The sequence below is a fragment of the Schistocerca nitens genome, chromosome 3, assembly GCF_023898315.1.
Source record: "Schistocerca nitens isolate TAMUIC-IGC-003100 chromosome 3, iqSchNite1.1, whole genome shotgun sequence".
Taxonomy (NCBI): Eukaryota; Metazoa; Arthropoda; class Insecta; order Orthoptera; family Acrididae; genus Schistocerca; species Schistocerca nitens.
Genome location: NC_064616.1, coordinates 335,473,919 through 335,546,007, shown reverse-complemented (window position 1 = coordinate 335,546,007; position 72,089 = coordinate 335,473,919). Strand labels below are relative to the sequence as shown.

General features: G+C 45.3%; 3 non-coding genes and 1 pseudogene across 3 annotated transcripts; 2 read left to right on the top strand and 2 right to left on the bottom strand.

Annotated features, from left to right (window-relative positions):
- Positions 1–32,340: 32,340 nt before the first annotated feature.
- LOC126249827 (5S ribosomal RNA) lies at positions 32,341–32,458 on the top strand (annotated as a pseudogene).
- A 1,520-nt stretch (positions 32,459–33,978) lies between these two features.
- Positions 33,979–34,052, bottom strand: Trnas-cga (transfer RNA serine (anticodon CGA)). The gene has a single exon. It is a non-coding gene; the product is annotated as a tRNA-Ser (tRNA).
- Positions 34,053–34,293: 241 nt separating this feature from the next.
- On the top strand, positions 34,294–34,367 carry Trnas-cga (transfer RNA serine (anticodon CGA)). The gene has a single exon. It is a non-coding gene; the product is annotated as a tRNA-Ser (tRNA).
- A 3,705-nt stretch (positions 34,368–38,072) lies between these two features.
- Positions 38,073–38,147, bottom strand: Trnas-cga (transfer RNA serine (anticodon CGA)). The gene has a single exon. It is a non-coding gene; the product is annotated as a tRNA-Ser (tRNA).
- Positions 38,148–72,089: the final 33,942 nt, after the last annotated feature.

Sequence of the window (72,089 nt, the reverse complement as noted above, 5' to 3'; positions counted from 1 at the left end):
CAGAGTAACCACGTAGATGTGGCTGTAGATGTAGATGAAGAAGAGTTCTCTTTTTATGTTAGATCTGTTTAGTAGTCACTTAAAAATTCTGAAATACTGAGACAGGGAAATACAGAGCTTGCTGTTATTCCGGTAAGGCTTACTTCATAATTGCAACCTCTTGATGACTCGATAAATAAGCGATTTAAAGTGCACAAGAGCGAGGAATGGACGAAATGGATGATGTATGAAACCCAACACGAATTCACGCCGAAGGAAGCTTCAAAACGACCTACAATCAAACAAGTGCGTCAATGGATAAAACAGTCATGGTCTAGAGTGAGAGAAAACGTTGTTGTTAGATCTTACAAGAAATGCGGCATAAGTAACGCTCTCGATGGCGGTGGACTCCATCTGATATATGAAGAGGACAACGATGACGACGACGACGAAGAAGAAGAAAGTCCGGATGACGATTTTTATGGAATTTAAAGGTCAGTTCGGTCTTATAAACTAAGATTGTTTTAGCCTGGCTTTGCAACATAATAATAAAACTGTTATTTTTTTTTAAAATGCTTAAAAATTAAGATGCGACTAATAGTCCGTAGCGTCTTATAGTCCGTAAAATCCTGTAAACGCGGAGAAGCCAGATGCCAGACTCAGATTCATTGGAAAAAACCTCAGGAAATGTAGTCTCTCAACAAAGGAAGTAGCTTACAGTACACTCGTTCGACCGATACTCGAACACCGATCGTCGGTCTGGGATGTACCAGACAGGATCGATAGAAGAAATAGAAAAGATCCAAAGAACAGCGGCACGTTTCGTTACAGGTTCATTTAGAAAGCGCGGAAACGTCAGGGAGATGCTCAGTCAATTCCAGAGCAGACGCTGCAAGAGAGGCGTTCTGCATCACGATATGGTCTACTGTTAAAATTCCGAGAGCGTTCGTTCATGGTAGAGTCAACGAATATATTGCTTCCTGCCATGTATATCTCGCGAAAAGACCATGAATATAAAATCAGAGAGATTCGAGACCACACGAAGGCTTATCAGCAATAGTTCTTGCCGCGAATCGTACGCGACTGGAACAGGAAAAGTGGAAGTGACAGTGATGCAAAAAGTACCCTCCGCCAAACACCGTAAGTTGGCTTTCAGATTGTATATGTATATAGACGTGATGTAGATGTGTAGAAGAAATCCTCATTCTTGCACTAACCGTTTTTAACCAGTGTTATTCTTTCATTATTTGCCAATGTTTCTCATGAGGACCAAATACGGGAGAGAATCAAATTCTGTCAGAGACTATTAGCGAATCTTAAATGCAGAGATAATGTGGCCAGTCACGTGATTCGATTTTTGCTGAATGTATTTCAATATAAGAAACAACGCATATTTTCAAGGAATTTGAAATATACATACAAGTAATCATACTCCATCTGTATTTGATGGTGAAATTTTTAGTTGTATTTCTGCTTCCAAAGGCCACTACCCTTCTAAAGACCTAACTAAAGGTTCTCTCTACTTATCATGTGTAATGCTAAATAAAGAATGAAAGCGAACTGTCACATTCTCACTGAAAGTGTAAGTAAGAAAACATCTTCACCGTAATCACGACTACATCGTGAATGGTCTTTGCGCATAAGTAAAACAAATGATAAAGGGAAGAACAGCCCGATCGCGTCCTGTGGAAAAGCTTAATCTGTTTAATCCACTTGTGGTACCAAGATCTCAGCGATAAGATATACGGCATGTTTATGGTAAAAAACGAAATTTTTAGGGACATTGACTGCCACAAGAAGAGGGTAAAATTAGGTGGTTGAGTAAACGCCTCGCACATTTTAGTATCTATTTCCTAGACTGAAATCTATGTCTAGCTTATGAAGACCAAAGAAGATGAGAAAAAAACAGAGCAGTTTGCATATAAATTAAGTAGCAAAATGTAAGAAGATAGAATAATAAATGTACATGTCATTGATGTCATACCAGAGTGGACAAATTAAGCTGCAGCAAGCGCTTGAGCAACACATTTGGAGAGAAAATGTTGGAGTGTAACGGCTGACACTAGAAACGAGGACTACTTCATAACTTACATGTACGGTAGGCGCTATTTCTTCCTCTTAGATGCCATATTAAATAACATTCGAAGGCTTAAGCGTGAATGAACTGACTATTTTGCCATCTGGCAAACAGCATTGAAATTACTGCTGATTTGGCAGTTACAGTTATGACGGAGTACAAGAGATTAGAAATATTCAGTAAATACGGTGAACACTTTTTAATACTGTTAAGTAAACGCATAAATGTACGAAGACCTAGCACTAATAACAACCTTAAAAATTGGATAGGTAAAAGAAAAGTTCTCTGCAGACGCCCCATATCAACCACGAAATTAAAGTATAGCCAAACTAAAATGGACTTGAAAAGTTTTCTCTGTTTAATCCATTTGTGGATCAACTGACAAAAGGTAAAAGACTCTATGGATATTTCCAAAAAACATCACGCATTGAACATTCTATGTTGGCACGAGGTCATAAAGTGTTGGGTTACGAGGTGACATTTAGCAAAGCCAGTAAAATCTCGTTCATTGCCGGCTCTCTCCCCCTGTGATTTTTATCTGTGCGTGTAGTATGACAGAATCTGCGATCACACTACTATCTTTGGCGCCAGAGCGGTGTACGCTAAATATTTTTTTATATAACGCATCTAATGCGCTTTTACATATTATGATTTGTGAAATAATTACGAAATGTTTGTATTTGCATGTTTCGTGTTGAACGAGCGAGGATCAGACTAACACAGCTTCGTATAGTTCATTGTGAATTGATCATTGCCGTGCCGGCCACAGTCATACATTCCGCCGACGGCCAGCGACCGCCAGAAGATACCGCCGATTTGCTCTTGTTTCCTGTTACTAATATTTTAACGCTGGAAACAACGCTGTAGAACACAAAATGACGTTTCAAAGTTTCAATAATTTAACCTTAATGAGCATATTTATCCTGTATATCGTACCAGAAGGTTGTGTATAACTTACTGGGAAACCTTATGACGTCTATCGCGACATCTCTGCGTTTATTATTGAGAATTTATACAACTGCAAAGTGTGAAAATAAACATTTTATTGTCAAAGTGTGCAAATAAACTACACAGACTGAAGAATTTATAGTAACAGATTTCCCATGTTTTACTGGAAGCTTCAAACGACAGGTGAACAGACAAAGGTATTTTATACAATAACGAGGTGTGAAACAGTCAAAGATAATGTACTGCTGAACTGCTAATATGGAAAGACCGAGCGCCTAAAATACTTAAACGATTTCAAACATTAAAAAGTTCATTTAAAATAAAGCAAGGATTACGAAAAATAATTTAATGGAAATCTAACAAGGGAGTTAGCGCAAGCTGCAGTCGCAATTGCAGATGAATCGTGGTTTTTATCAATAAGTTTGAGGTGCTGATTACCAAAGTGTATAAACTAAGTGCCATCGCCAATTACACTGTAAGCTACGAAGACGAGATATTCCGCTCACACTGGACCGTAGCTAACATAATATCACGGCTTAATAACTGTAGTCACCGTAAACAGAGTTCCTATAGCTAATGTAGTTATTTTAAGTGTATGCTATGGTCGACACACATCGCCCGTACCGGAGGTCACCTGACGAAATACCCGATGCGACATCTAGGCGCCGCACGGTCTCAGGGGCCTTGCCACGGTTCGCGCGGCTCTCCCCGCCGGGCATGGGTGTGTGCGTTGTCCTTAGCGTTAAGTTAGTTTAAGTTCGATTAAGAAGTGTTTATGCTTAGGGACCGATGACCTCAGCAGTTTGGTCCCATAGGAACTTACCACAAATTTCCAATTTCCAAACATCTAGGCGAACCAGACAGATATTAGGCATAAGAGCAAGGAAACCAGTATAATAGTGACCCCCGTTTGTGTTGCACCAACCTCGGCAGTTAATCCGTCCGTCTGAGGTGTTACCGATTTCGTAGCGCGTCACGTTACCAACGTAATCGTGTGACAATGAATCCTACAAATACAGTGATCGTCATTGTTAACCCTTTACAAACACAAAAGAAAATCCACAGAAATCGTAACAAAGAAGAGAAATGTAGCTCCATTCATAGTCAACGTGATAGACAAAACAATGGCAACCAGTGGTAATAATATATATCACGAAAATACAATGGACCATACTGAAGAATATGCATACACAGAAGAAGACTTATCTGATTGTGAAAAACTTGTGAATGATCTAGAACCTTATAGTGACGGAGAGTTGTTACGAAGTGATAGAAGCCAGTCGTCTACTTACCTGTCAAGTCTAGCGAAAAAGAAGAAGTAAGGTGGTATACCTTTTGCAAAGGCAAAGAAGAAACTGCATTCCGGGATTCTGAGAAAACTAAAAGATTAAGCTTCAATACAGTACAGAAACGATATCGTGTGGTGCAAGACCTACATCATCTACGATATTTACATTACGTGATGGGGAAAGGGGAGACCCGCCGGGTTATCCGAGAGCGCTAATGCGCTGCTTTCTGGTCTCGGGTAGGCGCGCCGGCCCCGGATCGAGTCCATCCGACGGCTTAACGGCAGAGGCCGGTGTGCTGGCCAGCCTGGATGTCGTTTTTAGGCGGTTTTCCATATCCCACTAGGTGAATACCAGGCTGGTCCCCACGCTCCGCCTCAGTTGCACGGCTCCCAGACATCTGAACACATTCGCACTATTCCATGGATTACACTAGACACAGACAGTTGGGGTACACTAATTCTGTCCCGGGGGGTACGGGGTGGCAGCAGGAAGGGCATCCGGCCACCCCTTACATAAACCTTGCCAATTCCGATTAACCATGCCGACCCTGCGCCATTGCGGGAAAAGGCACAAGCAAAAGAAAGAAAGAAAGAATAGGGAAAGGGGAGGAAGGCCAGCGCTCAAAACTTGATGTGTTTGAAGATTGAGTAGTTGAAACATACAGGCTGGTGAGAACTGTTGTAAACGCTAATGTTCACGACAGGGATGTTCGTACCTGAGGTTTGAAAAAGGCCTGAGAAATTGAACTACCTCGATTCACTGGATGTATCCATGGATTGATTGCAAGGTTTAAACGGACAAACCATCTCCGCTAACGGGCAATAACAAAATGTGTAACCACGAAAGCGTGGAATGCAGATGGTGGCGTGAACGATAGATGTGACGAGTTTCCCAAGGAGGTAATGTCCTTAATTAACTCCATGGAACGTATACAGATTTATAATACCGATCAAAGTGGTGTACGTAAGGAACTTTACTCATCGCAAACTCTGCGTTTCAAGAGAGGAAAGTCGGTAAGAAGTTCGGTGTGGAGTGATCATGCAGTAACATTCTTATGCCATCCAACCCGTCACGTCGGCAAGTAGATACGTGTCTCCAAATGTGCTGTTAATTTACTAGTAACCTAGAGCTCAGTTTGAAGTGCGAGTAGTGCAACAAATTCTAAATCCACATAATCTGATTCAAGTTGCCTCCATGTCTCTCCTAATCATGGAACAAATACTGACGAAATTCTTTCAAGACGAAACTTCCTGGCAGATTAAAACTATGTGCCGAATCGAGCCTCGAACTCGCGAAAGGCAAAGTTCCCGAGTTCGAGTCTCGGCCTGGCACATAGTTTTAATCTGCCAGGAAGTTTCACAACAGCGCACACTCCTCTGCAGAGTGAAAATCTCATTCTTCTTTCAAGATGTCTGCTTCCCAATTCAGCGAAAAAGTCTCTCCTTTTGGTTGATTCGCTTGGGGTATATCGTGACAGGACTCATATCGATGATATCCAACCTCAAAATATGTCGTATACAGTCAAGACACATTACATTCAGCCACTTGATGTGCTTTTCTTCCGATAGTTCAAGGCAGTGCTGAAGCGCATTGAAGATCACAGTATCCTTAACGACTGTCAGTTTACATCGTCGAGGGATTCAGTTTCGTTGCTGATATGTGTTCTACACAATCAGTTCTCTTCTCCAGTCTTCGCAGACTAGTTCGATACTCCTTGAATGCAGCTGCATATCATAACATCAAACCAGAGGGGTTTCAAACACCACTCGAACGTGTTTTTGATTTTCTAACGCATTGCGACTCGTAAGACTGCTACAAGCAGGCATTCATGAAGTGCTTCTTCTGTGATAAGGAATTCTGTTTCCGACTCTACACTTTCTTGTCATGTTCATCCTTGTAATCTTCTTGTCAAGAGCTACCAACAACCCATTTTTTGAACTTGATGACTGAAGTTGGGCATGGTTGTCAAGTGCAGTATAACAGTCGATGGCGAATATTGTGTGCATATTTGTGATTTACTCGTAGAACGCTTACACGCAAACCAAAAATTTGTTACAACTGCGATCGCAACTTGCGATAACTCCCTTGCTGAATAGTATAACCATCAAGTATCAAAGTTCATCTCTACGAAAATAACAACTATCGCAAAACCGATAACCTTCGGAACCGAGCAAATTACCAACGTATCTGACTGCTAATAATAAATATTCCCGGAAAGAACCTGCGACTACAGAGAAAAATAAATGTAAAAGAACTGTACAGAATGTCCCAGGAGAGACGTCCATTTTCAGGGATATAATAGGAATGACCATTCTACGTAAAAAAGTATAGTAAACATGGACTCTAAAATGCATACCTTAAGTGCTCTGAGCACATCTTCGCCTTCGATACTGTGAAATAAATTTTTTATATTGCAAGCCCTTTGCCTTCCATGTTCCGGGAGGAGGTAGTATGGACGAAAACAAGGAAAAAAGTCAGTAAACATTGCCTCTAAAGTGCGTACCTTCGGAGCTACGAACACTTGTTCATCTTCGCTACTGTGAAATACATTTCTTCTGCTGAAAAAGTTACGCAATTTAGAGCCCATGTTCAATAGACAAGTTTTGCTCGTTTAGGCCCATATTACTTCCTCCCAAAATATGGAAAACAAAGAGCTTGCAGTTGAAAAGATTGATTTCACCGTATCGAAGGTGAAGAAGTTCTATTAGTTCTTAAGATATGCACTTCATACCATTTTTTTACGAGACTTTTTTGCTTCGAATGATCGTTCCTGTCATATCCCTGAATATTGACTATTTCTCCTGAGACACACTGTATAGCTATATGAAACATGATATTCGTGGTACGCAAGCACATGGTCACGTAACAACGGCGCTTATCAGTGCATGGGGCAGTTTCAACGATCAAACGAAATCAGGTAATCCTGACACCGTAAGAGCTACATCCGAACACTGAAAGCGCAATGGCTACACCGTCAGGCAGAGCTGCTAAGCTAGTCTCACATTTTGATACATCGCGAACAGCGCTGCCTCTTCTGTAAACAGCAGTTCTCTTGATCACTAATAATGTAGCTCATTTCCTGTAAGACTTATAAACCTTTTCCGGACTTTATTTATTTTGCCACTCTTGGTGCTAATAGCGTTCTAAAAGCTCCTTTAGAAACATCGAAAGAAAAAGCTAGGACGCTATTGCGATACGGGGAAATTTTTGGAGAATTTCCATCGGTTACATCAAAAAGCCCTCTGTTTCCCTCTACAGATTCTACGAAACGCAATTAAAAAGTTATATCTATGACGCTGCCGCTATTAAGATACCGGGAGTAGCGCAAACTAAAAAGATTACGAACTATGCGACTACCGGAAACGAATCACTAGTTCTGACAGTGGTTGATACCCGTGTCCCGGACGGAAACACTCAGCAAACGCACTTTAGAAGTTATATGCAGGAATGAGTGTTTTCGCAGATCCAGACACAGCCTTTTATTGTGTCTGTAAATGAAATACTGTTCAGACAAAGAACGGTCTGTGAAAGAAAGAAGTGCGAGAAGCCTGAAACTCGTAAACGGCCGAGCGGGGTAGTGTGATCGTAAATCGTCTGTCTACAAAGGCAGCCGTGCTGAAGGTCGTCGCCATTCAGGTAGTGGCGCCGTAGCTGCGTCTGCGTAACCCACGAGGTAGCCATCAGGCCGCCGATGACTCACAGCCGTTATCGATAACAAGAAAATGCTGACTGAAAGCCAAGCGCACTGAGAACGTTGTACTGCAACGCACTGGTCGAAGCGATCAAACACTGAACGGAACACGTAATCACGAAAAAAAAATGACAACGTAAGACGAGCAAAGAAGAAGAATCACTTACACGGAGGCTGCAAGTGCATTCAGGGAATGAGAATTCAGTGCTACAATATGAAAACTCACAACACTATATTCATCCTGCGATGATTATTTTTTTATGAAAGTTTTCTGTTTGAGCCTATGTTTGCTTTACCAACAAATAAATGTTTTCCAGATTTCATCTTGCGCAAAACACAGTTTCTTGTATTTTTTCACCCACACTGTTTTGGTGATGTAATACCACCGTCAGTGAGCTCCCATTATTTAAATAAACAGCACATGTTGTTGTTCATGTCACAGTCTATCTACTGTGGCAGAGGAGAATGTTGTACCTGGAGGATGCTGAACCAAGGAATACGTGCTGTTTTCTGGTGGGTATTTCGATCTAGTGACCCATTTTAGAATCACACGAAGCAACGCTGAGTAGAGACTGCCATAAGTAGCTTCTGGCATTTTCTACTGTGTTTGTTGTTCTGAGGCATGAGGTTGTGTTTTGTGCAGCTTTTTTTAAAATTACGTATCCTAATATTTCATAACTTATAATATATTGAAGCTACCGGGTGGCGCACGAAATGTGTTACCGTTTTGTTTTTGAATATAAACTTTATTGTCAATACAATCTGAAGAGAACATATACTACAAAGAAGAGCCGTCAATGGAGATTTGTTCTAACTCAGCACATGCTCAATATGTCCACCATTCCATTTCCTAACTTCCTTCAAACGAACACTGAAGTTAGTGATTACCATACGGCACATGTCTTCCATAATTTCACTGCAAGCTTGAAGAATAAGTTTTCTGATCTCCATTAAATCACGTGGACGTTACGGGAAAATGTTTTCCTTTAGGTACCCCCAAAGAAAAAAGTCACATGGATTGAGGTCTGGACTATTGGGGGGGGGGGGGGGGGGGGGGCAATTTTGACCGTCATTGAAGCGACCTGGAAACCTGAGTGAAATGATCCGCATGTCGAAATGCTCGTGTAAAAACTCGAACACAGTGTTTGCAGTATGTGGCCTTGCTCCATCTTGCATGAACCACTGCGTGTTGAAGGGCAAGGCAGTAGCAAGAAGCTGTGGAATGAAGCTATTGCGAAGCATGCTCAAATAACGCTCGCTGTTCACAGTACCTTCAAAGAAAAAGGGTCCAGTAAGTCCGTGATTGGAAATTGCTGCCCACGCTGTAATCCTCAGAGCATAATGTTGTCGTTCATGAAGTACTTGTGGGTTTTCAGTGGCCCAAAAGCGTACATTTTGTTTGTTAACGACACCGTTGAGAGTTTCATCCCTATCCTCCGCCCACAGAGCAAACAGTAGTCTCTGCTGCTTGTGTTCTTCAGTGAGCTTCTGTGCACAGGTCATCTTGTATGGGTACATATGGAGGTCACTTTTAAGAATGCGTTGAACGGAGCGTCTGGATATTCCCAGTTGCACTGCTGCCTTTCTACACGATTTCCCGGGACTTCTCTGTACAGCAACTCGTATCGCTTCAATATTCTCCGGCGAACAAACAGGCTTAGACCTAGGTCGCTTCGCTTCCAATACTGTTCCTTCCTGTACAAATTTATCGTACAACCTGTGGATGGTATTCTTGCAAGGGACCCATAGTGTGTTAAACTGTTGTCGAAAACGCCTCTGAGGCACACAAGGCTTTTCGTTTCATGAAAAAGTAACACAATTGCCAATCGTTGCTGTGTCGTCAGTCTTCCATTGTCAGCCATTGCTGCTTACTAATCTCCTAACGGCAGTATCGTGAATTACACGTCATTTCGTAACTCATTTGTTTTTCCAAGCTCTGCTTGTACTGCTGTAGAGATCCCAGCGGGATATCTAATGTGCGTCGTAAATTGTGAAAGAAATAATTGGTAACACATTTCGTGCGCCACCCTGTATTTGGAGGATATTGCTAATTGGAAATCGCAAGGGAAGAAATCGGTATTGTATGGTAATTATGTAAGGGCTTCCCAACGGAACTACAGCGTAATCGAAACAACCTCAGTCCATATGTTGCGACTACGCCGCACAAGTTTCGCTGGGAAACTCATACACACTCTGCACAGAGTCTTGATGTGTCCCAATGACATTTCTAATTTCTGGAGCCTTGAAGAAACAAATTCGTGGCCGCCAATATGCTTCGGACGAAGAGATGCACACATGGATACAATTATGGTTCCGTAGGCAACCACGAACATTTTTCCATGAAGCCAGTGACCGTCTTGTCTCACAATAGGTAATTATTGTTGTGACGATTATTTTTAAAGTAATAAACAGTTTACTTGTTTTTTCCATCAATCTCCTTTACATTTGACTGCCCCTTACAGTAAACTCAGACCTTTTGCAGATAATACGTCAAGAGCTTCAAATGTTCAGGATTATAAAATTGTACATTTCTCAAAACGACAGAATATAATATGACTACAATATCAACCACTCACTCACTGTTTGTAACAGTTTGTGGGGATTTGAAATGGAACGACCACAAAGGATAAATCGCTGATCAGGCAGGTAGCAGACTTCGGTTCGTTTGTCGGTGAATAGGAAAATGTGGGTACTCTACAAAAGAGATGCTTGCAAAGCACACGTGCACTTCGTCGTAGAAAATTACCCAAGTGTTGGGATCCATACCACTTGGACTAACAGGAGATATGCAAAGAGAGGCAACATGAAATGTATCATGTTTGTTTGACTGGCAGAAGAGCGTCCCGGAAATGCAGGAGCTGGACGCCTGAGTTGCATGTTGCTTAAAGATAGACGCCAACCATCCCGCGAAGACCTACATACAAAGTTTCAACAAAGAGTATTAACTGCAGAATGTAGAAATATAAGCTACAGACCTCTAGGTTTCCCTCCCGTAGGAGCCATGAAGACAAGATCCTGAAACATGCTCAAAAGCATTTTAAAATGTATTCCTCCCGCGTTTCATACGCAAAAGTAACGAGTAGATACCGTTATATGTGGTATAATAGGAAGTACCATGTAATGTGCACCATACAGTTGTTTGCAAAGTATGTATGGAGTTGTAGATGTAAAAGCTTGAGATTGCTACTGTTCTCGCTATTATGGACTACCATACGGGAGTTATTTAGGACGAAAGCAGATCTCTTCCATGCCATTCCTGAAGTTATATTCCAGTTATGCAACAAAAAATTACATAATACTGTATTTTGTGTTTGACCCTTCACAGCATCACTGAGGCCCCTATCCTGTTCGCTGCCTTGACTGTTATCCAGATATCTGGTCGATTCTGCTTTTATGGCTATAGCATTCTTCGTGGGATTCCACTTTCTTGCAGGAAATGGTTTCTTTCCTACTATTGTACCAACTTTTTATTACAATTGTCAGAGCGAAGGTAGGATCACAACATGCCAATGCGTCAGTGCAGATTTCACATAAGCTGTGCAAAACGTACACACATTTCATTAGAAAGACGGACGACGCATCGCAGTTTTCATAAAATGCAAGACAAGATGTAAAATATCAAATAAGTTATAGGAGAAACGTCCTATAGAAGATCATAAACAGAAGCGAAATACGTTTTTCTTCTATAAACTGATTCAGAAGTACGTACACCAGCCCTTATTCTTTTTTGCTCCGCAAGCAGGGAGAAAACAAAGTTGCAGAAACCCAATATGTTAGTGTAGGATAGCGTTATCGGATACAGCCGATCGATGTATTCCATTTATTATAACCAGCAGATTGTGGATTTGGATAAGGGAAGGGAGAAAGGTCTGTGTATAACGTCCCGTTGACATTTAGATGATTAGGTCGCATTGTGCAGTGATGATGTAAGATATTTGGCCGTGGCCCTAGAAATAATCTTTCCAAGAAACGCTAATTATCATGAATAGGCAGGAATTTGAAGCCTACTCACTAAATTTAACTCTAGTGTCTCAACAACTGGACCAGCCCGTTCTGTAGGACGTGGATCCAAGGAGCGTTCTTTCGATGGTAGGTCCTACAAAAGCTGTTATTGCAGATCGTCTTCTCTTGCACAATAGTGTCTCTACTATCGCTCGCTACTGCGTAAGGGCAATCAATTCGTAGGCAACAAGTTCTACACACGGAGTTGGAAAAAATTTTCTTTGCCGAGATTAGGCCGACAGTAGAAGGATAGGTGATGTCTAGTCTGATCATCATAATGATGTCAGTACTTTACGATAAATCCCAAAAGTCTTGGCAGTGTCTAATGGAATGGGGTTATTTGATTCTGGCGTTCAACCGTCTGTCCGGATTTGACTCTGATACTATTCGAAAAAAAGTCTGATTTTGTGTCGGAATGGGATTTCATGGTCTCCCTTTGCCATTAACAAAAAAGAATACAGCAGTGTAATTATGACAGTCATGTGCACTATAAAGTAATAAAGTAAACACTCCGTAGAAAGGAAAAGATCTGCCATTAGGCTCCTTAAGCCTTACAACCATATCGTCGTTGTGACAATCTAGTCACTTTTTAACACACACATCAGTCTCACATTAGCTTTTTACCTTTGAGAATAAATCTCTCCAGCTGCAGGGGAGTGTTCGCAGTTTTGAAATTTTCTGACAGATTAAAGCTGCGCGTCGGATTGTACGCGAATCCCGAACCTTGTTTTCCACAAGCAGTGCTTGTCGACAGGTTTTGCAAGACAGGACTCAAACCGGCCGTCAAAACTTCACTTCTACCATTACCAGGCCCCCACGTCTTTATAGAAACTCCCCTGTATAATGTGCTGGAATCTGTGATGAGGGAAGTCCCAAGTTGTGCCTGGGAATTTACGTCTCTAAGAGTACAGCCCGCGAAAGGCAAGGTTCCGGGTTCGTGTCCCGATCTGACACACAGTTTCGATCTGCCATATTCTGCTGCATCTAGGAAATGCACGATAACTGCACATTTAAGATGGAGACTAATGTATGAGACATAACTCGAACGTGTGACCTATGAAATACACATCAGTAATGATGCTCCGAAACTACGGGGCCACAAACGGGCGCACTCAAAGCATAAAACTCACTCATGGCAGAGGAAGCATGCCGGTGGAAAAGTATCACTTTCCTGCCTTTGGATGAACACCCCTTGAGTTGCCAACCCTAGAATGCTACACGACTCTTTCTGTGGTAGCACTGACGCTGTGAATTCAGTCACTGATTACATCGCTATCAAACATCATGGCAGATTAAAACTGTGTTCCGGACCGAGACTTGAACTCAGGACCTTTGTCTTTCGCGGGCAAATGCTCTACCAACTGAGCTACCCAAGCACCACTCACGACCCGTCCTCACAGCATCAATTCTGCCAGTACCTCGTCTCCTACCTTCCAAACTTCACAGAAGCTCTTCTGCGAACCTTGCAGAACTAGCACTCCTGGAAGAAAGGAAATGGCGGAGACATGGCTTAGCCACAGCCTGGGGGATGTTTCCAGAATGAGATTTTCACTCTACAGCGGAGTGTGCGCTGATATGAAACTTCCTGGCAGTTTAAAACTGTGTGCCGGACCGAAACTCGAACTCGGGACCTTTGCCTTTCACGGGCAAGTGCTCTACCAACTCCATGTTTCCACAATACCCTTTCTTCCAGGAGTGCTAGTTCTGCAACGTGAAGTTTGCTTCTGTGAAGTTTGGAAGGTAGGACACGAGGTACTGGCAGAATTGAAGCTGTGAGGAGGGGTCGTGAGACGTGAGTCGTGCGTGGGTAGCTCAGTTGGTAGAACACTTACCCGTGAAACACAGAGGTCCCGAGTTCGAGTCTCGGTCCAACACACAGTTTTAATCTGTCAGGAACTTTCATATCAGCGCACACCCCGCTGCAGAGTGAAAATCTCATTATGGATACATCACTATCAGTAACAGGTCGAATTTAATAAGAGTTCTTCATTATTTAGTAGGTATTTTCGCAAACATGCGTACAAGCGGAAATTATACACTAATGAGCCAAAACATTACGGCACTGCCCATAGAGAGACTGTGCACCAGGTGGTGTTACGGAAAAGTGACGCGGTAAGGAAAATACGTAACCGAAGCGGAGACGAATGGGGAATCATTCTAGCGACGATAAGGGCCACAAATGATAAAATCCACTGGCATAGCCGGCCAGAGTGACCGAGTGGTTCTAGGCGCTTCAGTCTGGAACCGCGCCACCACTACGGTCGCAGGTTCGAATCCTGCTTCGGGCATGGATGTGTGTGATGTCCTTAGGTTAGTTAGGTTTAAGTAGTTCTAAGTTCTAAGGGACTGATGAACTCAGATGTTAAGGTCCCATAGTGCTCAGAGCCATTTGAACACTGGCATAAGTGACTATGGCAAAGGGTCGGTCCACACGCTTAAAAATAAGCATATTGGAATGGTGAAGCTGCTCGACTGTTAGCGTGCTATTGTCAGTACCTATGAAAAATGGTTCACCAGTTGACAAGGCGCTGAATGTCTACGCCCCATAACAGAACGTGGATTCTGGAGACTTGCGCTCTCTTTAAAACAGGATAGGCGGCGATATGTGGTAGATCTGACAACGGAGTACAACACTGGTGAAGGCGCAACGGTGTCGGAGTACACAGTGCACCGCACGTTGCTGAACATGGTGTTCTACAACAGGCGAGTCCTACGTGTTCCTATGTTGACCCAACAACGTCGTCAACTACGTTTTCAGCGAGGACGGTGTCTGTTCGCCTCCGTAGCTTAATGGTCAGCATGTCTAACTGATATGCAGAGGACCCTGCTTCGGTCGCAGTACTGTCAGCGATTTAACCTTGTTGGGAGGGGTGGAACGAGGTGGACGCAACATCGCGATGCCCACTGAGTAGCTACTTGAGTGAGAAGTAGCGCCTCCACGGTCTGAGAAGCTGACAACGGTCGAGAGAACGGCGTGCTGACACCAAGCGTTTCCGCACTTCGTCCTAATGATACCAATGGCAGAGGGTGACACGGCGGCCGGGCAGTATATAAATGACAGACATGGTCAGTAGACGGAGCTTTATCTTTACTACTTCGATACTGTTCCACGTATCAATGTAAATGTGTTGCACCGTCTCGCTACATCAGGTCGATTGTTGTGTCCGAATATGCCATCACCCATGAGAACGGCTGCTCGAAACATACAGCGTTCCGCGAAGTCAGTTCTGTGGGGGTAGTGATATACTATGGGCAACATTTATCTGGACTTCCATGGGATCTGTGGTAGTAACCAAATTTACGATGACAGCTGTGGACTACGTGAAATGCGAACCACCTGCATCCCTTCATGCTTAATGTCTTCCCGACGTTTGTGGCATCTTCCATCAGCGTAACTATACATGTGCAAGGCCAGCATCGTTCTACAGTTGCTTGAGGAGCATGACACTAAACTCGCGTTGATGTTTTGTCTACGAAATTTGCCTGATCTGAACCTAATGGAGCACGTCTGGGACGCTGCCGGGTGTCAACTCCGCACCCAAAAACCACCAGTTCGTAATTGAAAGGAATTGAGTGAGCAATGTGTAGGATATGGTACGACATACCTTCAGAAACCTACCAAGGACTTTGAGGATCCATGCCACTGAAAATCGCAACTGCGTAGAGTTCCAAAAGTGGACCAAGATGCTCTTAAGCAGGCTGTCCTAACGTTTCGGCACTTCAAAGCATATCATATTACTTCTACAGGAAAACGAGCATTTAAATTATTCCTGTGCTTAAATCGAAATATGAGTAACAGTATTATTTTATAACATCCAGGAGGGAGTGCCATAAAACTTTCAATTTTACAGCTTAACTATCATGAATATCTTAAATTTTAAGAATCGCCCCATCTTCATCTATATCTATACTCCGCAAGTAACACTATTATTTGTGGCGGAGCGTAGTTTGGTTTCCATTATGACAATGTCACTTCCCCTTACTGTTACAACTGTGAATGATGTGCGCGAAGAACGACTGACGCTGAGCCTCTGCACGAGCTCACATTTATCTGATTTTACTGTCACAGTCACTTCGGAAAATTTTTTTGAGAGTTCTCCCAATTTTAACAGTTAACCCCTCCGCGACGTTCAACAGCCTCTCGTAGAGCCTGCCACTGTAGCTGGATGAGCAGCCTTGTGGCGCTCTCGCTGTGACTAACCTAACCCATGACGAAATATACCGCTCTTCTTTGGATCTTCACTTTCTCCCATATTAATCCCAGACTGACGAGTAATACTAAAGTAACGGTCGTATAATGATTTTGTGCGCTACCGCCTTCATCGAAGGAGTACTTCTCCTTAGAATTTCTTACATGACTCTCATTTCGCCATCTGCATTTTTTACAACTAGTTTAATATGGTCCTTCCGCTTAAAGTCTCTCCGGACAAATACTCCTACATATTTTACGGCTGTCACTGTTTCCAGCGACTGGTCACCAGTCGTGTAATCAAACAAGAATGGATCCGTCCTCCCACTTCTGCTCGATACGTTTCATTTGTTTATATTTGCGGAGACATGCTTCTCCGTGCACTAAGCGTCGATTCTCCGCAGGTCACTCTGCGTTTCGCTACAATTTTCTCGCCTCACGTCTTCGTCATGCGCAACAGTATCATACGCGGACAGCCTCACGGAAGTTATCATCAACAAAAGTCTTGCATCACCGCCTTGTTTCGAAGTTCACGGCTCGGGCAAAAAACATGGCTCTAAGGCATGCGTACGTGTTCATTTGCAATGTGTTCATATCACACAATCAAACAAACAAAAGTTGTGTAATGACGAAATCGTCTGTTCCCCATGGGGTATTTTTCACAAAATTACTGATCAACGACAGTACGTGGTGTAACGTCCCCTTGCTCGGATCTAGGCTTGACTCTGTCGCGGCATACAAGCCGTCTCTGGTCCAGATAGTCCCATTCTTCAATGGTGATTCCGCGTAACTCGTGCAGAGTACATGGTCGTTGTCGACGCCCTGAAGCAGGTCGTTTCAATCGACTGCACACTGTTTCATTGACTTCACGGACGGCGTACGGGTAGGCTACTCCATTCAGGCGATCCTAGAACAACACGATGAGTTCGCGAGTTATCAACCACCAAGATGAAATTGTTACCAAAATGTTGTCCATACAGTCCCATTGTTGGTTGCAAAATCTCGTTCCTGGAGCGTAGAGCAGTGAGAGTGTCCTCAACAACCACGAGAGCTTGTCCCATGTAATCTCACCGCGGAACATTACTTCTCCACCAGTGCTGGAGGCGTTCGATGTTACCAGATTGTCTCCAAACTCGTTGTCTGCGATTATCAAAGACAAACAGAACCGAGTTTCGTCCGTAAACACCACACGACGCCAGTACTAGGGCGTCCATTCTGCGTGATTTCTTGCCCATCTGTAACGGAGTACAATGATGTTATGCTGTGTCCGCAGCTCGTGGTCGTGCGGTAGCGTTCTCGCTTCCCACGCCCGGGTTCCCGGGTTCGATTCCCGGCGGGGTCAGGGATTTTCTCTGCCTCGTGATGACTGGGTGTTGTGAGATGTCCTTAGGTTAGTTAGGTTTAAGTAGTTCTAAGTTCTAGGGGACTGATGACCATAGCTGTTAAGTCCCATAGTGTTCAGAGCCATTTGTTATGCTGTACGACGTGGTGCTCGCTATGGTCGTCATGAAAGAAGACTCGCATCATGCAGTCGTCTACTACAAGACTGATGCTATACATGACGTTCTGCAGCCTCTTCGATCGCCGAATTCAGTTCTAGAGCACACTTCCCACGGTTCCTTTGACTCTGAAGTTGTAGATAGCGATCATCCTGAGCAACTTCGAACGTGGACTGCCTGTGCGGTGTAAATCGTCAACACTACCTGTCGACTGGAACTGATTTCATGTCAGCACCACATCACTTTGATGCGGGTGCACACGTCGAGCAACATTCCCTGTCGACAAGTCTTCTGTCCTTCGTAGCATGATGGATCCTCACTCCACTATTACACAGAGGTCTCTGCAGCAGCCCCCACTGGTGCTGTACTTTCAATCGAAATACTGCAATCCAGTCGTGTGCGGCGTTCTACCCACAGCTAGCGCTCATTGTCACTGTGTGTATGTTTACAAACAACGTCAGGGGTGGACCTTCCGACCGGTACAGGAACAGTCACAATAGCAACATACCTGCACGACTTATCGCGGTGGTGCAACACTTTTGTTCATGTGTGTACATATAATGTGAGCAGTAATTGCCCCGTTACACATTCTTCGAATACGCTCATTGTTCCTCTCACGTATGACAGTTTCTCAAATGGTTCAAATGGCTCTGACAAGGGAACCTCCCCATCGAACCTCCCTCAGATTTAGTTATAAGTTGGCACAGTGGATAGGCCTTGAAAAACTGAACACAGATCAATTGAGAAAACAGGAAGAAGTTGTGTGGGACTGTGAAAAAATAAGCAAAATATACAAACTGAGTAGTTCATGGGAAGATAAGCAACGTCAAGGACACTGGAAACGCAGGAGCGCTGTGGTCTCGTGGTAACGTGAGCAGCTGCGGAACGAAAGGTCCTTGGTTCAAATCTTCCATCGAGTGAAAAGTTTAATTTTTTATTTTCAGTTTATGTGACAAACTCTTATGTTTTCATCACTTTTTTGGGAGTGATTATCACATCCACAAGAAAACCTAAATCAGGCAAGGTAGAAGAATCTTTTTACCCATTCGCCAAGTGTACAAGTTAGGTGGGTCGACAACATATTCCTGTCATGTGACGCACATGCCGTCACCAGTGTCGTATAGAATATATCAGATGTGTTTTCCTGTGGAGGAATCGGTTGACCTATGACCTTGCGATCAAATGTTTTCGGTTCCCATTGGAGAGGCACGTCCTTTCGTCTACTAATCGCACGGTTTTGAGATGCGGTCGCAAAACACAGACACTAAACTTATTACAGTGAACAGAGACGTCAATGAACGAACGGACAGATAATAACTATGCAAAAATAAAGAAAGTGAAATTTTCAGTCGAGGGAAGACTTGAACCAAGGACCTCTCATTCTGCAGCTGCTCACGCTACCACGGGACCACGGCGCTCCTGAGCTCATATTGTCCATGATGTTGCCTATGTGGCCATGGACTACTCAGTTTGTATATTTTTGCTTATTTTTTCACAGTTCCACACAACTTCTTCCTGTTGTCTCAATTGATCTGTGTTCAGTTTATCAAGGCCTATCCACTGTGCCAACTTATAACTAAATCTGAGGGGGGTGCGATGGGGAGGTTCCCTTGTGAGCACTATGGGACTTAACAGCTATGGTCATCAGTCCCCTAGAACTTAGAACTACTTAAACCTAACTAACCTAAGGACATCACACAACACCCAGTGATCACGAGGCAGAGAAAATCCCTAACCCCGCCGGGAATCGAACCCGGGAACCCGGGCGCGGGAAGCGAGAACGCTACCGCACGACCACGAGATACGGACTATGACAGTTTCTCGCTGTTAAGGACGAATAAATAGATTCTGTCTGCAAGAAAGTCTAATTAAAGACTTTGTGACTAATTAAAACCTGGTCATCGATTTCATGGTCCGTTTCTTCTCCCTAGGAGATAGTGCAGGACTATACTGAACACCTTCCAGAAGCCAAGAAACAAGCGATCTGTGACTAACAAAATCGCTGTTTGCTGAATCTACGTTTATTTATAAACAGGAAATTTTCGGTCTCCGTGGAAGTATTGCAGAATTCTTCAATAAACTGACATCAGTGATACAGCACTATAGCTACGTATATCTGTCCGACTACCCTTGCTAAAAATAGGAATACAAATCGCGACTTTTCCAGTCACTTGAAACGTTCGTTCTTTTAGCAGCTTATGAGAGACTGCTGCTCGAAGGAGTAAGTTGCTCCACATTATCTTCGTTGACTTGCAGAAGTATCCACTAATGTCCTATCCTCTTTCCTACGATAAGTTATTTTAGATGATTTTCTATTCCGTACTCGATTATTTCGATATATCCCCCTTCGACATTCGTATGACGACTGCAACGTGGAACTATAGAATGATGTTCCTCAGTGAAACGATTTCGGGCTTTCTGTGTTGTCTTGCGTCTGGGTGCCAATTTCATCATTGATAATCTATACAGATGACTTTCATTCACTTATCATACTTACAAATCACCATACTAGTTACGAATACTGACACTGTGGTGAACTAGAAAAGCAGACCGGATATGACAACAAAATTCAAGCTACTTTGTAGCTTACGAATGTGTCCACTAAATATTATGCTAAAAATTGCTCAATGTTAAGTACATGACGGATATTGAGATCAAGTAAACAAACCCATACATAATCGGCATTCCCTGCATTATTCATAGAATTACAATGTAACGCAGAGTATTTTGTGTCGCTCGTATTCCTTTATAAGTCGAAGCGATATTACACTCCTGGATATTGAAATAAGAACACCGTGAATTCATTGTCCCAGGAAGGGGAAACTTTATTGACACATTCCTGGGGTCAGATACATCACATGATCACACTGACAGAACCACAGGCACATAGACACAGGCAACAGAGCATGCACAATGTCGGCACTAGTACAGTGTATACCCACCTTTCGCAGCAATGCAGGCTGCTATTCTCCCATGGAGACGATCGTAGAGATGCTGGATGTAGTCCTGTGGAACGGCTTGCCATGCCATTTCCACCTGGCGCCTCAGTTGGACCAGCGTTCGTGCTGGACGTGCAGACCGCGTGAGACGACGCTTCATCCAGTCCCAAACATGCTCAATGGGGGACGGATCCGGAGATCTTGCTGGCCAGGGTAGTTGACTTACACCTTCTAGAGCACGTTGGGTGGCACGGGATACATGCGGACGTGCATTGTCCTGTTGGAACAGCAAGTTCCCTTGCCGGTCTAGGAATGGTAGAACGATGGGTTCGATGACGGTTTGGATGTACCGTGCACTATTCAGTGTCCCCTCGGCGATCACCAGTGGTGTACGGCCAGTGTAGGAGATCGCTCCCCACACCATGATGCCGGGTGTTGGCCCTGTGTGCCTCGGTCGTATGCAGTCCTGATTGTGGCGCTCACCTGCACGGCGCCAAACACGCATACGACCATCATTGGCACCAAGGCAGAAGCGACTCTCATCGCTGAAGACGACACGTCTCCATTCGTCCCTCCATACACGCCTGTCGCGACACCACTGGAGGCGGGCTGCACGATGTTGGGGCATGAGCGGAAGACGGCCTAACGGTGTGCGGGACCGTAGCTCAGCTTCATGGAGACGGTTGCGAATGGTCCTCGCCGATACCCCAGGAGCAACAGTGTCCCTAATTTGCTGGGAAGTGGCGGTGCGGTCCCCTACGGCACTGCGTAGGATCCTACGGTCTTGGCGTGCATCCGTGCGTCGCTGCGGTCCGGTCCCAGGTCGACGGGCACGTGCACCTTCCGCCGACCACTGACGACAACATCGATGTACTGTGGAGACCTCACGCCCCACGTGTTGAGCAATTCGGCGGTACGTCCACCCGGCCTCCCGCATGCCCACTATGCGCCCTCGCTCAAAGTCCGTCAACTGCACATACGGTTCACGTCCACGCTGTCGCGGCATGCTACAAGTGTTAAAGACTGCGATGGAGCTCCGTATGCCACGGCAAACTGGCTGACACTGACGGCGGCGGTGCACAAATGCTGCGCAGCTAGCGCCATTCGACGGCCCAACACTGCGGTTCCTGGTGTGTCCGCTGTGCCGTGCGTGTGATCATTGCTTGTACAGCCCTCTCGCAGTGTCCGGAGCAAGTATGGTGGGTCTGACACACCGGTGTCAATGTGTTCTTTTTTCCATTTCCGGGAGTGTATATGCAAGGAGGTTCAACAATAATGTTATCCCTGTCTATTCATCCTGAGTTAGGTTCTTGTAATAGGGTAAAAGAAAGAAGATCAAGCGAATACTATGTTTCCTTCAATAGGTATAGGCCGATTCCTTGCCCCAGATTTTCTCGAGATGAGCAAGTGCCACTGAAAGAGAGAGGATTTATGTTAAAGTCTCCCTCAGTCCCGCACTAGTCATCAGATTCCGGATCTTATCGATAGATACGAGCAATGTTACTTTCGCTAGTCTACAAGTAACTCGAATAGTGTGCTCGACGGGGAGGAGAATTGATGTAGTAAAGAGTTTTTAAGAAGGTTTTGTGCTGTATTAATCTACAAGAACATTTCTTACTTTTAGTTTCAGTATGTGTTTGTTCTCTTCATTCTAGTGGCAGAGGTGTAGCTAGTAAGAATCATGTAAGAGCGATTGTGTCATAACTATGATACCAATTCTATAGGACACACCTACCCCAAACTTAGTTGTTAATTTTCACGCAGTTCCGATGAAACACATATTTGTTTATGTCAGATGTGAACCCTGACGTTAAATCTGTCTGTTTCTTACTGTTTTATAAACGAAAGCCGTCTAAGAACACAGCTGTGAGTTCGGGTTACATACCTCCCTTATTTCGTATATTATTTGCACATTTCTGTTGATAATTTCTCGATATCCGGTAAACTGTGAGGAAGATTCTGTCTTTTTGAATTTCCGAAAGGCCCTAGAAACTGTACCACATCGTCGACTAATAATGAAGACACGATTTATGGAGTACCTGCAAACATATCCTTTCGAATCCATGAATTTTTTACTAGTAGAACGCAGTACTTTATACTGGACGAAGGATAGTCAACAGAAGCAAAAGTAAGATTTAGTATGCCCCATAGATACTCAATAGGATCTCTAATGTTTTCAGTTAAACTAAACTTTTTCGAAAAGAGAAGCAGCACTACTCACTGATGATGCTACTGTCTGCTGGTAGGTATCGTCTTTAGACGGTCTTAGGGAATTTCGAACAGACCTGGAAAAATTTTCTACTTCGTCTATTGAATGGCAGTTCTGTCTCAATAAGAATAAATGTATGATACTTTCAATAATTAAGAGAAAGAACCCGATCGTATGCAAGTAGAAGATTACTGGCGAACATCTGGAGCTCGTCTTCGCCCTTAGATACACTGCTGACACAAAAGTTAAGGACCCAGAGGGAGAGGAGCAAACGAAATGAAACATCACGAGTTGAGAGAGTATGTGATGTTGCGAGGGACGTTCAATAAGTAATGCAACACTTTTTTCTGAAAGCAGGTTAGTTTTATTCAGGATTCCAGTGCACCATATTATTACCCACTCTTCTTGCTACTTTGCAGCATAATCGCTATGCAATGCGACGGTCTTACGCCACCTTACTGGGAAGGCCTGAGCCGGCCGCAGTGGCCGAGCGGTTCTAGGCGCCTCAGTCTGGAACCGCGTGACCGCTACGGTCTCAGGTTCGAATCCTGCCTCGGGCATGGATATGTGTGATGTCCTTAGGCTAGTTAGGTTTAAGTAGTTCTAAGTTGTAGGGGACTGATGACCTCAGATATTAAGTCCCATAGTGCTCAGAGCCATTTGATTTTTGGGAAGGCCTACATACCCGCATGGTACGACACTTTTGGTAGTCGTCGGAGCAAAGGTCTTGCTGCATGAATAACCACACCATCATTCACATAATGTTTCCTGTAGAGTTCTTCCTTCATTGGGTCAGACAGATAGATATAGGAAGGTGCTCCGGGCTATAGGATGGAGGCACCGTCCATTGAGGGGCTGTGTACTCCTTGGGTGCCCAGACTTGTGTGAGGCTTTGAGTTATCATGGAGAAGGAGAAGTTCGTTTGTATTTTTGTGGCGACGAACACGCTGAAGTCGTTTTCTTAATTTTCGGAGGATAGCGCAGTACGCTTCAGTGTTGATCGTTGCACCATAAAGGTGGATATCGAACAGAATAACCCCCTTCAGCCCCCTAAGACCGTCACTATGACTTTATCGGCTGAGGGTGCGGCTTTGCAGTTTTCCATCGGAGGAGAGGTGGTGCAGCACCCCTCTATGGATTGCCATTGTGTTTTCAGTTCGAAGTTATGAACCAATGTCTCATACCAGTGAAGATGTCCAAAAAAATGGTTCAAATGGCTCTGAGCACTATGGGACTCAACATCTTAGGTCATAAGTCCCCTAGAACTTAGAACTACTTAAACCTAACTAACCTAAGGACATCACACACACCCATGCCCGAGGCAGGATTCGAACCTGCGACCGTAGCAGTCCCGCGGTTCCGGACTGCAGCGCCAGAACCGCTAGACCACCGCGGCCGGCAAAGATGTCCAACAGAAAAAATTATCATGACCTGTCTCAAACGCGTAAGCAGTCCCGCACAGATGGTCCTTCGTTGCGCAGCATGTCCTTCTGTCAGGCGGCAAGGAACTCTGCAGGCACACACCGTTGAGAACCATAACTGGTGGAGGAATGTGTCAGAACTACTATTCAGAGACGTCCAGTTGAGCAGCGAGGTGTCTGATCGTGATCCATCATCTCGAATGAGAGTGTCAGCAAGTTCCAACAATGCATGAGTAACAGCTATGTGCGGCTGGCTGGCCCACTGGAGATCGGACAAATGTGACGACCTTGTTTCGATGATGACAGGTGCCTCACCCAACGACTCACCATGCTTTCGTTTACTGCCAGGTCGTAGACATTCTGCAAGCACCTACGAATATTTGTGATGCTCTCGTTTTCCACTAAAAGAAACTCTATGACAACTCTGTGCTTGGCACACAGGTGCGTTACAGACGCCATATACACGGCCGTTTGTGAAAAGTGCAACACCGAGAAGAATTACCCGAACAGCGCCACACTTAGTGGAAGTGGCGACGGGTGTGCAAGCAATACGTGAGACGTTTTGCAGCGAGATGGGGTACACTTAGGCAGAGAAGAGCCCTCTCGTGTCGGTCTGACAAGGTCGGTGTTGTGCCTAGTGTGGTCGGTGCAGAGCTGTCACACAAGGTGGAAACAATACAGTGAGTGCCAGTATGCCTCGTCGACGTCAAAAGGAGCCATATCGGCATGTGAGCGAGTTCGAACGGGAAAGGAGGTTGTCATGCCATGACATTTTGGCTCGCGCAGGGCATACTGCTACGACAGTAATGCGTGTGTGGAAGCAGTGGATAGAGGAAGGTCGTACGCAGCGACGAGCGGTAACTGGACCACGGAACATTACTATAACACGGGATAACCGTCATCTTGTCCGCATGGCCATTACGGACGGTACAGTGTCATCCACAGTGTTGGCTCGTCGCAGGAGCACTGCAACAGGTCTCAACTTGTCTCCATCGACTGTTCATCGCCGTCTGCTGCAGGTTGGACTGGTTGCACGCATGCCATTACGTCTGCTTCCATTGTCCAGAAACCACAAGCTCCTCCGACTGCAATGGGTACGTGAACTCCGTCACTGGGGTACTGAGTGGCAACATGTAATCTTTTCGGATGTGTCCCGCTTCAACGTCTCCTACAGTGATGGCCGTATACGTGTCCGGCGGTACCGTGGCGAGCGCAACCTGCATTGTGGAGCGGAATAGCGGACAGACACCAGGTGTGATGGTTTGGGGCGCCATTGGTTACAGCAACCGATCCCGCCTCGTACGTATTGCGGGCACTTTGAACCGTAACCGGTACCTAACGGACTAACGGAGGTTTAGGAGCCTGAGGTACTCCCCCTGCTTCAGGCATTTCCACAGGCCACATTTCTACAGGACAATGCCCGGCCAGATATTGCGAGGAATGTACAGGCCTTCTTCGAAGAGCGACGGGTGCCATTGCTTCCCTAGCCTGCAAGTTCGCCAGCCATGTCGTCCACCGAACATGTCTGGGATATGGTTGGTCGGCACCTGGTGCGTCACGGTCCTCCAGTAACTGGTGTCACGGATTTGTGGGCTCGGATACAAACTGCGTGGAGGGAAAGCCCTCGGGAACGTATTCAGAACCTTATTGATCAATGCCACGGCGTATAGCAGCTCTAATTGCGGCACATGGTTGCCATACGACATACTGAATAGTAGGGCTCAAAGGACATGTACAGATTTGAAAAGATAATCATTTGTTACTTGTCATGTACCTAACCAGTGGTCTTAAAGTAATTGAATTCATGCGTTTCCTTCTTGGTGTTGCAATTTCCACAAACGGTAGTGCAGAAGGATACTTATAGCGCTACCACTCGTCGGAACTTTATGAAACTGCAGGGGCTGAAGTGGGAATATTCCACGACGTTCCACAACAAAGTTCACATCTTTTTTACCGAAACTGGCAGCGAAAGGAAAGTGTTGCGGTAGATATTGAGCGCCCCTCATAGTTCAGTGATTACAAAATCGAGTCAAATTTACAAAGAACTTAGCAGTATGGGCCCATTTACCAGTATGAAGCTACACGCCTCTGGCCTGGATGCATGCACAGTCGGTTCGGTAGGATGTCATAAGGCGTTGTATCCTCTTGTGAGGCAAGCTGGCACTGGGCGGAGCTGACGTCTTAGCTGATCCCACGAATAGTCTGTCATTCTATTGGAGACAGATCTGGGGATCTTGCTGGTCATAGAAATAGCGGAACATCCTGCAGACAGTTCATAGAGATACATGTCATGTGTGGATAAGCATTGTCCTGTTGAAAAATCGCGCCACGATTTTTCCGTTGTGGTGTCATAGGTCCATCAACCACTGCCACTTGTGACCTACAGTCATACCTGATGGCTCCCCACACCATGACGCCACGAGTATCGCCGCTGTGCTTCTCCGAAACATTGGAGGAATGAGACCTCTCCGTAGGCCGCCGCCATACTGAGCGACGATGTTTGTCTGGGGTGGTGCTGAACCGCGATTCATCGCTGAACACAATGCGATGCCCTTCATCACTAGTTTATGCTTCCCGGTCACAACATCACCCCAAACACTGGCGTTTGTATTGTGATGTTAATGATAGCCTATTCCGATTCGACCAGGCATGCGTGCGTGCAGCCAGTCCAATCTGCAGCACTTGCATACTCTACCGAGCATTGTTAACGCTGTGTCACACGAATACGCGGCATCTCCGTATCCTTCATAGTGACCACTGAACAGGTGATACTGTTCACGCCCCTTACTACGCTACCAGGCCTGGTAACAACACTAAACACGCCAACTTTAATGCATTGTAGTGGCCGTTCTAACTGTCGCAGAGAACAACTACTCCAATCATTTACATACGCGCCGATGGTGTGTATGTGTACGAAGTTAAACTGACGTCCGACCATGTCTTCTGAGTGTTTCACTTTTTGTGTGATGAAGTGCGTTTACGAGTAATACTAAGAAGCGATATGAAATGGGACGAATAGGCAGAATCTGTTATAGGGAATGTTAGAAGACTTAGAAAGGAAGCATACACTCAACGGAGCACCGATTCAGCTCATATTCCGCACGACTGTTATAAATAATTGAAAGCAACAAATATTTCTTTAGTACAAAGTGGATCTGAAGCACCTTCGTGAAACAGTACCAACTGAATGCAATCGAAAGCGCCGGCCGTCAAGCAAAGCAGTCGCCTTGGTGTAACTAGTTTACGCAGTAATTTCAAGTCTCTCCGTACTGCATCCCAGTCTCCTCATTTTCTTTTCTAATCTTCGACCAATCACTTCTGTCGCTACAGCGAATCATGGCAAACACAGGCATGGCCCTCTGCAGACACAGCGACCATTGTAATTAATGCCGGCGGGTGTGGCCGTGCGGTTCCAGGCGCTTCAGTCTGGAACCGCGTGACCGCTACGGTCGTAGGTTCGAATCCTGCCTGGGGCATGGATGTGTGTGATGTCCTAAGGTTAGTTAGGTTTAAGTAGTTCTAAGTTCTAGGGGACTGCTGACCTCAGATGTTAAGTCCCATACTGCTCAGAGCCATTTTTGTAATTGATAGACAGACCGCCACAGTTCGCATGTTATTTGATACATTTGACTGGTTTCGCCCGTCAGGTGCGAGAATCGTTAAATATTCGTTGCCATTGTGGCAACACGTTATAGGTTTAAAGCGCCACTCTCACAGGTGGTAACAAACATTAGTCTATCAGATCATCTTCGATAAGTAAGCCTATTTTTCTATCTGACAGACATTAACTATTTCATCACATATGTCTTCTCCCTTGCCAACAGACATAGAGTTTATATATTATGCGGCGATTTATCTGTCACAATATTATTTTTCGAACAATAAACCCTCACAGTATGTCATGAACCTTGTAACGGCTCCATAACAAAATCACAGTAACCGTATATTTGCAGCGTGTAGCAACAATCGAGTGTCCTAAGAGATTGTAAAATGTCGACTAACAACTCACTCACTCATAGTATGGAAATGATGCGGACTGCAACAAAGCATGTAGGAAAGCAGGCAACAACGAACCAGCAAAAGCAGCTACTTCTATCAATGCCCGAGGCAGGATTCGAACCTGCGACCGTAGCAGCAGCGAGGTTCCGGACTGAAGCGCCTAGAACCGCTTAGTCACAGCGGCCGGCACGAGTACAAATACAGTGCATATTATTCGAAGCTCGTATATACTTGTATGATTCATCTGTGATAGTGCATGAATGTACCGATAAAATAATGTTCGTCTCATCACGATTCCTTGTTATACCAAAAATGTACCATTATGACTGTCATTATTGTTCCCTTCCCAAGAAAACTGATTTCTTGTAGCGTTACAAGTGATTAACGGAAGAGTTAAGACAATGTAATACCCCTCTCGCGATCATCTTGTAGACATATGTTTAACAAGTTAGGCAGTTTGACTATTGCTTCATAGTGTATGTTCTCCCTCATGGAGTTCCTTGTAAATGGCATTCATTATTCCACATTAAGGTTGACTTTGTCACGAAAAGACTTGCACAATGTTTCCACCAAAAGTTTTGATCACTTAACCACGATATAAAATGTCTTCAGCAAAGTTAAATTTGAAAAGAAACTGAAAAAGTTGGTACTGTTTTGTAAAAGAATTTCGATTTTTGTAATACATAAATGCCGTGGATAGAAATTACGAATTCGCATCTGCGTATTTACAAAATGAAACTTGTAAATGGGCAGTATGTAGCCACATTTACAAATGAATGTGTAAGAGGAATGTAAAATGACCCGATCCACATACAGATTAATCGTACAAATGATCCATCGAAAATCAAACTAAATAACAAAAAAATTGTGAAACTCGAACGCACTGTGGGCAGACCTGTACCTGGCTCCGAAGACGGTTGCGCCAGCACGAATGTCCGACCTCTGGCGCTTTCGCATATTATTCAGCAGGCTCGTAAAACTTTGAATTTAGATTTCTGGAAAACGCTTAAAAAGCGCATCGTATGAGAGCAGAGTTGTTAATTTAACCACGTACCGTAATCGTGCGAAAGTTAAGAATATCGGTGCTCCTTTCCTGTACTCTTTCCTTTTTAAATTTGATAGAATTGTTCTGTGGAAGTGCGGTGTACCTGTAAAAGAAATCGGATACAAGACTTTAGTGTGACCAATTCTGGAGTACTGCTTTAGCGTCCGGACTCCTTATCAAGTAACACGATAGCAGAAACTGGCCGAAATCAAAGGCACACTGCGAAGATCGTTAACTAGTCGGTGAACATAAACAGGAATCTTTGGAAGAAAAAACTACCTGTTCTCGGGGAACCAAAAAGGAAGAAAAAATTTTTCCGCGAAACCTTGGCAAGTAAATTAAAGAAACGGAAATCGAGGAAGACTGTGGGACAGTTCTCCTGTTACTACCATAACGACTGTAATAAGATACGAGAGATGATTAAACGCACAGAGGCGTACAGCCAGTTATTGTACCCACGCTCAATACAGGAACAGAACAGGACATAAATTCGTTCCACTTACACATATCGTCGTTTAAAAACAGTAACGCGCAGATTTCCGTCGCCTTGCCGTGAAAATGAGGAAGCACGCGCAGCCACACTATTTTGTATCTCTACGTATTCGAAAGCAGTTCGTTTCACAACATGATCTTTCCACCGAAAAAGAAATAATTGCTCTTTTGAAAGTAGAGCATGAAAGTAGGTATTTATTTTGAGAGTGGCAGCTGACATCAACCGTCGACTCTTTGCAGGTCTTCCCGTATTTAGCTGCATTCTTCTGGCGTAGCTGTCTCCCTATAGACAACAGCATCGTCCGCGAATATTACCACAGAGATTCCTACGGTCCAGTTATGTGGTATTTCATTCTTTTTCAGTTACGCGGCGTTGCACCTTTTATTACCTTGATTTTTCTCATTCCTGTTGTAGCAGCAGGTCCGCTGGGTAAAATATCTCTAATGCTCGAAATCCGAAAAATCGGAAAAGTCATTTACGCGGTAAGATGAACATCAACAACACTAAAACAAGAATAATGTTCGAAATAAACGAGGTGACGGTAAAGGAATCACATTCGAAAATCAGACACTAAAAGTAGTTTATGAGTTTTGCTATTTGGAAACAAGAATGATACGAAATAATGGTATGGCATTTATGGTCGGTAGTACCCACTTGGGGAAGTTCGGCAGCCGAGTTGCAAGTATTTTTAGTTGACGCCACACTGGGCAACTTGCGTGTCATTGATGATTAAATAATGATGAGGACAACACAATACCCAGTCCCCCAGCGCAGTAAGTCTCAGACCCGGCCGGGAACCGAACCCGAGCCCGTTGCATGGCAGACAAGTTAACCACTTAGCTAAGAGTGCGAACAGGAACAAAAATCACTGATGGTGACAAAAGTAGATACAATATGAACTGTCGAGTGGCAATAGCAAGAAAAGCGTTTCTGAAAGTGAAACTTGTTAACATCAAACATAAATTAAAGTATTACAAAGTCTTTTTTGAGATTTTTTATTTTGAGTGTGGCCTTGCACAGAAGTGAATCGTGGACAATAAACAATTCAGGCATAAAAAGAACAGAAGATTTTGAAATATGGTACTACAGGAGAATATCGAAGATTAGGTAGGTAGATGAGATAACTAATGAAGAAATGCTGATCGAATTGGAGAAGAAATGGCGTTTATGACACACCTTGACGAAAAGAAGGGTTGATGTCGGCTGATAGGGCACGTCTGAGGCATCGAAAAATAGTGAATTTCGTAATGGAGGGAGATATGAAGGGTAGGGGGAGATTAACGCTGAAACACATTACCCCGATTCAAGGGGATGTAGATTGTAGTAGTTACGCAGAGATGAAGAACCTTGCACAGGACCGAATAGCGTGGAGAGCTACATCAGATCAGCCATAGGACTGATGACCACCACAACAACAACAATAACATTCTCGCTATATAGTTTCTGCAACGACGATACATACCCGGAAAACTGTTCTGCAGTGCAAAAAAATTGTTCAAATGGCTCTGAGCACTATGGGACTTAACATCTGTGGTCATCAGTCCCCTAGAACTTAGAACTACATGAACCTAACTAACCTAAGGACATCACACACATCCATGCCCGAGGCAGGATTCGAACCTGCGACCGTAGCAGTCGCGCGGTTCCGGACTGAGCGCCTAGAACCGCTAGACCACCGCGGCCGGCCTTCTGCAGTGCACAATGGTTTTTTGTCGTACTCTATTCGCGTGCTGAGCGGGGTACAAACGACTACTAAGCCATCAAAAGCCAAAAGGAACACGAAACGCGCAGCTTAACGTACCTGTGCAGTGACAATCCTCGACGGCGCGGCGCGCACGTGTCCGTATGAGCCGCGTCACAGGGCGCCACTGGTGGCTCCAGCTCCGCGGCTGCGTCATAACTCGGCGGTAGCGCTCCCCACTCAACCTGCCGTCGTCTTAGCAACCACAGCCGCTTTCGCAGCCAAGGTCAAGGACGCACATTTGATAAGTACCGGTCGGATAGGTGGTAATGGTTTCGAATATCGGACAAAAAATTACTCACCCCAAAGAGACAGGACACTACTTCCACGTAACAGCGCCTCTAGCTTTGACAATGGCCTCAGTTCGGCTAAAAAGAGAGCACAAATTCCTCCATGTATGCCGCATCCAGCTGAAGCCGCTCATTGATAATTAGATCCCACAGAGCTACCAAATTGCGGGGCCACTGATTGCCAGCGTTCCAAATAGTCCCACATATTTTATATGGGATTGAAATTAGATGTGACAGCGAGTCACACAAGGTCCCATAGGGTGCCTTATTTTTTGTGAACCGGGAATATATGCGTACTGCCCTTGGAAGATGATAGTGTTCATATGATACACATCGTTAGGATGTTGAAGAAAGGGCAACTCTGGGTCATCGAGAATGTTCTAATAAACATCCTAATTCACGTCCACGGTAACCTGAAGGTGTGGAACGAAGACATTATACGGAAAATGCCCCCAAAATATCGCACAACCACCTACAGCCTGAACTAAGCTCGGCGGACAAAAAATTAGTCGCCCCTATAAAAATCATTGCCAACGGTCTTATCGCAGTGGTAACACTGGTTCCCATTCGATCACCGAAGTTAAGCGCTGTCGGGCTGGGCTTACACTTGGATGGGTGACCATCCGGTCTGCCGAGCGCTGTTGGTAAGCGGGATGCACTCAGCCCTTGTGAAGCGACCTGAGGAGCTACTTGATTGAGAAGTAGCGGCTCCGATCTCGGAAACTGACATACGGCCGGGAGAGCTATGTGCTGACCACATGCCCCTCCATATCCGCATCCAGTGACGCCTATGGGCTGAGGATGACACGGCGGCCGGTCGGTACCGGTGGGCCTTCATGGCCTGTTAGGGAGGAGTTTAGTTTTAGTTTAGTTTTAGAACAATCATTAGCAGTATCACTTAATGCAGTGTAATTTCGCCGCTGGACTAGATAACCGCCTGGAATCGGTTAAGAAAAGAGTCCACAACGCTGTACAGGCACGTTGCATCCAGGTTAAGCCATTCACTGAGGATTTGATAGCGCTATTCCACTAAATTTCGCGGATGCTGATGTCGCAGTTTTACCCGCTGTTCTAACACGTCTCACAGATTTTGTATGAGGTTCAAATGAGGTGATTTTGCATGCCAATGGAGATGTAATAATGTGTAGGAATGTTCAGAAAATCAGTCACATATTCTCCTAGCCCGATGAACCTTGATGTTGTCGTCTTGAAAAATAGGGGTACCAATAGCGTACTCATCATGCATGTGTTGACTGAAAGGCAATGCATAATCATTCGAATGTTTAAATAAACATTCTCGTTCATGTCAGTGTTCACCTCAGTGAGCAGTGCCAATTCATGATAAGATAAACATCCCCAAGACATCACAAACCCACCTCCGGCTCCAACCTGACTTTGCACACATTTAGGATGAAATACATCATTTGGGCATCGGTGCACTCGACCACCTGCGTTACTTGAATATAGACAAAAACATGATCTTCAGGCCACATTACGTTCCGTCAATCAGCTACTGTCTGCGTTCGATGATTTCTAGCCCACTGAAGACGCGCAACCGGCCGGTGTGGACGAGCGGTTCTAGGTGCTTCAGTCCGGAACCGCGCTGCTGCTACGGTCGAAGGTTCGAATCCTGCCTCGGGCATGGATGTGTGTCACGTCTTAAGGTTAGTTACGGTTAAGTAGTTCTAAGTCTAGGGGACTTACGACCTCAGATGTTACGTCCCATAGTGCTTAGACCCATTTGAACCATTTTGAAGACGCGCACCTTTATGTGCCTGGGTGAGCAATGGCCTCTCGCAAGGTGATCGACTCCAAATGTTCATTGCACGCAGTTCCCGTTGCAGTGTTCACTCACTAACAAGTGGGGATGGCCTTTCATTCACTGCCTGCAACCATTTCTGACGGGTTTGAAGCAATTTTTATTCACAATCAGCGGAGCGCGTCTCCGGTCCCTTTCAGTCAACATCTTTTTCTGACCACTATTCTGACGTGTTTCGTGGTCACGCTTGTAGACACGGTAAGCAACCCGCCGCGCAACACCAACAAATGTACCACTTCACACACCGTATAGCCAGGCGTACAGCCAAATACGATTGCCCCTGAATGAGATTTTCACTCTGCAGCGGAGTGTGCGCTGATATGAAACTTCCTGGCAGGTTAAACCGTGTGCACCGACCGAGACTCGAACTCGGGACCTTTGCCTTTCGCGGGCAAGTGCTCTACCATCTGAGCTACCGAAGCACGACTCAGGCCCGGCCCTCACAGCTTCACTTCTCCCAGTATCACAGCGCACACTCCGCTGCAGAGTGAAAATCTCATTCTGGAAACATCCCCCAGGCTGTGGCTAAGCCATGTCTCCGCAATATCCTTTCTTTCAGGAGTGCTAGTTCTGCATGGTTCGCAGGAGAGCTTCTGTAAAGTTTGGAAGGTAGGAGACGAGATACTGGCAGAAGTGAAGCTGTGAGGGCCAGCCGTGAGTCGTGCTTCGGTAGCTCAGATGGTAGAGCACTTGCCCCCGAAAGGCAAAGGTCCCGAGTTCGAGTCTCGGTCGGTGCACACAGTTTTAATCTGCCAGGAAGTTTCATATCAGCGCACACGCCGCTGCGGAGTGAAAATCTCATTCTGGAAACATCCCCCAGGCTGTGGCTAAGCCCTGTCTCCGCAATATCCTTTCTTTCAGGAGTGCTAGTTCTGCAAGGTTCGCAGGAGAGCTTCTGTAAAGTTTGGAAGGTAGGAGACGAGATACTGGCAGAAGTGAAGGTGTGAGGGCCGGGCGTGAGTCGTGCTTCGGTAGCTCAGATGGTAGAGCACTTGCCCGCGAAAGGCAAAGGTCTCGAGTTCGAGTCTCGGTCGGTGCACACAGTTTTAATCTGCCAAGAAGTTTAACGATTGCCCCTTTTTGCCACATTGCCACGCCCTTACATTTACCCTTTTGTATGTACAATGTCTACTTGAAACATCAGTTTCCTACTCATGGCTAGTTCCTTGTGCTCACGTAGAGGCAGTGCGCGTGCGGTTGAGGACTGACTCGATCGCTGCGCCATCTGTAAAGTCTTATCAATTTATCTATTCGTTACACTGGCTTGACTAATTTTATGTCCGGTGGTCTTACATCCTCCGCTCATTTAGGGGTTAATGCCTCATTGGGTCGTCAGCGCACTTGGCGCCTCGCATCATTCGAAAACAGGCAAAACCGCGAGTCGTAGGACTACTCTCCGCGCATCAAGTCAGCTGCAGTCCAATTTCTGCGTATTATTCGCCCGATTGAAACCGTGCAGCTTTATATTCCAAAGTGGGCTATGGTCTTTTGCGAGGTACCCGAATCCGAATGTCCATTGCATGTTCGAAGTGGTCGCTCGGAAATTGGTTGAGATGGTCCTGCATTCACTGACAGCAGGCAATTCCTGTCGGGTATAAAAATGATGACGTGGTGTGACACTCGTCACTGGTCCCTGCTGGCTGGGGTATTTTCGCGGCCCCTGTTCTTACACGTTATTTCATGGGTCCCAGTGGTATACCATTGCCTGTAAACAGGTTGAAGTGTCTCCGCTGATACCCTAAACAAATCCGACAACTTGATTCATATGGGCAGGTCCAAATGCAGTAGCTCTCTGCCATTCTATAACGTCTCCACATTGACCTATGTCATTGCATTGATTTCATACAATCCACTATCACTTACGCACCACTTCCTCACCGTGATTTACGTCAGGTGTGGAGGGCTTGGTAGCATAACAAGGTGTTCCACAATTCACGTTACACATTTTTAAAGGTTGTAGACGGGTCTTAGTAGATCACGGTTTACATAGGAACCCATGTCAGGAAACGTCATCCAATGATGCTACGGAGCATCATAGGCATAGACGCCGGTGCATGTAAATGTATGTGTACAAAGCGCGATTACGCGATGATGATACAAACTTTCAAACACGATGTAGAAGGATAAATGTATCAGTTTGAGGTAAGGATTCCTGTACCGGAAACTAATGAGTCGAAAGTTATAAGCGAAAACGTTTCTGGTATCTCTGATAATGGAATGCATGTACTGGTACTGTTGCTGCAAAGATTGTAGGGTAGTCAACTTTCAGAGGTTACAGATGTACCAAAGCAAGGAAAAATGTCCAGTAAACATGGGCTCTGAAATGCATACCTTAAGAGTTATGAGCACTTGTTCAATAGAGAAGATGTGTTTCACACTAACGAAGATGAACGCGTTCCAACAGCTCCTCAGGTATGCATTTTAGAGCCCTTGTTTGCTGTAAATTTTTTCTTGTCTTGGTCCAGTTGTATACCCTACATTCTTAGCAAAGACAGTACTGGTACACTTATTCCACTGTCAGGGGTATCAGAATGATTTCGTTTGTAGCTTTCGACTCGTTCGTTTCCGACCCAGAAACCCTTACCTCTTTATACATTTATCCCTCTCCATCGTCTTTGAAAGTTTGTGACATCACCACGGAATCGCCCGGTGTATACAAACATTTACAGGCACCGGGACCTATAACTCTGACACTCTTTAGCGTAGCTGGATGACGTTTTTGAATATGAGTTCCTGTGTATAACTTGATCTACTAAGTCCCCTCTACAGCTCCTAGAATTGTGTAATATGAATTATGGAAAATCTGTATATGTGGTGTCTGTTCTTTAAGACATGTCTGAAAGAACAGACGCCACATACATAATAAGTCCAGAATGAGATTTTCACTCTGCAGCGGAGTGTGCGCTGATATGAAACTTCCTGGCAGATTAAAACTGTGTGCCCGACCGAGACTCGAACTCGGGACCTTTGCCTTTCGCGGGCAAGTGCTCTACCAACTGAGCTACCGAAGCACGACTCACGCCCGGTACCCACAGCTTTACTTCTGCCAGTACCTCGTCTCCTACCTTCCAAACTTTACAGAAGCTCTCCTGCGAACCTTGCAGAACTAGCACTCCTGAAAGAAAGGATATTGCGGAGACATGGCTTAGCCACAGCCTGGGGGATGTTTCCAGAATGAGATTTTCACTCTGCAGCGGAGTGTGCGCTGATATGAAACTTCCTGGCAGATTAAAACTGTGTGCCCGACCGAGACTCGAACTCGGGACCTTTGCCTTTCGCGGGCAAGTGCTCTACCAACTGAGCTACCGAAGCACGACTCACGCCCGGTACCCACAGCTTTACTTCTGCCAGTACCTCGTCTCCTACCTTCCAAACTTTACAGAAGCTCTCCTGCGAACCTTGCAGAACTAGCACTCCTGAAAGAAAGGATATTGCGGAGACATGGCTTAGCCACAGCCTGGGGGATGTTTCCAGAATGAGATTTTCACTCTGCAGTGGAGTGTGCGCTGATATGAAACTTCCTGGCAGATTAAAACTGTGTGCCCGACCGAGACTCGAACTCGGGACCTTTGCCTTTCGCGGGCAAGTGCTCTACCAACTGAGCTACCGAAGCACGACTCACGCCCGATACCCACAGCTTTACTTCTGCCAGTACCTCGTCTCCTACCTTTCAAACTTTACAGAAGCTCTCCTGCGAACCTTGCAGAACTAGCACTCCTGAAAGAAAGGATATTGCGGAGACATGGCTTAGCCACAGCCTGGGGGATGTTTCCAGAATGAGATTTTCACTCTGCAGCGGAGTGTGCGCTGATGTGAAACTTCCTGGCAGATTAAAACTGTGTGCCCGACCGAGACTCGAACTCGGGACCTTTGCCTTTCGCGGGCAAGTGCTCTACCAACTGAGCTACCGAAGCACGACTCACGCCCGGTACAGACAGCTGTACTTCTGCCAGTACCTCGTCTCCTACCTTCCAAACTTTACAGAAGCTCTCCTGCGAACCTTGCAGAACTAGCACTCCTGAAAGAAAGGATATTGCGGAGACATGGCTTAGCCACAGCCTGGGGGATGTTTCCAGAATGAGATTTTCACTCTGCAGCGGAGTGTGCGCTGATATGAAACTTCCTGGCAGATTAAAACTGTGTGCCCGACCGAGACTCGAACTCGGGACCTTTGCCTTTCGCGGGCAAGTGCTCTACCAACTGAGCTACCGAAGCACGACTCACGCCCGGTACCCACAGCTTTACTTCTGCCAGTACCTCGTCTCCTACCTTCCAAACTTTACAGAAGCTCTCCTGCGAACCTTGCAGAACTAGCACTCCTGAAAGAAAGGATATTGCGGAGACATGGCTTAGCCACAGCCTGGAGGATGTTTCCAGAATGAGATTTTCACTCTGCAGCGGAGTGTGCGCTGATATGAAACTTCCTGGCAGATTAAAACTGTGTGCCCGACCGAGACTCGAACTCGGGACCTTTGCCTTTCGGGGGCAAGTGCTCTACCAACTGAGCTACCGAAGCACGACTCACGCCCGGTACCCACAGCTTTACTTCTGCCAGTACCTCGTCTCCTACCTTCCAAATTTTACAGAAGCTCTCCTGCGAACATTGCAGAACTAGCACTCCTGAAAGAAAGGATATTGCGGAGACATGGCTTAGCCACAGCCTGGGGGATGTTTCCAGAATGAGATTTTCACTCTGCAGTGGAGTGTGCGCTGATATGAAACTTCCTGGCAGATTAAAACTGTGTGCCCGACCGAGACTCGAACTCGGGACCTTTGCCTTTCGCGGGCAAGTGCTCTACCAACTGAGCTACCGAAGCACGACTCACGCCCGGTACCCACAGCTTTACTTCTGCCAGTACCTCGTCTCCTACCTTCCAAACTTTACAGAAGCTCTCCTGCGAACCTTGCAGAACTAGCACTCCTGAAAGAAAGGATATTGCGGAGACATGGCTTAGCCACAGCCTGGGGGATGTTTCCAGAATGAGATTTTCACTCTGCAGCGGAGTGTGCGCTGATGTGAAACTTCCTGGCAGATTAAAACTGTGTGCCCGACCGAGACTCGAACTCGGGACCTTTGCCTTTCGCGGGCAAGTGCTCTACCAACTGAGCTACCGAAGCACGACTCACGCCCGGTACCCACAGCTGTACTTCTGCCAGTACCTCGTCTCCTACCTTCCAAACTTTACAGAAGCTCTCCTGCGAACCTTGCAGAACTAGCACTCCTGAAAGAAAGGATATTGCGGAGACATGGCTTAGCCACAGCCTGGGGGATGTTTCCAGAATGAGATTTTCACTCTGCAGCGGAGTGTGCGCTGATATGAAACTTCCTGGCAGATTAAAACTGTGTGCCCGACCGAGACTCGAACTCGGGACCTTTGCCTTTCGCGGGCAAGTGCTCTACCAACTGAGCTACCGAAGCACGACTCACGCCCGGTACCCACAGCTTTACTTCTGCCAGTACCTCGTCTCCTACCTTCCAAACTTTACAGAAGCTCTCCTGCGAACCTTGCAGAACTAGCACTCCTGAAAGAAAGGATATTGCGGAGACATGGCTTAGCCACAGCCTGGGGGATGTTTCCAGAATGAGATTTTCACTCTGCAGCGGAGTTTGCGCTGATATGAAACTTCCTGGCAGATTAAAACTGTGTGCCCGACCGAGACTCGAACTCGGGACCTTTGCCTTTCGCGGGCAAGTGCTCTACCAACTGAGCTACCGAAGCACGACTCACGCCCGGTACCCACAGCTTTACTTCTGCCAGTACCTCGTCTCCTACCTTCCAAACTTTACAGAAGCTCTCCTGCGAACCTTGCAGAACTAGCACTCCTGAAAGAAAGGATATTGCGGAGAGCTTCTGTAAAGTTTGGAAGGTAGGAGACGAGGTACTGGCAGAAGTAAAGCTGTGGGTACCGGGCATGAGTCGTCCTTCGGTAGCTCAGTTGGTAGAGCACTTGCCCGCGAAAGGCAAAGGTCCCGAGTTCGAGTCTCGGTGGGGCACACAGTTTTAATCTGCCAGGAAGTTACATAATAAGTCGATGATGACCAATGATCTCTTCAGTTCAGATGCACATCATGCTCGAAATTTTACAGGAATCAGCGAGATGCTGCGAATAATGAGGCTAATGAACAGGGGCACCACATCAGTAGTGTGTGGTATAAGTTCAGAATTTGAGTCTGACAGGCAGTGTGCTAGGGTAGTCGTGCGATTTGGGTGACTACTGTGTCTGCATGGCATAGTGGTCAGTGCATCTGCCTAGTAAGCAAGAGACCCAGGTTCGAATCTCGAGATGACAAGAAATTATATAAATCAGTGCCTACTGGCAGCTTTCTTTGTAGCATTTACGAGTGTGTTCTTTTATAGAGATAATTAATACTGATTCCGGGTTTCTTATTTGGACGGTAAAGGGAGCACAAATGGTGACGCATATTACATGGTCAGGAGACTCTGTGCAAATGTTTCAGGTTACATTCCTAGTCTCTCTGCATTGTCTCTTGGGAAGAGGGTTCTGTGACACTGCCAAAAGTGATCTGTTAGTCGGAAGTCTGCCAACACCACGTTTCTTAGTCTCCCTTCTCTGTCATGATCGTCAACAACACAAACAAAGCAATACAGAATGCATGTGCTTACCACAGTCACCTACACTAAATATACACATAATGTTCGAATATATTATTAACAGTGTGTTGCTTGACACAGTCACGTCGATTAAATATCTAGGTGTAACGTTGCAAAGCAATCTGAAATGTGTAAGGTGGCAGCTTGAGTGAACATTAATTTCCCACCTTACATGAGATTTTATATGGCATAACAATTAGAAGGATATGTCACCTGACATACTTCAGCGATAGTGAGCAGATTTGCTTATCGAAATGTACAGTACGTAATGCAGAGGGATGACACTCGATTCAACGGTATTAAAATACCGAACACAAATCCTGCATGTCAATGAGCAAAAGGTGATAAAAGATGTTGGAAGAAACATTTTAGTTTTGGGGCAGACGGAAGTTGCACCATCACTTCCTGCTTACAACGGAAGACTTCCAACAGGGGTTGGCGACCCACAGTCAGAGAGACAATGAACGTGCTGGGCTATACAGCGAGGGGAGCAGGTAGTAGCCCAGCACTGCTTGTAACGGAGAAATACAAACAGACCAGCAATGCAGCTGATCACGTGAAAGGCCCGTGACACACTTGTGGTGTACGCATGTAACTTTTAGGCGTCAGGAGCGGGCACAAAATGTCCGATTGGCTGAAATAAACTCAGAAGGAGAAAAAGGGGTGATATTTCGATGCAGTTTAAAGGTAGGCACTTTGCGATTGGAACTGTAGATTCCACAAGATGAAAGGAACGCTCCCATTGGTCTGAAAAAGCCGTAACGTGAAGTACGAAAGGACACAGATGGGGGACAGTTTGTTATGAAAGACACAATACCGAAAACTTCAAATGGTTCAAATGGCTCTGAGCACTATGGGACTCAACTACTGTGGGCATTAGTCCCCTAGAACTTAGAACTACTTAAACCTAACTAACCTAAGGACATCACAAATATCCATGCCCGAGGCAGGATTCGAACCTGCGACCGTAGCAGTCGCACGGTTCCGGACTGCGCGCCTAGAACCGCGAGACCACCGCGGCCGGCCCGAAAACTTCGAGGACTCTTACCTCAACCAGCGTCAAGTGTAGAACAGGGCGCATCACGCTCTGTACGACACCAAAAGAAGAATTTTGTGAAAAAACTGCTTTAACTTTGGCTGAAATTCAGCTAAAATTAGCTGAAGAGTCGTTGAGCTCAGACAGCGGAGAAACGAAACAGCCACATAGTTAATTGTTCTTGCGAGAACTGAGAGGGCATTGAAGTAACACGTTGCTCCATCTATGCACGTGTATATCGCCATATTTTGCAGACTACGAATGAGTGCATGTTTTCTCGCCTAACGAGAAACATAGGACAGTTTGAGCTGATAAAATCAGTAATGATTTTGATTCGCTTTTTATAAGGTTTTCAGGGGGCGAGAGCAGCCATGCAGCCGACAGCACGTGGCAACTAAAGGTAAATGCCACTGGCAGAGATGTAAAATTGTTCGATCATCAGCTTGCGTCCACTGTGGACAAGAGCAACCTTGAGTAATCTTTTGCTCATCTTGTCACAAAAACTAACCATTCTCTGTAGACTTGATTGTCATCCTAAATAGTACTGAGCTTAGAACCGGAATCGGAACCTTGGCCAACTACACTGTCTAGAAGCAAGAAAAATCTTGTAGAGTACCTTCTATTTAAATTTGATATTGTTGTGTTCAGTGTTATTTCTGCTAAACAGGACGTAATGTGTTATCTTAACAACTGTCCTGAAATAATCATGTCACAATCTGTGTAAACCCGTGTGCTTCTTTAAAAACAATATAGGAATAAAATAAATTCAGTACAGCTAAACACCGATGTGCTCTGTCATAGAATAATGGTCCACTACACAAAAATTTATTCTAGTGATGCTAACGCACTCACAGGGTGTTTTTGCTGATGTCTAACGAACGTGAAAAGGAGTGGAGTGTCAGAAATGGAATGAGCATGTGACTGTAGTAGGGAAGGTGAATGGTAGACTTCGGTTTATTGGATGAATTTTAGGAAAGTCTAGTTCATCTGTAAAAGTGACCGCATATAGAACACTAGTGCGACCCATTGTTGAGTACTGCGTGCGTGTTTAGTATCCACACCATGTCGGGTTACAGGAAGACATCGAAACAATTCAGAGGAAGGCTGCTAGATTTGTCACTGGTGGGCTCTAACAACACGCAAGTGTGAGATGTTTCGGGGCTCAAATGAGAATCACTGGAGAAGGCGACGTTCTTTTCGTGGAGCACTATTGAGAAAATTTAGAGAACCGGCATTTGAGGCTGACTGCAGAACGATCTTACTAGCGCCATGTACATTTCGCGTAAGAACCTTGAAGACGAGATCAGAGAGATCAGCGTCGTAAAGAGGCGTATAGACAGCCATTTCTCCTTCGCTCTACTTGCGAGAGAAACAGAAAAGGAAATGATTGGTAGTGGTACAGGGTACGGTGGCTTGCAGAGTACGTATGTAGATGTAGATGCAGAAGTAGATGTAGACATGTGCATACAAGACATAAATTTCGCGCTTTGCGAAGGAAAGTTGCCACTTGCAACAAAGAAAGAAAACCTTTCCACTTAAGAGGCTTAACCTACCGCAATGGGACTCCAGGCCAATAATTCGACATTAATTTACTTTTATGTGCAGCAAACGCCCGGCTGCAGCGTTGCGAACTGCTCTTTCCCGGTGCTTATGTATCAGGGGAGGCTGCAACTTGTTCTGACCTCCTGCAAGTTACTCCCCTAAGCTGGTGAAAACGGTCTAAATATTGTTCTATATAAAGCGAAAGACAGTGCGGGAAACAATAAAATATCGGTAAAACCAACGGATCGCACATCCGATGCGGTTTTAACGCACTTGTAAGCTTCAACAGAGGTTATGAGTTCGACAGTTAAATGGCATCTCAGATTACGCCTTAGTACCAGATGTTCTACACGTTGCTTGTGGCAGATAAGATTCTATTGTTAGGTTTGAAAAATAGTAGAGATACTGTCAGAAGTAAAGCTGTGGCGAGGCGAGGGAGCTAATCTCGAGATGTACCTGGATAGCTTTGTCGTCGGTAAGGGCATGACCTATGAAACACTAGGTTCCCGGTTCTAGCCTTGATCAGGCACGCACTTTCAGTGTGCCTGGAAGTTTCAAAACAGCGCACACTCCGCTGAGTGGAATGTTCATTCCGGAGTTAACAATATGCTGATTAATTTGAAGAAGAATGACACAGTCAACACTGTGCCAATACATATAGCTGGTGATTTCGAACACATAATTTACTTATATTTCTTTTTTTTCCACTTGAAATAAAAATGGTGTAATGGAAAAAGATGGGAAGGAAGATAAAAGTTTAATCTCCCGTCGACAACGAGGTCATTATAAACGGTACTCTAGTTCGTACTGAGGAATAATAGGAAAGAAAATCTGATATATCTTTTTCTGAAGAACCAACCTGAATCTGAAAAATGTGATTTAGGTAAACCACGGAAAAATATACACATCAAAAAAAGTTTTACATCACCCCGGTTCCCAGAACTTCCGAAGATAGACGCTGAGTGTGGCTACTGTATCACAGACACAGTCCCTTTGACTGTTCAGTGATGTCACTAAACCCGCACCACGCGACCGCTACGGTCGCAAGTTCGAATCCTGCCTCGGGCATGGATGCGTGCGATGTCCTTAGGTTAGTTAGGTTTAAGTAGTTCTAAGTTCTAGGGGACTGATGACCTCAGATGTTAAGTTCCATAGGGCTCCGAGCCATTTGAACCATTTTGAACTAAACCCGCCCAAAGACGTGAACAACCATGCATGAGCAGCGCCTATCAGACGGAGGGGGTCCGACAGCCGATCAATTCCAGTTATTCTACCAGGAAGGAGGTACACGTCTCGTATCGTCTGTAGTTCAACCATTCCTAGGCGGTCAATACCGCGGTTCGATCGCGTCCACATTGTTACTTTGTGCCAGGGAGAGCCCACAACTAGGGAAGTGTCAGGCGTCTCGGAGTGAACCAAAGAGATGTTGTTCGGACATAGAGGAGATACAGAGAGACAGGAACTGACGGCAACGCCACCATGTTGAATAATGCTTTTCGTGCAGTCACAGGACGTCGTGTTACGACTCAAACTATGTGCAATAGGCTCCATGATGCCTAACTTCACTCCCGATGTCCATGGCAAGGACCATCTTTGCAACCACGACACCACGCAGCGCGGTACAGATGGGCCCAACAACATGCCGAATAGACCGCTGAGGACTGGCATCACGATGAGTGTCGCATATGCCTTCTACCAGACAATCGTTGGAAACGTGTTTGGAGGCAACCGAGTCAGGCTGAACACTTAGACACACTGTCCAGCGAGTGCAGCAAGGTGACTGTTCCCTGCTGTTTTGGGGTGGCATTATGTGGGGCCAATGTACGCCACTGGTGGTCATGGAAGGCGCTGTAACGGCTTTACGATACGTGAATGCCATCCTCCGACCGATAGTGCAACCATATCGGCAGCATATTGGGGAGGTATTCGTCTCCATGGACGACGATTCACGCGTCCATCGTGCTCATCTTGTGAATGACTTCCTTCAGGATAACGGCATCGCTCGAATAAAGTGGGCAGCATGTTCTCCAGGCATGAAATCTATCGATCATGCCTGGGATAGATTGGAAATGGCCGTTTATGGACGCCGTGACCCACCAACCACTCTGAGGGATCTACGCCGAATCGCCGTTGAGGAGTGGAACAATACGGACCAACAGTGCCTTGATGAACTTGTGGATAGCATGCCACGACAAATACAGGCATGCATCAGTCCAAGAATACGTGCTACTGGGTATTAGAGGTACCGGTGTGTACAGCAGTCTGGAACACCACCTCTGAAGGTCTCGCAGTATGGTAGTACAACACGCAATGTGTGGTTTTCATGAGCAATAAAAAGCGCTGAAATGATGTTTATATTGATCTCTATTCCAATTCTCCGTACAGGTTCCAGAACTTTCGGAAACCAGGTGATGCAGAACTATTTTTTGATGTGTGTATAAGCCTGGATAGCCTTTAGAGATGTGAACTTCCAATAATGCTAGTGTACTGGGCCACATTAGGCTCTAATCTCTTTATATATATATATATATATATATATATATATATATATATATATATATATATATATATATATAAAGGGTTGCGGGATATATCTGCCAGTTGAACATGACGACCTATGAATCGTGGTTTGCACGATGTAATAAATTAATTTATTATGTACGTACATACTAAAACTGTGAGGTAGGCAGTCCCGAACAATATGCCCATCATCGAGTATGGGGAGATGAAGCTCTATGCTGCGACAATGACATACGCGCTAGAAGCTGGGTGACTCCATTTTAAACTACTGTTGCGTCTGTAGCACCTTGTATATGTTCGGTATGTGGATAGACACATTGCTAAAATGTGTCCACCTCGATTTTTAACGTCAGATAACAAAAGTTTAACTTTTAAATTTTCTCATGTTATCTTACACCTTTTAAGTCAGTGGTTTCCAGACGAAATCCCTTATTTCAATGTGATGCATTTGTCCTTCCCCATTATACCTTAAAGTTCTCACCCTCAACAAGTATACATCCTGCATAAAATCAATTATACAGTCTGTTCATCTCAATTACTCCAAGTATTTGTATAAAATAACGTCTACATAATACCATCAGCGTTACAATTGCAATGTTACACTTTTATGTAGAAGTTACTAATGTTAAGGCCCGTGCAAGAATTGTCAGAACAATGTGAATAACTCGTTATATCTTACGTCATTTACAAGGAAAATGCAATTACCGAAAATCAGTTAACAGTACTTTTTAGTGATTCTTCAGCTTTTCCGATCAGAGGGAGAGGAGGAGGAGATAAAAGCACGGCGCCGGCTTCCATCAGTCAATTCATCAGCGCACCTGATGACGCCGACTGGTCTTTTGCCGAAATATTTTGCCCGTTGGACTCTGACTCATCTGTGTATTTGTTCAACCAGCCCAGTTATTCTTTTTAGGTATTATACTTATGTACTTTTTCTGTATTTTTAAGCCTTTGGCTATATTTCGTGCACTTAAGCCCCAAAGATATCGTAGCTGTGAAGTGAGTTTACACAGAAAAACCTGTAGTACGTAACTACAAATGGTTCAAATGGCTCTGAGCACTATGGGTCTTAACTTCTGAGGTTATCAGTCCCCTAGAACTTAGAACTACTTAAACGTAACTAACCTAAGGACATCACACACATCCATGCCCGAGGCAGGATTCGAACCTGCGACCGTAGCGACGTAACTACAATGTACTTGCAGTTGCACACTGCTGAGATGACCCTATGGGTATTACATGATAATGTTCATAAACTAAAATAATAACTGGTGCGGAACTGCACCCGCTCCACGCTCAGATTTATTAATTTCCGACCAGTGCATCTGTCCATGTGTTATGCTCACCAAGCGAACTAAAACAATGACTCTACCTGAGTGCTTTCGTGTAACGCTAAGGCTATCGATATTGTAAGAACAAACGTAGACTTAGGCGGCAGAACTAGGATCTGAGCCCAGCTCTTCCCGAAAGCGTCTACAGTGCCTCAACCACTGGGTCATATTGCCACACTCATGCTCATAAATTAATGATATTGCTGATACATGGTGAAACAACGCTATGGTGGGCGATTTGTGGGTTTAAATCACCTCGCAGTATGACCACGCGGTGCATTTGAGCTGCAGTCGTAGCACGGTGGCACTGGCAGCAGTCAAAAAATGGTTCAAATGGCTCTGAGCACTATGGGACTCAACTGCTGAGGTCATTAGTCCCCTAGAACTTAGAACTAGTTAAACCTAACTAACCTAAGGACATCACAAACATCCATGCCCGAGGCAGGATTCGAACCTGCGACCATAGCGGTCTTGCGGTTCCAGACTGCAGCGCCTTTAACCGCACGGCCACTTCGGCCGGCGCTGGCAGCAGTCCACATACGCAGAGGTGTGTTGGTGCATGTCAGAGTACGGTGCAGCGAGTAAGTGTGCAGACGTTTCAGACGTGTGAATGGTGACTGTATGTTTAAAATGGCTCAAAGAACACATATTGATGACGTTATGAGGGGTAGAATACTACGGCGACTGGAGGATGGTCAAACACAGCAGGTCGTAGCACAGGCCCTCCGTGTGCCACAAAGTGTGATCTCAAGATTATGGCAACTATTCCAGCAGACAGAAAACCTGTCCAGGCGCTACAGTACGGGACGTCGACAGCGTACAACACCACAAGAAGACCGATATCTGACCACCTGTGCCCGCAGACGGCCACGGAGTACTGCAGGTAGCCTTGCTCGGGACCTTACTGCAGCCACTGGAACAGTTATCTCCAGACACACAGTCTACAGACGACTGAACAGACATAGTTTATTCCCCCGGATACCTGCAAGGTGCATTCCACTGACCCCTAGTCACAGGAGGGCCCGTAAAGCCTGGTGTCAAGAACACAGTACATGGTCATTGGAACAGTGGTCCCAGGTTATGTTCACTGATGAATCCAGCTAGTCTGAACAGTGATTCTCGCAGAGTTTTCATCTGGCGTGAACCAGGAACCAGATACCAGCCCCTTAATGTCCTTGAAAGGACCTGTATGGAGGTCGTAGTTTGATGGTGTGGGGAGGGATTATGATTGGTGCACGTACACCCCTGCATGTCTTTGACAGAGGAACTGTAACAGGTCAGGTGTATCGGGACGTAATTTTGCACCAGGGCTGCAGTGGTTCCCACCTTCCTCCTGATGGATGATAACGCACGGCCCCACCGAGCTGCCATCGTGGAGGAGTACCTTGAAACAGAAGATATCAGGCGAATGGAGTGGCCTGCCTGTTTCCCAGACCTAAACCAAATCGAGCACGTCTGGGATGCTCTAGGTCGGCGTATCGCTGCACGTCTTCAGACACCTAGGACACCTCAGGAGCTCCAACAGGCACTGGTGCAAGAATGGGAAGCTATACCCCAGCAGCTGCTCGACCACCTGATCTAGAGTATGCCAACCCATTGCGCGGCCTTTGTACGTGTGCATGGTGACTACATCCGATACCGATGTCGGTGTGCAGCGCAGGAAACAGTGGCGTTTTGTAGCACATGTGTTTCGGGGCGGTTTTCTCAATTTGTCACCAATACCGGGCACTTACAGATCTGTTTCGGGTGTGTTCCCTATGTGCCTATGCTATTGGCGCCATTGCCGTATAGTGCCACGTGGTGTGGCACCACATTCTGCAATTATCCTTAATTTATGAGCATGAGTGTAGTTTGACAAGTCAATGCTGTGCCGTTTGTGCATATGCAAACCAATTAAGGATATTATTACTAAATATATCGACAAAATACACTGTTAAGGCAAAACATTTTAGCACCTGTTTAACAGCGTGTAGCTTCACCTTTGCAACACAGTCCAGCAGTGACTCTGCGTGGCATAGTTCCGACTAGCCCTTTATAGCTTTCCGGCTGTCCGTGGCTCCAGATGTCCACGCACAGGTCGTCCAGTTCCCGTAACTTACGGGTGAGTGGTTTGCGGGCTCGGAGTTGGCGCCCGATGGCGTCCCAGATGTGCTCCATCTGGTTCAGATCAGGCAAAGCTGATGGACAAGACATCAACGGGAATAGCTAAGTAGCGTGTTGGTTCTCCTTTAGAAAGCTGTACAGCAGCGATTCTGTCCTCGCTTGCTTTCCGGCGATAGGTGGCACCAGATGTGATTCATCTGGTTTAAATAAGGCGCATTTAGGGGACGAGATATCAACGTGAGTTCACTAAAACGCTCCTCAAACAACTGTAGCACAATCCTGACCCTGTGACACGGTTGTAACAAAAACATTTACCTTACTGGATGATCCCATCGCCGTCAGAGAAGACAGTAAACATGAATGGATGCAAGTGGTCTGGAATAACGTTCACGCACTCCAGAACTGTCACGGTACCTTCCATCATTAACACAGGTCCCTCCGAAGCAAAGGTAAATGTCCCTCACAACGTAACACCGCACCCATCGGATTGCGTCGATGACGTGTTGCTTGGATGACGGTGTATCCGAACACGACAATTGACCTGATGTAACGAGAAACGTGACTCCTCCGACCAGATACCACGTTTCCTTCATCCACAGTCCAACCTCGATGATCCCGTGCCCATATCAGTCACATTTGAGATCGTCTGCTGTGGATTCGCATGTTCAGTGATGAGCGCTGAACGATGTTCTCCGGTACTCTTATCCTTGCACCAGCATAGTACCGTGTCGTCACATTTACCACAGATCGCTGCCTATTGGGTTTTACAGAAGGCAATCCTCAGACCACCACGTTCTGCGATGACGCATAGCCGACCAGTTTCGCCGCTGCCGTGATGTTCATATGTAGTCGCAGGGCCATAACAATCTGCCCTTTGCAAAATAGCTTATGTGAGGGGCGCGTATCGTCGCTATAATGATTTCCCACTCGTCTGTGCCCCTGCTTTTGAACCTTCGTTGACGCGTCACGTGTCCGCAAAGCCACGAGGCGATATTCCACCTCGCGGTGGACATGTTTGAAGAGATGGACATTCAAACTGTACCACGTGAGTACATCTACTAAACAGTTATGCACGTCAAGAAACACTTTCAGTAATTATTACGTAACTGTTTTATTCATGCTCATCTAGTAATATTTAGTCTCATTTTAGACTCACCGCGAAAAATTAAACAAACAGCCAAAACCAGTGAATAAGACAGCAGTAAATTGCCCAATAAAATAAAAGTGGTAACTAACTCTTTAGAAAAGGTGTGAAAACATACGTATTAAATAATACATAATATACAGCACGTAATCATTTAAACAACACGAAGCAGAAGTAGGTAAAAACGTGTGGGTTAGTAAAAATTAAAGGAGCAAACATCGCTGTCATTTTGTAACATACTATAAAAGTAGACTGAGGTGACAAAAGTCATGAGATACCTCCTAATACCGTATCGGACCTCCTTTTGGCCAGCGTAGTGCAGCCTCTCGACATGGCGTGGACTCAACAAGTAATTGGAAGTCCCCTGCAGAAATATTGAGCCATGCTGCCTCTACAGCCTTCCTGAATTGCAGAAGTACTGCTGGTGTAGGTTTACGTGCGCGAACTGACCTCTCCACTATGTCCCATAACTATTCATTGTGATTCGTTTCGGGCTATCTGGATGGCAAAATCATTCACTCGAAGTGTCGAGAATGTTCTTCAAACCAATCTCAAACAATTGTGGCCCGGTTGCATGGCGCGTTCTCATCCATAAAAATTTCATCGTTGTTTGGGACTATGAAGTTCATGAATGGCTGCAAATGGTCTCCAAGTAGCCGAACATAACCATTTCCAGTCAGTGATCGATCCAGTTGGGCCAAAGGATCTAATTCATTCTATATAAACATAATCCACACAAATATGAAGCCACCACTAATTTGCAGTGCCTTTTTAACACCTTGGGTCCATAGCTTTGTGGGGTCTGCGCCACACTCGAAACCTTTTATCAGCTCTTACCGACTGAAATCGGGACTCGGCTGTCCAGGGCACGGTTTTCGAGTCGTCTAGAGTCCAATTGATATGGACACAAGCCCAGGAAAGGCGGTGCAGGTGACGTCGTGCTGTTATCAAAGGCCTCTCGTCGATCGTATGCTGGTATAGCCCACTAACGCCAAATTTCACCTCACTCTCCTGACGTATACGTTCGTTGCACGTCCCACATTAATTTCTGCTGTTATTTCAAGCAGTGTTGCTTGCCTGTTAGTAATGATAAATCTACGCAAACGCCGCTGTTCTCGCTCGTTAAGTGAATACCATCGACCACTGCGTTGTCCGTGATGAAAGATAATGACTGAAATTTGGTATTCTCGGCACACACTTGACACGGTGAATCTTGGAAAATTGAATTCCCTAATGATTTCCGAAATGGAATGTCCCATGTGTCTAGCGTCAACTTTCATATCGCGTTCAAATTAATTTCCGTCGTGCGGCCATGATCACGTCGGAATCATCTGACTACAAATGATAGCTCCGGCAATCCATTGCCATTTAATAGCTTGTGTACGCGATACTACGGCCATCTCTATTTGTGCATGTCACTATCCCATAACTTTTGTCACCTCGGTGTTTAATGCTTTTTATTGGAAAATTGCATACTGAAGAGGAATTATGGAAAATGCGAAACTCCTTGGAACTTCCTGAGATCATTATTTCCTTCCTTACGGGCGGATACTGGCTCGGTTTTTCACCGACTAATGCGAACCTAAAAAGAATGTGACACAGAGACAGGAGGATCATCATGACCCTGTTGCCAGACGAAAGGATGACTCGTGATGAGATATGAATAACTAGAGCAGTATTAGCTTTGGAATTATTAAGTCCTGTAAGTAATTATTCCAAAGGCCCTGCTGCAGTGGTAACACCGGTTTCCGTCAGATCGCCGAAGTTAAGCGGTGTCGGGCTTGGCTAGCACTTGGAAGGGCGAGCGTTAGGGTCTGCCGAGAGCTGCTGACAAGCGGGCTGCACTCAGCCCTTGTGAAGCCAATTGAGGAGCTACTTGACTGAGAAGTAGCTGCCCCGATCAAGAAAACTGACAACGGCCGGGAGAACCGTGTGCTGACCACATGCGCTTGCACATCCGCAACCAGGGACTCCTATCGGTTGAGGACGATATAGCGGTCAGTCGGTAACGTTGGGCCTTCCGAGGCCCGTTCGGACTGAGTTTAGTTTAGTTTTAGTAAGTAACTGTACGGCTGCACGTTTATTAATTTTTAATCGTAATTTATGGTTGTACTGAAGTACTGAAGTAAAAGTCTTGAGAAATTTTGGAATTTATTTGAAAATTTTACATGCAGTGGTTCAATTACTGACTAGTAGTTAGTCATGTCCACTTCATAACTTGTAACCTGTAGACTTTTCTGAGACGAATAAAGCATGTGATGAAGCCCCAGCAGCCGTCCAGGACAGTCCCTTACAAAAAAAGAGTGTTGAATTCAATTAAAATCATGTTTCCAATTGCGGATTCGTGTTGCTTTGGTAATGACGATTTCAATTATAGCAGTCACAGGTCTATAAATCAGTTGATTAAAAAGTCGATGAATTAGTAAATTTATGCATTAAAATCAATTTTCTCCCCGCCAACTGAAACCACTGCTTATTCGTCTGAACAGAGAACGATCGATTGGTTGGGGTGGAGCAGTTTTCGTGTTCATCGATCGATTAATTCAGAAATTTCACAAGATGGGGAAAAAGTACAGAAGTTCGATGCTGTAAAGCCGGCCGCAGTGGCGGAGCGGTTCTAGGCGCTTCAGTCCAGATCCGCGCGACTGCTACGGTCGCAGGTTCGAATCCTGCCTCGGGCATGGATGTGTGTGATGTCCTTAGGTTAGTTAGGTTTAAGTAGTTCTAAGTTCTAGGGGATTGATGACCTCAGATGTTAATTCCCATAGTGCTCAGAGCCAATTGAAATTGAATTGATGCTGTTAATTTGAGATACCAATTGCAGCCACGCCGACACCTAAGGACACTAGCCACGCCCACGTTTGGAGTGCTGACGCCCCCACAGGGCCACCAAGCTGAGCCGCAGGAGGATGAGCTGCCCCTCCGACCAAAATCATCAGGAACAGTTTGCATTGCCACCATCAGTCAAGTTGGCTACGGGGACTTTTCTCTATCAGAGAATGTTACTCCTGTGCTGCATCTCACGTTACAAAACAATGAGTGTGTAAACTTAGGGACTGATGACCTTAGCAGTTAAGTCCCATAGGATTTCACAGACACACAAAACAATGGAGATATGTTCTCTTAGCCCGATTACGTCGTATTTCTTAGTGATTCTCACTTCGTTATTAGTAGCAGAACTGTAATTGCTGCCACTGTATTGTACAGCCGGCCGCGGTGGTCTAGCGGTCCTAGGCGCGCAGTCCGGAACCGCACGGCTGCTACGGTCGCAGGTTCGAATCCTGCCTCGGGCATGGATGTGTGTGATGTCCTTAGGTTAGTTAGGTTTAAGTAGTTCTAAGTTCTAGGGGACTGATGACCACAGATGTTAAGTCCCATAGTGCTCAGAGCCATTTGAACCATTTTTTGTATAGTACAGTTTCTGGTTTCCATCATTTTGGAAACAACTTGTAGATTTGTATGTTCAACCAGTTTTCGTCAACGTCTTTCCTGGTAGAACGCTCGAGGCAACTTTGCCCACTATGAACGTGCAAATACGTTTTTTGCACTACGAGCAACAGACATTACGGTTCCATAGGTGCTGAAGTGGTAAGCTTCGTCGTGTTACCCTGTCTATGTTTCGTATTACTTGTCTCTTCGTGACTCACTTCTTTCTTTCGTGAGTCTCAGTTCCCAAAATTCATCTCAGTTTTTCCGGTTATCATTCTCTCTCTCCAGAGATTGCAGGAGTTATTGTTGTTTATCGTTCCATTTTCATTGTTTTTTAAGTATATTTATCTTGTACTATAGCAGGTTGGCAGCTCACTATATAGCTCAGAATGGTGTTTTGGAGAAATTCTTTTCTTTGTGATATGATTATCTCGCTTTTGTGTGCCGTTATCGTGAATACATTTGATTTAATTTCAGTTTACTGCCTTTTACTGGACTATAGTTTTCCCCCTGCCCCCTTCGTTGTCGTTTATTTAGGGAAAAGAATTCCCTGCTGTAGGTGATGATGGCTGACGCCTCCGCGGTCCAGGGTACAGAAGATCAGCAGGTGAAACTGTTGTTATCTGCTGACAGGAAACAGCGACACAGATCTCATTTCCACCGATAAACATACAGCTCCAAACTAAACGCCGGCCGCTGTGGGCGAACGGTTCTAGGCGCTTCAGTCCTGAACCGCGCTGCTGCTACGGTAGCAGGTTCGAATCCTGCCTCGGGCATGGATGTGTGTGATGTCCTTAGGTTAGCTAGGTTTAAGTAGTTCTATGTCTAGGGGATTGATGACCTTAGATGTTAAGTCCCATAGTGCCCAGAGCCATTTGAACCATTTTGTTGTACTGGTATACCTGTGAGTGTTTTTCTCCGGTACAGGACAGAATGATGGCGTACTCAGCACTTTTAACGAACTTCGAAAGGCAAATAAAGCAAAGCAATACAATCAGCAGCATCAGATGCGCTTATTCCTCGCTTCCACTTTTGGAACAAGTGCATAAACGGCAGGCATAACTAATGCAGAACTTAAATCTCATGCAGTACAGCTTTTATTACAAGCAAATAAGTGGATATTTAGCAAGGCGGGGAGTCTGTTTAGCAGGCTCACATGGCGATAATAGTTCCTTAGCGGTATCCGGCTGCAGTCTTACTGTTTCTCCCATCCCGTAGGGACGTTCCTATATCTGACCGGGAGCGACATTTCATATCGATACTAATACCTAAAATTGTATCGATACTTCGGTAATAATTACGAAAAAAGTAATTACAACGACAGTATCGTGAAGAATTGTTTTTTTATCCTTTTATTTAGTACAGCAGTGCTTATTTTATGTAAATATGTAAATTATGATACGTTTTCATGAACAAATGTGAGTGTAAAATCAATTACAGATTTAAGCAGTAAATGACGAAGTCTCTAAACGCAAACGAACCTGCATTTCACGCTTCACACACGTGCCGTCATTGCAACCAAAACTGCCGATGTAAGCAGTAAATGACAAATTCTCTAAACGCAAACAAATGTAAAGGATTTGATGTGTATTTCAAGTTTCACACACATGCCATCATTACAAACAAAACTACAGATGTAGTGGACAAGCTTGAATTGACTTGTATTCATTGCAGTCTGTGTTTCAGCTTGCGGGAATTGCGAAATTCTGAGACGTCCTCTCCTAAAGAAGAAATTTCCCTATATCTGATGCACCTAGAGAGGAGGTTGTGTCCGCAGCTCGTGGTCGTGCGGTAGCGTTCTCGCTTCCAGCACCCGGGTTCCCGGATTCGATTCCCGGCGGGGTCAGGGATTTTCTCTGCCTCGTGATGACTGGGTGTTGTGTGATGTCCTTAGGTCAGTTAGGTTTAAGTAGTTCTAAGTTCTAGGGGACTGATGACCATAGATGTTAAGTCCCATAGTGCTCAAAGCCATTTGAACCAACCTAGAGAGGAGGTTGTTACGGCGTAAAGTCAAGCGCCGGCACGCCAGTCGGGAACGATAGAGAAGAGATGGCTGTGAGACGACGTCAGCCAATCACACGCTGACCGACCCCTCTCCAGGAAGACAACGCGACAGCAGCGGCCCCTATGTGAAGAGGACATAAGTGCCGCGCCCGACTCGTCGCGGCCCAGTTCAATTGCAGCTTCAAGACTAGTGACTTGTGTAGCAGCGACTTAGGATTGCTTATACTGAAGAAACTGGATTATTTCGTATGTCGCCCTCTGCTTGCGACACATCTGTATAATCGCAAAGTTAAATATTGTCTCTTTTCATTTTGTAATAAAACTAATTAATACGATTTGTTTGAGCTGTTTGTCTTGCGAACCGAGTTCGTAGGATTCCTGGACTCATATTCAACGACGAGCATAGGGACATAAGAGAGGTTCCTTTTTGTACGCTACGCAGTGTAGGAGAACATACACTACTGGCCATTAAAATTGCTATACCAAGAAGAAACGCAGATGATGAACTGGTAATCATTGGACAAATATATTGTACTAGACATGACACGTGATTACATTCTCACGCAGTTTGGGTGCATGAGCCTGAAAATTCAGTACCCAGAACAACCACTTCTGGCCGTAATATCGGCCTTGATACGCCTGGACATTAAGTCAAACAGAGCTTAGATGGCGTGTACAGGTACAACTGCCCATGCAGCTTCAACACGATACCACAGTTCATCAAGAGTAGTGACTGGCGTATTGTGACGAGCCAGTTGCTCGGCCACCATTGACCAGATGTTTTCTATTGGTTAGAGATCTGGAGAAAGTGCTGGCCAAGGCAGCAGTCGAACATTTTTTGTATCCAGAAAGGCCCGTACAGGACCTGCAAGATGTGGTCGTGCATTATCCTGCTGAAATGTAGGGTTTCGCAGGGATCGAATCAAGGGTAGAGCCACGGGTCGTAACAAATCTGAAAAGTAACGTCCACTGTTCAAAGTGCCGTCAATGCGAAAGAATACACGCTTCCAATGTGCGTTCGCCGCGATGTCGCCAAACACGGATGCGACCATCATGATGCTGTAAACAGAACCTGGATTCATCCGAAAAAATGACGTTTTGCCATTCGTGCAACCAGGTTCGTCGTTGAGTACACCATCGCAGGCGCTCCTGTCTGTGATGCAGCGTCAAGGGTAACCGCAGCCATGGTCTCCGAGCTGACAGTCCATGCTGCTGCAAACGTCGTTGAAATGTTTGTGCAGATGGTTGTTGTCTTGCAAACGTCCCCATCTGTTGACTCAGGGATCGAGACGTGGCTGCACGATCCGTTACAGCCATGCGGATAAGATGCCTGTCATCTCGACTGCTAGTGATACGAGGCCGTTGGGATCCAGCACGGCGATCCGTATTACCATACTGAACCCACAGATTCTATATTCTGCTAACAGTCATTGGATCTCGACCAACGCGAGGAGCAATGTCGCAATACGATAAACCGCAATCGCGATAGGCTACAATCCGACCTTTATAAAAGTCGGAAACGTGATGGTACTCATTTCTCCTCCTTACACGAGGCATCAAAACAACGTTTCACCAGGCAACGCGGTCAACTGCTGTTTGTGTATGAGAAATCGGTTGGAAACTTTCTTCATGTCAGCACGTTGTAAGTGTCGCCACCGGCGCCAACCTTGTATGAATGCTCTGAGAAGCTAATCATTTGCATATCACAGCATCTTCTTCCTGTCGGTTAAATTTCGCGTCTGTAGCACGTCATCTTCGTGGTGTAGCAATTTTAATGGCCAGTAGTGTAGTTTATGATCATTCACACTAGTGGTGACGCCGAGACTGGTGGAACTAACAGCCAATTCCCATAGACGATGACGGCAGAGTTCAAGAAGTGAACGGCTAGCCAGGAGCAAAGTTCACGACATACCGAAAGTCGCCGTAAGCGTGCACAAACAGTCCAGTGAGTAGGACATTGCAGTGCCTGTGTTATAAAGAAAATTTGCATTGTAATCAGAATAACACAGCCGCTGCAATATCGTATTTATCTGCCGATACCGGGCAAGCAACTTTCAAGTACAACGTCTGACCTGTACGGGACTATACGTAAGGGATGTACGAGTAAAGGTCGTAGACGCATGGCTGACAGCATGTGGAAGTTTCGGTCTGGCCGTGAGTTCTGCACCGGTAGCCAGATGGTAAGATGACCGCCAGTGATAAGCGGGAAATACGGGTTCGAGTTCCAGTCCAGCACAGATTTTCATTGTCGTCATTCGATTCTACAGCTGATGGTTGTTCTTATTCGCAATTGTGAATTCAGTTAACGTAGTCCAGGGAGTGGTAAACACGGGCAAGGTCAGTCGTCGTGCTATGACTGGCACGTACAGAAGGCATCAAAGTGTAGCGAGAAGTGCGGAGCCGCGGTACGGACTCTATGGCATCAGTGAACCGGTCCAAGTAGCATGCCCTCGGCGGGAGCAAGCTGCAGCCGTGGTATGAAATCCCTCGACTGCGAGGTCGCAAGTTCAATCTTTAGAAAGGCTCATTTGATAGTGTTGTGTTAACAGGTGTGACAGGAAAAATATTACCTGCTAATTGTTCGCCATGTGCATTGGGAGGGCGACAGAAAATGAGTGTCCGGAAGGAGCAGAGATCAACCTATATGGGATGTATTTATTACACTTCACAAGATGGACATTGTCGACATTCACGAAATGTTCAAAACGAACCATTAACTTGCACCACGAACACCGAATAAAAAATGGCACGCTTCAGTGATCACAAAGGTTCTCACCATCAAGATCGAAGACGGATCTCCTTGGGAGTTACAAACCGTGCAGGACATTCAGCTAGGTATCCACTCTCAAAGAGTGCTTATAGAATCATGCTGGTGTAACGGGGTGATGTGAGCTTATGGAATGTGATGGCATGCAACAGGAAGCGAAACAGTCTATCGACGAGCTTATCGTGAAACTGATTATCCTTTAAGGCGTAGCTGCAGATATTACGATAATATGATTTATAGTCACGGAAAAAACAAATATACAAAGGTTGAATTTGTCCAGCGTCTCTAGGTGGTATGAACTGCAATGTAACACACTTTTCAGAAGAGATGGTTTGATCTACGGGAGTATGATTTTTATACGCAGACTAGGAATCAAGTTAAAAAAAAGATTAAAATGGCTCTGAGCACTATGGGACTTAACATCTGAGGTGATCAGTCCCCTAGAACTTAGAGCTACTTAAACCTAATTAACCTAAGGACATAACACACCTCCATGCCCGAGGCAGGATTCGAACCTGCGACCGTAGCGATCGCGCGGTTCCAGACTGAAGTGCCTAGAGCCGCTCGGCCACACCGGCCGGCAATCAAGTAAAAGAAAAGTATTTTGACCAGTTATTGACCAAAAGCAGTGCTCATACCACAGCTGAGTTCTCTTCCGCTGAATGGGTGACCATCCGGTTTGCTGATCGCTGTTAGCAAGCGGGGTGCACTCAGCCCTTGTGAGGCCAAATGAGGAGCTACTTGATTTAGAAGTAGCTCCTCCGGTCTCGTAAACTGACATAGGCAGGGAGAGCGGTGTGCTGACCACATGCTTCGTATACGCATCCAGTGACGCCTGTGGGCTGAGGATGACACAGCAGCCGGTCGGTACCGTTGGGCCTTCATGGGCTGTTCGGGTGGATTTTAGTTTAGTTTAGTATTATTTCTCTTACGCCCATTTTCCCACTCTTGCTTTCTGTGACGTAAATATCACCTGCTGCCCAAACTCCTCGCAGCACAATACATAACTTTCCAACCAATTTACTATCCAGATTAACAGTCGGCATAATAGTATACGAATGCATTAAGGCATTGATGTTAGCTGGTCTTGATACTACTCCTTTGGTACCTCTAATTTCCAGGGTTCTTTTCGTATTCATTTCCTCTTCAAGTCCCAAATCGTCAGAGTTGAAAACAAATTCCTTACTGAACGATGGAATAAGTTTGTTTGTCTAATCTACAAATTTTCGGGCCGCTTTTGCAGTTTGCTGTGCATCGTCAGGTTGACACTTTGAAATTTCGTTATCTTTCGTCTTCCAGTTCTGCACCACTGTTTGAAATTATGTAACCACCCACTGCCTCCCTTGAAATCACTGTAATCTGTGTCAGACGCAATTTGATGTGCATAATGTAGTAGGTCACTATCATGCACATCCTGTAACTTGTATCGAGCATCACTGAAACGCGCCATCACCAGTGTCTGTAACAAGTGCTCTTTGTCCTCCATTGTATATCCGTAATTTTTCTTCTGCACTACGTGTTCATATTGCTGTGGACTTATCATCATCATCATTGTACCCCTCACGTACATTGTTCGGACACTCGAGCGTAGACGACACCACTCATTCCGCTACCTCATCTTGCTGAAACCTAATATTTCATATGCCTCTTCTTTCTCACTCTGTGAAATTCCTTGGGTTCCTTTCTGACGAAATGTCAATTTCTGCAACTGTTGTTGTAGATATATTGCAATGTTTGCTTTGGTTGTCGTTGCCTTTGCTCTGCTTTGTATCCACATCACTGTCACTGTAGCACTGTTGTTAGTTAGTCGTCGACTAAGCAGTTCAACTACGCTCCGTAGCCTCATGATGTGCTCGACCATTCCGGCCCTCTGTTGCCATTAGCAGCCTGTATTGTGGCTGCATGGTAAACAGTTGTGAAGCGTCGAATGCCGTAAATATCATTGGCCTTTTGCGACCTCGCACTCAAGGGGTTCCTTGTGAATATCTCTGACCTTTGCTTCATATCGGTACACGATCTGGGTGGGGAACCCGAAACACTGCCGGATACTAAATTCCGTTTGTGTAAAATCTTCACCACAGGGCTATGAGGTACAACTGATTCTCTGGAAACAGACGCGTCGATTTCCACGGACTACGTTGGAATGCTGTATGTACAGTATCAGCAGCGTCGTCACTCGCTTCAGGTGTACCACTGCTTGCCTTGTCACCAACGGTGCCACTGTCTTTACCCTTTACCATCCTTTGATGCTCTTCACATCTGGCAGACATCTACCATAGGCACCTACGAACTGAAAGATCCGACTGTGCTTCATGAAAAAACAAAACACATTGCGCTTTCTCCTGCATAGGCGCCATTGTGACAGCACCACTCGTAAATATGAGGGCTATTCAGAAAGTATGGAACGTTTCCGTCTGAAGCTGCTAGGCGCACACCGATCCCATACACACTACTGGCCATTAAAATTGCTACACCAAGAAGAAATGCATATGATAAACGGGTATTTATTGGACAAATATATTATACTAGAACTGACATGTGATTACATTTTCACGCAATTTGGGTGCATAGATCCTGAGAATTCAGTACCCAGAACAACCTCCTCCGGCCATAATAACGGCCTTGATACGCCTGGGCATTGAGTCAAACACAGCTTGAATGGCGTGTACAGGTACAGCTGCCCAAACAGCTTCAACACGATACCACAGTTCATCAAGAGTAGTTCAAATGGCTCTGAGCACTATGGGACTTAACAGCTATGGTCATCAGTCCCCTAGAACTTAGAACTACTTAAACCTAACTAACCTAAGGACAACACACAACACCCAGTCATCACGAGGCAGAGAAAATCCGTGACCCCGCCGGGAATCGAACCCGGGACCCCGTCCTCGGGAAGCGAGAACGCTACCGCGAGACCACGAGCTGCGGACTCATCAAGAGTAGTGACTGGCGTATTGTGACGAGCCAGTTGCTCGGCCACCATTGACCAGACGTTTTCAACTGGTGAGAGATCTGAAGAAAGTGCTGGGCAGGGCAGCAGTCGAACATTTTTGTATCCAGAAAGGCCCGTACAGGAACTGCAACATGCGGTCGTGCATTATCCTGCTGAAATGTAGGGTTTCGAAGGGATCGAATGAAGGGTAGAGCCACGGGTCGTAACACATCTGAAATGTAACGTCCCCTGTTCAAAGTGCCGTCAATGCTTTCACCTCGATGTCGCTAAACACGGATGCGACGATCATGATGCAGTAGACATAACCTGGATTCATCCGAAAAAATGACGTTTTGCCATTCGTGCAACCAGGTTCGTCGTTGAGTACACCATCGCAGGCGCTCCTGTCTGTGATGCAGCGTCAAGGGTAACCGCAGCCATGGTGTCCGAGTTGATAGTCCTCGCTGCTGCAAACGTCGTCGAACTGTTCGTGCAGATGGTTGTTGTCTTGCAAATGTCTCCATCTGTTGACTCAGGGATCGCGACGTGGCAGCACGATCCGTTACAAATGTTCAAATGTGTGTAAAATCTTATGGGACTTAACTGCTAAGGTCATCAGTCCCTAAGCTTACACACTACTGAACCTAAATTATCCTAAGGACGAACACACACACCCATGCCCGAGGGAGGACTCGAACCACCGCCGGGACCAGCCGCACAGTCCATGACTGCAGCTCCTAAGACCGCTCGGCTAATCCTGCGCGGCGATCCGTTACAGCCATGCGGATAAGATGCCTGTCATCTCGACTGCTAGTGATAAGGGGCCGTTGGGATCCAGCGCGGCGTTCCGTATTATCCTCCTGAACCCACCGATTCCATATTCTGCTAACAGTCATTGGGTCTCGACCAATGCGAGGAGCAATGTCGCGATACGATAAACCGCAATCGCGATAGGCTACAATCCGACCTTTATCAGAGTCGGAAACGTGATTGTACGTATTTCTCCTCCTTACACGAGGCATCACAACAACGTTTCACCAGGCAACGCCGGTCGACTGCTGTTTGTGTATGAGAAATCGGTTGGAGACTTTCCTCAGGTCAGCATGTGGTAGGTGTCGCCACCGGCGCCAAGCTCGTGTGAATGCTCTGAAAAGCTAATCATTTGCACATCGCAGTATCTTCTTCCTGTCGGTTAAATTTCGCGTCTGTAGCACGTCATCTACGTGGTGTAGCAATTTTAATGGCCAGTATTGTATTTTGGTATGTGCGTGCTCGGCAGCTCGGTCTGCATCCATCCGTGACATCAGGAACGTCTCTGTGCGTCTGGTTTTTTCATTATTCGAATTTGAAATGTGTGCTGCAATCGAAAGTCGCCATTTGTGAGGTGCGGTCTGTGATACGGTTTTTGTTAGCAAAAAACCTAAAACTTATAGAAATTTATCTTTATCGTGAACTGTGTGAAGTGGACGGAAACACCGTAAAGAGTAAATGGTGCATTTGGTTTAAAAATATCCGAACCAACGTTCATGATACAGAGAAGGGTGGACCCCCGAGCATTGTGACTGACGATCTTGTCGCTAAAGTCACAATAACGGTGCTTTCGCTTTCTTTTCCACAAGCTTCACGGACTTTGTTGTTTGAAAACTCAAAAGCTAGGGTACCACAAATTTTGTGCACGATGGGTGCCCAAAATGCTTTCAGGGCACCATAAAGAACAGCGAATGGGGGCAACGTTGACATTTCTGGAGACCTACCACAAACGTAGTGATTCATTACTGGATCGAATCGTAACTGGTGACGAGACTTGGGTGAAACACGTCAATTGCTAGACAGAATTACAGTCCATGAAGTGGGGGCACACAAGGTCCCCCCCAAAACAAGAAAATGTTTGCAAACCTTGTCAGCAATGAAGTTGATGGCGACAGTGTTTTGGGACAGGTAAGGTGTGCTTCTTATTGATTTTCTCGAACGATGAGCAACCATAAATTCCTCACACGGCAAACCGCACTAAAGAACTCCTTAATCCATTCAAATGGGAAATTTTCCCTCATCCGCCCTACAGCCCCGATCTTGCACCAAGCGACTTCCCCTTGTTTCGCAAGATGAAGAACTGGCTTGCAACGCAGCGCTTTGATGACGACGCGGAAATCCAGGCTGGCCTGACTCACTGGCTGAAGTCTCAGGCGACAGAATTTTACGACGAAGGTCTTTCAGAGCTTGTCCACCGCTTTGATAAGTGCCTCAATGTGTTTGATGACTATTTGGAAAAGTAATGTCAGTCACTCTTTCAGATGTATATAACAAAATGTATTTTTTGTACTTATTTTTTTTTAAATGACAAAACGTTCACTACTTTCGGAATAGCCCTCGTAGCACTCCTAAATTACACTACCTGTAACAAGAGAGAGAGAGAGAAAAAATCAGATGCTGTCAGAGTCCATTAGAAGTGTATGTATAAAAACTTCACATGCAAAAAAAATGCGGAAATGTATCCATAAAAAACTTCATGAAGATGTCATTTGTAACAAACCGCATAGCTGTAACGAGGACAGTTCCTTAGAAATAAATTTTTGTAATCAGAGACAAACTTTATGCTTACTCTGTACACTGACAAGCTAAAACATTATGACCACCGCCTACCGCGACGTTGGATGCCACCTGATGGCGCTGCGGGCACGTGACGTGACAACATAGCCGTGCGGTTAAAGGCGCTGCAGTCTGGAACCGCAAGACCGCTACGGTCGCAGGTTCGAATCCTGCCTCGGGCATGGATGTTTGTGATGTCCTTAGGTTAGTTAGGTTTAACTAGTTCTAAGTTCTAGGGGACTAATAACCTCAGCAGTTGAGTCCCATAGTGCTCAGAGCCATTTGAACCATTTGACAACATACCTGTGTAAGCGGAGCAGACACGGACGAGGGATCACTCCAGCAAAGATGTGGGCTGCAAATGGGGAAATCCATTGGGATAAGCGACTTTCACAAAAGGCAGATGATTATTACGCAGAACCTGTAAACGAGTATCTCGAAAACGACGAATCTGGTAGAATGTTCACGTGCTACTGTCGTGAGGATCTACAGAAAAAGGTAGGACAGTGAAACTACCACTAGCAGCTAAATGGTTGAACTTTTCACGACTCTTCACAGAACGTGAGATTCGGAGGCTAGTCTGCTCTCTAAAGTAGGATAGATGGTGATCTGTGGCATGTCTGACGAAAGAGCACAATCCTGGTGCACAAACTGGTGTTTTGGAGCCCACCGTTCATCGTACATTGTTGAACATGGAGCTCCGCAGCAGACCACCATTGCGTGTTCGCATGTTGAACCAACGACATCGTCAATTACGATTGCAGTGGATACAGAACAATTGCGATTCGACCGTCGATCAGTGGAAACGTGCTGGCTCTTCGAGTGAATCAGATTTTTGCTGCACTAGGTCGATAGTCGTCTCCACAAACGCCGTCATCGAGTGAACAGCGGCTCGAAAGGTGTAGCGCACCACGGCCGCAGGCTGGTAGGAGCAGTATCATGCTATGAGGAGACATTCTCCTGCTCTTGCGTGGGACCTGTGGTAGTAATCGAAGACACGCTGACAGCTGCGAACCATCTGCCACCCTGCATGCTTGATGTCTTCCCCGATAGCGATGTAATCTTTCTGCAGTACAATTGTCCGTGTATCGGAGCCAGAACCGTGCTACAGTTGTTTGAGGAGCATAATAGTGAACTCACGTTGATGTCTCAGCTATCAAATTCGATTGATGTAAATCCTATGGAACACATCTAAACTGCTGTCGGGTGCCGTCACCGCATACGCAAATCAGCGGTTCGTTATTTACGCGAATTACATAACTTGTGTATAGACATCTAACGCCACATACCTCCACAAACCTACCAACAAACTGGCGAGTCCCTAATACGTAGCCTCAGAGACGTATTGCATTGAAAAGGCGGACAAACAAGCTATTAAGGAGGTGTTAGTAAGGTTTTGGCTCATTATTAATGTAATTACCGACAATATTAATGGTAACTTCAGAGTTATATAGAATGAAAAGGCTACACAAATATTCAGTAAGGTCTTGATTGTACGAAGGTACATAGATTGGTAACTTGCTTTAAATGTTCACAAAAATATAAAATTGTGCACCTGATGAAACGAAAAGGCGTAGCATCCTATGGTTATAATACCAGTGGGTGAGAACTGAAATCAGTAAACTAATTTATGTACCTGGGTGTAACAATATGAAGAGATAACAAATGGAACGATCACAAAATCTCAATCGTAGGAAAATCATCTGGCAGACTTCATTTAATTGTTAGGCCACTGCGAAAATGCAATCAATCTACGTAAGATGTTCCTTAGAAAACAATCTTTTGACACATCGTAGAAAACTGAACGTATAACCGTCAGTCCAAAAATGTTAGAGACTGGATTAATAAAAAAATAGAGAAACTTTAAGGTGGTGGTTTTAAGGCTTCAGATGTTCAACATTGTCTCCCCTCACTTGAGTACAACGTACAGAACGTTCGTATAACTATGTGAAACTGTCCGAAAAGTCCTTCATCGGGATGGTTGTTCAACTCTCACGTTACATTGCGCTGAATATCGGTTACGTCGTATGAGCGTTGACCCTTCATGTGAATTTCTGCACTTCGACATCTTGCGGTTCGTATTGATGATACCAAGTCTTGCCACCCGCCATGATTTTTTCCAGAAAAGAATTGTCGAAGTCCAGCATTTGAATCAATTCGCGCCAGGTGTCGACACGTCGTTGTTTTCGTTCGATAGTCAAGGTGTGTGGTATAAACTTGACACACACTTTTCTCATCTTGAAAATATCCTCGAGAATGTCTTGAATACTTGAGTCAGAGATGCTGTTTCTTTGCTAGTTGACATATAACAACTCGACAGGCTACAACCGCACATCCACTACTTAACACTGCCTGCTCACAGCTGACTTGTCGAATCCACATCTGTTGTTCACAGTTCTTAGTTTAAGCTGCCAGCGGAGTTACTGCGCTGTCTTCTATAATATGCCAGGAATAAAATCGCTACCAAGCACGCACTTTACCACTATACCACCAAGCCCAGCCTCGGAACCTTTTTCACAGTCGATGTACGCGGTTAACAGTGAACTTAGGATTTTGTAATTAATCTCACAGAAAATATGTGTCGTATTTTGCCAGAATCAGTAAGTAAATTTGCGTGTGCACACCACCCTGACTTGCATAGGCAATTACAGGTAGCGGATATCAGTGCATGTTATATTGTTGGTGACTTGGATACAGTAGTTGGCACAGTTATATAACGCATGGACAAAAGTTGTGTGTATCACAGCACCTGACATGGTCATGTCTCGTGTGCCACAGCAGCATGTTCTCGTAGTTCGGCCCGTTTGGCGAGAGGAAGCATTATTAATTCGTCCACCTTATGGGTGTACACACTTTTACAAGACTTCCAAAACTCACTTTATGCATATGGCCAGTATAGATTTCATCTTCCATTCTTGTCCAATTCGAACCTAATCTCTCTACATGCACATACACACACACACACACACACACACACACACACACACACACACACACACACACACGCACGCACGTACACACACATATACACATACTGCAAATGAATTGATGATTCGTGGTGTAGTGCACGTCGTAGCAATATTAGCGATTTTCTGTCCAGCTCTAATTTACATATAGAGTGAAGGGAAAATGACTTTCCATTTGCCTCTGCACCCACCCTTATTTTTCTCTCTTGTCTTACTCTCATGATCTCTACGTGAAATATCGGATAGCTGCAGCAGAACTGTTGCACACTCTTCCTCTAATTCTGGTTCTGTGAATTTACCCAGGAGAGTTCCGTGACTACAATGCCGCTGTAAGGTTTTGGAGTCACAACAACAACTGTGTAAGCTGTAAATATTTTTGGTTTAATGTTGCAATCTTATCACAGAAATACACGCATTTACACAATTTACAATGTGACAATGTTACAACAGTTGTCAAACGAATGCATCTCGTCCTCAGGAAGTGAAATAATCATAAACACAACACTGGTAAATTGTAACTGGAAGCGTCTTTACAAAATTATTCTTACGACTACGTCATGATGTTGGCCAGTACTACGATAAATCATCCGATTCCGGTTCAAAGTTTGGTACTATTTAGAATGACAAACAAGTCTACGGAGGACAGTTAGTTTTGTGACAAGTTGAGCATAAGATTATACAAGGTCTCTCGACTTCACAGTGGACGCAAGCTGGTGAACCAACAAGTTTACGCCTCTGCTCGCGGTATTTACCTTAGCTGCGATGAGCTGTCGTCTGCATGGCTGCTCTCCCCCACTGAAATTCCTATAAAAATTAATTAAGCCTTTGCTGACTTTTTCAGCAGAAACTTTCCCGATGTTTCTCGTGATGCGAGAAAACATGTACTCGTCCCTAGTCTTGGAATATGGCGATATGCACGCGCATGGCTGGATCAGCGTGCATATTGAAATGCCCTCTCAGTCCTCGCAAGAACAATTAACTAACTGTCTGGTTCGTTTCTCCACAGCTGGAGCTCAACGACGCTTCAGCTGATATCTAGCTGAATGTCAGCCACAGTGAACACAGTGTTTACACAAATTTCTCCTCTGCGTCGTACAGAGCATTCTGCGCTCCGTTCTGCGCTTGAAGCCAGTTTTTAGAAGAGTCTTCGAAAATTTCGCTCTTGTCTTTCTTGTAACCCAACTGTTTCCCCACCTGGGTTCTTTCGTTCTCCACGGCACGGCTTTTTTCGACAAATGGGAGTGTTCCTCTTATTTTGTGGAAACTCTCTGCCAGTCGCAAGGGCACCACCATTGAACTGCGTCGAAATCTCGGCACTTTACTCCTTCCTAGTTCATTTCCGCCCATCGGACGTTTTGTGCCCGCTCCAGACGCCTAAAAGATACATGTGTACATCACAGTGTACCATTCACTGTTCACGTGATCAACTGTGTCACTGGTTTGGTTCGTATCCATCTGGAATTCCGAGACACAGTTTTGTAAAGCTTCTTTCTGTCCTAATTCTGGTGGCCCGTTACTTGCACTCCAGTATGCGTCACCTGTCCGGTCGCTGACTCCTGCCGTGGGACACCCCGTAAGAGCTTTTCGTGGTGCCTCACGCGGTGCGGCCTCTGCTTCTGCCCACGCTTGCTTCCACACAAAATGTTTCCTCTCGCTGCTTGTTTCACCTTCTGCTCATTGACATATGAGCGGTGTGTTAATACCGTTGATTGAATGTCATCCCTTTTGCATTACATACTCATAGGCAAATCTGCTCATTACCACCTAAGTAGGTTAGATGTCATATTCACCTTCCCATTACGATCTATAAAACTCTTATGTAAGGTGCGAAATTGACCTTCATTTATTCTGCCACCTTACAGCGCTTTGCTTCCAGAATACTCTTGTAAGTTCCCAGAAAATCATTAGTACACATTCTATGAGTCATAACCATCTGTAGTGATCCTATCAGCATCTCTCTGAATTTTTACCCTGTCGACTGTCATGCCTAGTTGATAATGACTCCAAAGCCTAGAGAAACACTACAGAATTGATTGCAGTAGAGTTACGTACATGGCACCAGATGTCTAAGCACAGGCTACCCAATTTTTATAAATTACTGGCCAGTGGTTTGAAAGCTCGGAGTTGGTGTCCGATAGCATCCCAGATGTGATCTATTGGGTTTGGCTCAAATGGTGCAAATGGCTCTGAGCGCTATGGGACTTAACATCTGAGGTCATCAGTCCCCTAGAACTCAGAACTAATTAAACCTAACTAACCTAAGGACATCACACACATCCATGCCCGCGGCAGGATTCGAACCTGCGACCGTAGAGGTCGCGCGGTTCCAGACTGAATCGCCTGGAACCGCTCGGCCACAGCGGCCGGCTCTATTGGGTTTCAGATCAAGTGGATTTAGTGGCTAAACCATCAACGTGAGCTCACAGTCATGTTTCGCAAAGCACTGTAACAGGATTCTGGCCGTGTGACCTGGGTAGTTATCCTGCTCGAAAATGCTATCACCATCGGGTAAGACATCAAGCACAAAGGGATGCATATGGTCCGCAGCAATCATGGTATCTTCGATTACTACCATCGCTTGCATGGAAACCCAGGGCAATGTCCTCCATAGCATGGTACTGTCCCCATAGGCCTGTTCCGCATCGCGATGCATGTTTTGAGAAACCTTTTATTTAGAGACGGTGTATCTGGACATGATCAACTACCTCGTGTAACAAGAAACGTTATTAATCCTACCAGGTGACACGTTTCTATTTGTAGCAGTTCCTAACCCTACATATAAAATTAACTAAAGAGGCTTAGATATGGAATGTTCCTGTAATGATGCATTACTGCGTCGGACATGCTGACAGCGAAAGTCGTTCTTTGTGAATTGTTGCATGTGGAGGGCTGGTGTGACTTGGGAGAGAGATTCTTACCTCACTTCTCCTATAGTTGTCTCGTTGTCCCCACTGGATTTCTTCTCCATCAGCAGCAGATCCTAACATGCGTGCATTAAACAGCGAGTCATCGGAGTAATGTTTGGGAATATTTCGACGCTACGTTAATGAAACTTCAGAACACTGCGATGCCCCCTAATTTTTCTATTACTTCAATCTGAAAAGCAAGACACGATAGGTTATAATAAACATTTTCTAAGAGCCAGTCTAATACTGAGGTTTGCAGCAAAGATTGCGCAATCTAATTATAACTTATCGAATACCATACTAAGTTGTAACAACTGACATCACACAATTTGTTGACATGTAGAAACCGCACTTAAATGTTTACGCGGCAATTTTAATTAAAAATTCACTTTTACGCTAAATAACATAACATTCTCCGCACACACGTATTGCCACTCGGAAAACTAGTTGCAGACACGTTTACAAGCGTTACCCGAGGCTGATCTAAACATTTAACTTAATTTGAATAAGACACAACAGCCAGTCATATCAAAAATATGTTCCTCGTGTGAAAGATAGTTCTAGAAAATGGTTCAAACGGCTCTGAGCACAATGGGACTTAACTTCTGAGGTCATCAGTCCCCTAGAACTTAGAACTACTTAAACCTGACTAACCTAAGGACATCATACACATCCCTGTCCGAGGCAGGATTCGAAACTGTGACAGTAGCGGTCGCGCGGTTCCAGACTGTATCGCCTAGAACCGCTGGGCCACCCCGGCCGGCGATCGTTCTAGACCGTGTGAAAGTTTGCCCTGGACTGCGTAAGTGAACTGCTTAAGAGTTTGTTCTTAGCTGACTGATTGGCTACCCTGACTGTTTAGCGCGCTCGTGATAGGTCGATTCAGTACGCCCATGACAAATAACATGAAACGAAAGCTTTAACTAGTCTTCGACTGTGAAATTAGAGTTCTGAAATCACAGTTAAAAAGACGTCACTGTGGATAATGTAATCAGCATAGCTGGAACTTTGCACAAAAATTTAAACGGTATATATAAATAAAGATTTGGGATTGGCTTCATTGCTAACAGGTGACACAGATTTCTATGTACGCTTCGTTCTCATCCCCTTCCGCCATCTGTCATTCGCGGGGCGGGGTATTCTGCTGATCTTGCTTGCTCGCTAGCTTGCAGCAGCGTGAGGCTTCATGCACTGTATGACAAAAAATGATAAAATGCTGGCTGAAATTGGACATAAACGCCACATATTCATATACGCTCCAGTCTTTATGCTCTTATGCCCACTGCAATCGCATGTCAACAGAGAAACAGGGATCGTCTGCTGCAGATCCCCATGTTCAACGATGTGCCCTGAACGGTGTACTCCGTAAATTTTGCGCCTGCGCCAGAATTTTACTCTGTCATCAGATCTGTCGCAGACCATCGCCCGGTCTGCTTTACAGAACAAACAGGTCCTTTCCTCAGTTTTCATACAAGCTCATGACAGCAGCACGCAAACAGCCGACCAGCTTCGCCATTTCCGATATGCTCTTTCCCAGGCGCCGGGCCATAAATATCTGCCCTTTGTCAATGTCGCTTATATCAGTGGATTTCCTCATTTATGGTCCGCATCGTTGCTAGAATGATTCCTCACTCGTTTGTGCTGCGCTTATACAGTACACTTCCCATGCCTCGTTACGTGCAAGTAGCGGCACCAAACGGCGTTCTGTCGCGTGGTGGGCAGTGGTCATACTCTTTTGGCTCATCATTGTTTGCTACTTCCTTCATAGAACGCTTCCAATAAATTTACCACTCGTTTTCCCTGCTACAGACTTCACGTGTTCGAATACCCCTCAATATTAAAGCGATAGACTTACCTCTTCGTCGAAGGGACTTTAATCCGGATCTACCTATTTATTCGTTTATTTATTCATTTATTTCACCTGACAATATTATGGCCTTCAAGCACCATCTTACGTCTAGTCAGACATTTTCAGTGACTCAGCTTTACGATATTCATAGTACACGATTTGGACAAAGATATGGAACAGCCTTAAATCCATGCTTGAACATGCTAACCAAGCCTGCAGGTTGCGCTGTTGTATTTGACCACGAACGGCACAGTGCAATGCCCTCAATACGTTGCAAGTGTCAGGCGTGGCCACAACCGTTTTCTGTGTAGTTGTGAGTGCGTTATGTCGGAGCTGAGTGAATTCGGACTTGGGAAAATTCTCCGTGCCCGTATGGTGGGTGCTTCTGTAATCAAGGTACCCGAGACGTTCAGTGTTTCAAGACGCACTGTATCGAAGGTTTATACCGCATACAGGGAAAGCGGAAAAACATCGTGCGCTAAGTCACAAAACTGCTACGGTCGCAGGTTCTAATCCTGCCTCGGATGTGTGTGATGTCCTTAGGTTAGTTAGGTTTAAGTAGTTCTAAGTTCTAGGGGACTGATGACCTAAGATGTTAAGTCCCATAGTGCTCAGATCCATTTGAACCATTTAAGTCACAAAACGGACGAAAATGTGTATTGAGTGATCGTAACAGATGGTCATTGAATAGGATTGTGACAGCTGCAAAAGTCATTGCAGAACTGAATGT